This window comes from Talpa europaea, assembly GCF_964194135.1.
Source record: "Talpa europaea genome assembly, chromosome: 2".
Lineage (NCBI taxonomy): Eukaryota > Metazoa > Chordata > Mammalia > Eulipotyphla > Talpidae > Talpa > Talpa europaea.
Window position 1 is genome coordinate 23,015,823 of NC_140068.1, and position 72,089 is coordinate 23,087,911.

Here is a 72,089-nt window from a genome sequence, read left to right on the forward strand (position 1 = left end):
AGGATCTCATTCAAACATCTCTCTTTGCATTTATTTAAGATGGTTGAGATAGTGAATAAGTTGATTGGCAGTTGTATGGACTGAGCTATAGAATAAGTAGATGATTTAAAGAAAGACCACATTATAACTTTTACAATGGAAATCTTATGTTTAATTCGACCTAAATATAGCACAAGATAAATAACTTTAAAAAACAATAAAAAACAAGACTGAAGCAATTGCTATAAATGCACCTCTCTATGCACTTTATCTCTATGTTGGATAAATTTTCACTGTTTTTAACTACCTAATTATCATTGTCCTCTACTTCACTAGTAGTTTTAATTACCTTCTTTATCTTTTGGATCGATGGTGAGCATTTCATATTTTTTCATTAAAATATAAAGTAATTCAATATTTACATGCATTTATACACATGCACACATAAATAATTCAGCTTCTTGTGATATGAAAATTTACATAGGCATGATTTTGTTTCTCAATTTACTTTATTCCTTGTGAGTAGGGGTCAGTTTGCTTCTTTCTAAAGGGTCAAAGAAAAAATATGGTGCCTTTATGAGCCATAGAGGGTCTCTGTAACCTATTCTCCTTTGTTTTTTATTTGTTACAAGAGTTTAAAAATGTGAAAACCAATCTTAAGTTGTAGTTGCAGATGATGCAAAAACTGCTGTGGTTTGTGGACTCCTGCTCTAGAATCACTTTATCATCTTATTGTATTATCAGTTTGACTTTCTGTTCTTTTTATTAAATCTATGTACTTAAATTATTTTATGCAATGAAATACTTTTGAGAAATCTGCTTGTTTCTTTGCTATTTTTCCTTCAAGTAAGATTCTTCATACTTGACTCTCTCCCTCTTTCTTTCATTTATTTCCATCTGTCTCTCTCTCCTCCCTCCCTCCTTTCTTCCCTTCCTCCCTTCCTTTGGCCCCCACTCCTTTCTTTCTCCAGTGTGTCTAGCTGTTGGGACATTTCTTCCTTTTGCACATTTTACTTAGACGTTTAGCTCAAGCACTCAATAATACAGTGTGGGTGTATTCTCCCTAATTCTCTTTCCACTTATCTTTGGCACTTATTTGTTCTTCCCCCTGGGCTAATGTTTGAGGGTAGTTTCATTCCTTCAATCCATTTTTTTCTCTGTAGCATAACAATAGTGATGAGAATAGAAAGAGTGAGTTTAATCTGTGCTTATGCAGTCCTCACTGGGAAATCTTGTGCTGCAGTTTTCTTAGAGTATTCTATTCCCTGTCCTGTGGCCCACTCCAGGTAAACAGAGGTTTAACGTACTGTGGGCTTTGGCTTACAACCCTGATGGCACAGTGTCTGTAAGATGGTGAGTGCTGATAGCAATTTTAGGTGCTTCTTCCCTTGAGAAATTTCTTTTGACTTTCCCCATTATTACCAATAGACATTCTAAACTTTTTAGCTCTTTTTTTTTTTTTTTTACTTCTTACTGATTGTGTCTGCAGAAGGATTAGAAGTGATACAGTATCATGTCGTGCCCCATGAATGTCTTCCTTTTTTCAATATTTTTCTAATTTTATAGTCTGAGTGTATTCACTTTTCCTAGTGTGCTTGAAAGTGAGATTTTGTGATACTGCCTTATTCCATAATTTTCCCCCAGAAGTCTCTAAAAAAAATCTTCACAGTATAGATTCCTGTAAGACCTATACAAACACAATGCAATCAGTATTAAACATAAAAGCTAGGATATTTCAATCAAAGTAGTAGTATAATCAAAGTAGTATTTTCAATCAAAGAAGTATTATAACAATCAGATACTGTGCCAGACTACAATAAAATTATGACTATAATTCAATAGGCAGCATAATCTTGGGGGAAACAAAGCAAAGACATGGAATTATTGGACTGAAATGACTCTCTCAGGACACTTTTTTTTTTTTTTTTTGGTGAGACTCTTGCCAGCGGCCGGGTCACTGATCACTGGGATGCCATTTTTATGTATATTTTCAACTAAAGAAATCTATCTTAGAAGTAAAGACATGAAGGAAATAATTTGCAGCTTTCTCTAGTGCCATGTTCCATAATTTGCAAACTTGTTTTCTTGTACCAGTTAAAAATACTGCAATTGTAAGTATGTTGAGGAAGAACAATGTCGTATTTGTTCTCTAATAGGTGAATTATGGATCCTTAAACATAAAAGTATATGTCAAAGTGACTTTAAATTTATTTGAAAGAAAATCTGAATGAGATTTGCTAAGAAATATTTGTAAGGAAAAACAATGGGAGATAGGTGTTTTATGATTTCATAAGCATAAGTAACATAAGGCTACTAAATTAAAATAACAGTAACTGGTACAGAAATGAACTGACAAAGTTATGGTATGAAGTATTTAAACAGAACTGGAAAGAAGAATGTAGCATATGAACAAAGGGGTAAAGGATAGTTGTTTTCAAATCAACAGGGACAAGGATAGTTACTTAATAAAAGATATTATAACCAATGGCCAACAATTTGAGGGAAAATAGAAAATATATATAGCAGACATCTTTTTATACATGACTCTTTGTTTCTGTGTGTATTGCAACTTCAAGTAATGCCCAAAAACAGGTGCTCAGAGACATTATAACTTGTAAATTTTTAGAGAATAACTGTTAATACTTTCCAATATTTGAGTGGTGTCAAAAGGGGCAAATTAGATTACATAAAAATGAAAGCCTAAAGGATTGTTTTGAAAAACTGAAAAATCAAAAGAGAATGATGAAAATACTACTGCATGTATAACAAGGAGTACAACATAAAGAGTTCACATTTAACTTTAGAGTTTATTAGTAAATATTAAAACACATTGAATATCAAAGCAATGAGGTACATGAATACACATTTTACAAAAGAAAATTAAGAATAAATAAATTTTAAAATTTGAATATCACTGAAAGGGAAAAACACAGGATTTTAAAAATTTAGTGGGACAATAAAGAAAAATGAAAAACAACTAATGAACAAACATTGTTCTTAGTAATTTATTTATAATATTTATAATTGGAAAAGTTCATTCACTCCTCAAAGCACTTTGCTCTGCATTAAAAATATTTAAAACCTTGAATCAAGTGATTCTACTTCCAGAATTTTATCATAGAATTTAGCTATAGCTGTGCATGTGAAATGCCATCATTATTGCTAATAATAGTGAAAAATTGTGAACAACCATTTGTTCATTTAACTATATCTATGTAATAGAATCCTACAGCTTTTTAAAGTAGTGTTGTGCAAGATATTTAATGACATTTTAGAAAGTCTAGTGTAGAAGTAAAATGCAAATTACAAGAACTGTCTACACTGCAAAACAGCTTCATTTTCCCCCACAGACTGTGCTTTTCTCAAGAATGGCATTTCTGGAGGTTTTTACTTTAGTTATTTTTTGTTTTCTTTGTGCCTCATAAATTTTCTGCCATAAAGTCTTATAAGGAGAAAAGTGTTAACATTTTTGATAATAAATTTGCCAGTAAGTATCTTCTGAGGGAACCGCCCTGATAACATTTTGTGGTTTTGCTATAACAACATCTGCTTTCCAGAGTAGAATTTAATCCTGATGTACTGTCAGAGTTCCTTAATCAGAAAGACCAAATTGCTCTGTTCTTCTGCATTATTACAAAATTATTTTCACAATCAGGTATTAAAAAAATAATTTAAAAATGATGAGGGATAGATCTGGACTTTTAGCAGTGACCTAATGTCGTATATATACGCGTTCATTCTCAATGATGAACATTTGAAACTTATAAAATGTTATGCAATTCTACTTCAGTAATAAAGAAAAAAAATACTGCTGAGCTTTATTTTGAAAATAGTACTGTTGAAGGTATGATGGGGGTACTAGATGAATATAAAAGTTTTTCAATTTACCCTAATATCCTTGGAGGACAAGAGTAACAATGAATACCTGGACAAACTAGAGTAGAAATCTGAAGATCTAAGTTCCAATTCTTTTTTGTTCCATCTTCTAGAGGTGCTTTGGAGTTAGTGAGAATAATAATAATAACTGCAGACACAATTATTATTAACCACTTGAATAATATATATTACTTTCTGCTGTACCTTCCTTCATTGTCTCTAATCCTCCTGACTTCTTTCTCAAGGCATGAAATGTCCTTGTTTTACCAGTGAAGAAACTAAGATAAGCGAGGATGGACTCTAGTCAGTTCCTAAGCTGTAGAGCCAAGTGAGATGATATTCTAGTTTGTTTCATTCACTAAAACCTTGATTGTTCCAATAAATGTCAATTAAAGCAGTAGCTTGGCTCACCTTGGAGACAGTGGCTTACAAAGAAAGTCTTATAAAATTACACTGACCAAAAATGTCCACTGCTGTCATAATTCTATTCAGCAAATACTCAATAAATGCCTCTGGGCACAATGTACATTAAAATTTTGCAGGAGTTGTGATTCATCTTTGATCTTTTTTTTAAAAACAATTTATTTTTATTTATTTATGCATACAAGAAGTGGGGTATAGGCTAGAAGTACAGGGGGTGAGAGACAGAGTGGGGAGCAGAACATGCAGATCTAATGAAATATACTGCTGAGGGGAGTAGTGGTGAGACAGGAGAGGTCTGCTGTGCCATATGTGGGTTAGCTCCCTGGTGGGGATTGAACTCAGGCCTCCATGGCAATAACACTGAGATTTAAACTGTAGGCCACCAGGGAGGCCCAATCCTTGCTCTTTGGAACTTTAAAACCCAGACTATTGGGTTGGGGTCCCAACTCCTTCACACATTAGCTATGTGAACCGTACTTGTACCCCTCTGTTCCAGCTTCTTTATCTGTAAAACAAGAACAATCTTAATGCCCATTCTAATAATTATTAGGACAATTAAAAGAGGTTTATGTCATGTGCTTAGGATAGTGCTTGGTACTTAATAAAGTTGGTATTCAGATACATATTCTAGTGACTAATTTTGTAGTGTTGACAGTGTCCTCCAATTTCCAGTATACTGGTTCCAATTTCATGTATGTGTCCTTCCTTCTGGCCACATCCATATTCTCTTCATCAGTGACCTTGTGTATGTATTGAACGAATTTATGCCTTTTTACTACTGGGTACTATGCTGGGTTACAGATCTGAAAAATAGGATCAGTAATATTGCCAAACTCACCACTTCACTAGCTAGATTAAGTGATACAGATACATGGAAAAAAATTGCATTAAAATGTGTTCATTATTAATATGGATCAGTCAGTTAGCTTTCTTAAAATATAGAGGCTTAAGAGAAAATAAATGATCATTTGGGTCAAATTTAGAGTTAACTCTCACAAAATGATAGTTGCTAAGTGTCTAACACAGTTTCTTAAAATGTTTTTTAAATACACAAGACAATGTGATTGATGTTTTTCTAGAGTTTTATAGAATTTTGTGAGTAGGCATCAAGTATACTTTGCTTTTATCATTTAAAATGCTTAAAACCACCCTTTTAGTGAGCTAGTGCCATCATAAAAAGCTCTGATTATACATTTCTGCCTCTGTTGGCAGGTACAGATAATATATTCAGACATTTACAAACAGTCTTATTTCATAAATGAACATTTCATACATTAACATTAATTTCCTAAATAACATATTAAACAAATAAACATGAAGAAACAGAGGAGTAAGTGATTTTGAAAAGCACGTGGTGTTAATTACTAGCAGCGCTAATTAATTAAACAATGAAATTCTTGGCAAAGTACAGTTTTCTGCTCATTAAGTAAGATTAGGCTCTTTAAAATACATATGCAGATACATACACTTCCTTTCTCAATTTGGTTTATTTTTCTATGACTTCACTGCAATTCAAAAAGAAAATGTTGAACAACTCTGATATGCCAATCCCCATGTTGGTTATGAAGAATTACAGAAGAGAACAGAAGTATGCTGAGGAGAGAATGTGGTCTTCAGAGGATAACCTTTTACTATGCTGTAGAGTATTTCAGATTATTTCCTTATAATCAGGCATTAAAAAAATAACTCAGCTACTTAATGGAGCATTCAGTTGCATCCAATCTACCTATCAGATTAATTTACACTCATTACTGAACAAATGTAATAGTGAGAATATCTGAAGTGGTTTGTATCTCAGAAGATTTCAGCCTCAGGCCAGGCTATTTTCACTTAAAATATAACCATAATCATGCACATGTCAAAACTCATTTACTATGAAACTGATATTGGTTTTGAAATAGGTTAATACTTGTTTAAGTAAAGACAGTGAAATAGCCCATGCTTTTCCCTCCTTCCCCTTCTCTCTTCCTTTGCTTACTTTTAAGTACTCAATGTTTGAATACATTGACACAGCATTTTTATGTCTTTAAAATTTTGCTATATGGCTAACTTGAAATTTTAAAAAATCTTTTAATTCCTTCAAAAAGTAATACAGAATGGAAATTCAAACTCAAAATACATCTGTATTCCAAAAGTGCAATGAAGCCTCCTGAGAGACTTGAAAGAATCAAAGTATTTAATCTTATTTACATTAAACAATGGAATAAAAATCCAAAGAAGCCTCAAGGGGTTTAAAAAATTGTTTTTTGGAAATAAGAAAAGCTTAATTTAAGCAGTAAAGATAATTATCAGGCTTAAAAAAAAATAAGTAGCAGTGAATCACCAAGGACCATTTTACTATGAGTCATAATGATATGTGGTCAGAGTCTTTAGTAGGTATACTTTAAAAAAAAAAAAAAAAGAATACCCTTTGGTGGTTTTCTTCTGCCTCCGGATTTTTCATAATTTGGCATTGCTTTCTGGGGCTGAGACTTTTCATCTCTAGAAGATTCACTGCTCTATAAATACAGATCTGTGGTTCACATGGTACAACAGAGCTGATCATACAGATGAATCCCCTCAGTGTCACCTACTTTGCTTCTTCTCCACCCCATCCTGTCTCATGTGTAGACACGTAAAATGTTCAGTTGATAAACAGGATGACTTAAGGTGAAAGGTGAGAAGGAAAAAAGGATAATATGAAGTTTGTTGAGAGGAGATATACCTTTATAACCCACCTTGTGACCAGAACAGCTGGTCTGTTCTTAATAAGACATCGATAAATGTATGTTAGCAAAGAGAATGAATGAATAAGCAGGTCATCTTTAAAATAGTTCATATCCTCTTGTATGGTATTTGGGAAAGTAATTTAAAACAAAATTGTAAGTAAGAACATTGGGATTGCACTTGAAAAGTTACTAGTAGTTAATAAAACACATAAAACACTTTCTCATAATTTATCTCATTTGAACTCTTGTTAAGGAGGCAGGTGTTATTATAGATGGAAAATATAAAGCTCAGGATCAAAAGATGACAGTGTTTTCCTTCAATATCTCACTAACAAAGCCCCGGCCTCTGGGCGCGTCTGTCCTCTGGGTAGCATATCATTAGTTGTGGTCAATGTGGTGAACAACAAACCATTCTAAAGATTAGAAGGACACCAGTTTAAGGATGAAATAATTAGTCTAACGAGTAGCCTTTATGTATATGTGGACAGAGTGTCGGGGAATGGGATGGGATAGAAGCTTATAAACTAATATTAAGCAAATAATAAAGATTTAATGAGGACTGCGATGTACCAGGCACAGAGGTCCTTTCTCTGACATTTTTCTCTGTCCTACAAATGAAGAAATTGAGAATCTTAGCGATTCCCAAGGTCATACAGCAATTATGTAGCAGTGTCGGAATTCTAATATCCAAAAAGCATGGGAGAGTTTGAAATTTGGTTGGAGGAAAAAAACAGTGAGTATGGTATAAGATAAAGAATTGTTAAGTTCTTTGGACAGGTAGAAAACTTAAGCCGGCCTTTAAAATGTGAGTAAGATTTGGATAGTTTATGTATAAAGGGTGTTTCTGGTCAACTGAAATATATCAATGAATTATTAATACTGAATTAGCATAATACAGTCGAAGGACAATAAAACAGCTGGGACTACATCAAATTAAAGAGCTTCTGCACAGCAAAAGAGACAATAACAAAAACAAAGAGAAACCCCACCCACTGGGAGAACATTTTTGCACACAACACTAATGATAAAGGACTGATCACAAAAATCTGCAAAGAGCTGATGAGCCTCAACAACAATAAAGAAAATAATCCTGTCAAAAATGGGCAGAAGAGCTAAAAAGAAACTTCTCTGAAGAGGAAATGCAAATGGCCAACAGGCATATGAAAAAAAGTTCAACATCACTTGTAATCAGGGAAATGCAAATCAAAACTACCATGAGATGCCATCTTACACCAGTGAGAATGGCACATATTAAAAAAACTAGCAACAACAAATGTTGACAAGGATGTGGAGAAAAAGGAACTCTCCTGCACTGTTGGTGGGAGTGCAAACTGGTCCAACCACTATGGAGAGCTGTGTGGAGATTTCTGGACCTACTAAACATAGAGCTTCCATATGATCCAGCAATTCCACTCCTAGGTATTTACCCAAAGGACACAGAAACATCAATTCCAAAGAGCACCTGCACCCCTAGGTTTATAGCAGCACTGTTTACAATAGCTAAGCTCTGGAAACAACCCAAATGCCCAAAAATAGATGACTGGATCAAGAAGATGTGGTACATATACACCATGGAATATTACTCAGCATTCAAAAAAGATAAACACATGCAATTTGCAGCAACATGGATGGCGCTGGAAGGGATCATGCTCAGCGAAATAAGCCAGAAAGAAAAAGAAAAATACCGGATGGTCTCACTCATAGCAGGAATCTAGAAAACTTAAATAAGGGACCAGGAAAATGAATAACTATAAGAAAGTGAAAATCAAAATCAACAAAAAACTATGAACCAGAGACACTCTATCAAGGGTGGGGTGCGGGGAGGGGAGAAATTGGGGTCAAAATAAGGGTGTTGCAATTGTATGGGGAATATAAAAATAAAATTTATTTAAAAAAACCAACAAAAAACAATGTGCAACCACATTGTTGGTTGTACAACAATGTAAATATACTTACTGCTACAAAACTGTAATATTCAAAAATTTAAAATGGTAAACTTTACACTGTGCAGATTTTAGCACAATTTAAACAATGTAAACAACATCAAACTAAATGTCTGTAATTAAATAAAAATAACATTCAGATAAATAGTTATCTATATTATAAATTTTCCCTGAAATGTACTTGCTGCTATAATTATAAAGTTACATTTTGGTAAGTAAAATAAATGATATTTAAAAGGTAGGCTTCCTCTATAAAACTCTTCTCATGCTGAAGCAGCTGTTTCCTTCAACATGACTGGCCCAAGGGAGTTACAATTTCAATAAAGCACACCAAATATGATTTTCTGGAGAGTGGTGGAAGCTGTGGATGGGAAAAAAAAAAAAAGTCCAGGAAGATTTTCATGAGCAACAACCAGCACTTTACATGATTTAGGGCACGATGCTGGATATGTCAAAAAATACAAAGGCATTAGACAGGTGGTAAAAGGGATGAGAGGGGACCGTCAAGGACTGTCTTGGGTAATAAAGTTTCATGGAAGAGCTGGATCTTTAGCTCAATTCTAATGAAATCTTAGAACTTAGTATTTGCAGAGAGGGGAAAAGAGAGACCAGGAGAATTCTCCTGGTAAACATATTCAGTTTATAAATTGTGTTAGTAGAGAGCAGTTTTGCTATCAACTTTGGATATCTGGACAAGGGGTTTGTGCTTTTTCATTCAAAATTGAGTGTCATGAAAGTTTGGAACTGCCTGTCGAGAAAGACAGAGACCAAATTTTGTTTTTGAAAAATTAGCCATGTGGCTGTTTATGGAGAAGAGAAACAGCAGCTAGAGTTAAAACCATTAGAAGGCTATTAAAATAATTAGGGAGTATAATGAAATGGGCAGTGGAAAGAAAAATATGGAAGGAAAGAGCTGAGCACCTTTTCAGTATGGCTTGAGAAGGAGGGTGCAAAGAAAATGTGTGTACCAAAGGTTTTGGGCTGGCTATTAGAAGCCTGAGGGCATCTTAGTCATGTGTGTGATATTCTGTAGCATTCAAAGCTCTCTATATATGTGATGTTATTTCAGTCTTCGCCCTTAAGATAAGCCCATGCAATGTTCTTGTTTACAAAGAGGAAACTGAGAGGTTAAGCCAGGAAGTCCCTGGTATCAGGTTAAATAATGCCAGTAAGTGCAGGGAGTTGGTGATTAGATCGTGAAAGATTGGAAGTACAGTTCTTATCTTCCATCTTTCATAGACTTCATTTGCTCACACACTAATGTTTCTGAAATTGGGATGTGTCTCACAATCCTGTAGTAACTCAGAAAGGTGACAACTGTAACTTAGTTGTCAATGCCTGAGCATGAGTGAACTTGTTGTAGCTCTTTGTATTATGGTTAATTCAATTTAATGACATACATTGTTAATACTACATGTGTTGAGTTTAATTGCCATACAACATGTCTTTTAAAGGAATATGCAATTATTTGACATTGAAAGTGAAGGTAACTGTGTAAATAAGGGTGTGTAAACAAAGCAATGAGGGATTTATTTGATACTTCTTACATTTATTTTTTATTGCTTCATAACAAGATTACACAAATTTAGTGACAAATTTAACATAACACAAATTTATTATTTCATGATTCTATAGATTAGAAGTCTAATATAGGTTTCATTGGGCTAAAATGAAGATGTTGGTAAGTTTGCATTCCTTTCTGGAGATTCTAAGAGAGAATCTATTTGCAGCCTCCAGGCACTGCTCACATTCCTTGGCTCATGGCTCTCTTCCTCCATCTTCAATGCCAGCAACAGCAAATGACTCCTTGAATCCCATCTCTCTAACACTCCTATATTTATATCTCCCTTGGACTCTGATCTAATCTGGGAAAGTGTCTCTGCTTTTAAGGACTCATGTGATTAGGCTGAGTCTACCTAGATAATGCAGATAATCTTCCCATCTCAAGGTCCCTAACCTTAATTTTTACATCTGCCAAGTCCTGTTTTTTCCATGTAAGCTAACATGTTCACTGGGTTAGAGGTCAGGACTTGGACATCTGTGGTGTCCACTACTCTGTATATCACATACTAAAGCAAAATATCTTCTTTGGAGAAATTGCCATATTTTCTTACAAAGCAACAACTTATACCTTTTGATATCTAAAAAAGAAAATTATCACAGGGTAGATTACAGCTGTCATATTTTGTTACTGAAATATATACAGGAGATTTTATCACAAGATAAGCAGTGCAACTAAGTGAAGGGAAAATTGCCCAGTCTCTTTAGAATGGATATAAAAATATTTCAAAGTCCAGAGACTTTCCTGACAAAATATTAGAGAGATACAAATTTCTACGTTGTTCCTAATCTTATTGTTTTGGTGTCTGAATTGGTTCAGCATTTTTTGTTCAGTTAAGTTTAATGTATTTCAACCTGGTTTTGTTAGAACTATAAGTTATCCCTCTTTGCCTCTTGACCTCTTCCTACTATAAGAATAAAAGAACAAAACAAGTTTTACAAGTCAGAGTATGTGTTATTCCTGGGCAAGAATACGTTAGTGACAATTTCCAGTGTGGGTGGATTTGAGCTTCTGAAGGATGAATATTTTCCAGTTTGCCTGTCTATGAACATCAAAGAGTCTATTGTCATATCTACCCCCATTTTCTACTTCAATCTTGTGTCTATTATATAATATGTTCTCAACCTTAAGATCTTTTAGAGAAGTCGTGTTTCATATATTTAAGTTTATAGTTAATGAGATTAAAGCTTTTTGAAAATCTACCTCTGCCAAAACTGCATAGAGGCTTCAATATGTGTCAGCATATCACATTTAATCCTCAGAGTACATCTAGATAGGATGGCATATACCCCATTACTGGGAGCTGGGCCTCATTTATAACTAACAGTAATCCCCTCAAACCCCAGGTTAACATATATCCAAGATATAGTCCAGACTTGGCTTCTTGTGATATTGGCTATATTCAACAATCAAATCCTTCTCAAATGTCAAAGCTTTGCTAACAAGGAGGCTCTTGAAAGTTCTAAAGGCTCTAGAAATATTACAGTATGTACAGAGCTGCTGTATGTACTGTAATGAAACTGCTTTAAATCTTTTTTTTTTTAAAGATTTATTTATTTATACAAGAACTGGGGTACAAGACATATGCGCAGAAAGGTGAGAGGATTCACCAGAGACAGAGCAGGGAACAGAACAGGCAGACTGACAAAATACACTGCTGAGGGGAGCAGCGGGTGAGACAGGAAAGGTCTTCGTAATATGGGACCCTCGCCCACCGGCACTACAGAGGCTGCGGACAGCTTCACAGCACTGCGTTCAACTGCCTGCGCCACCAGGGGAGGCCCGAAACTGCCTTAAGAGAACAATGTCCATTTAGATAACTGAGTTTTGATACTTTTGTTTAGAAAAAAATCAGGTTTAATTTTTAGCCATATTTGTGTGAGAGTTACAGCTGATCATTTTTTATATACATATCCCTAGCTTTCATAGATTTTCTCAATAAATGTGATGAGTAATTTTAGCATGAATGCATAACTAACAAATGAGATGCTAAGCATTGCAAACACCTGAAGCAAGATGCTAGTTTGTACATAAACAAATTATTAATATGAAGCAGATAAACTGTTGATGCAAATTTCTATTCCATTGACTGATAAAGGATTTAAAAGCCAACTGTTCTAGGAAAAATGCTCACTTTTATAATGGCTTTTAAAGCCCAAATAAGTTTTTCTTTTTTAAATCCCAAAGATAATACCTCAATGGTAGGGAAAATATTTTATTTGGAGTCCAAGTCTCCACTTTATAGCTACTTATTAAGCTGAATTTTTACCTACCAAATGAGGTTCAGACACTGATTTATAGAGTAAATATTATTTTCCTGGTACTAAGTCAATAACCTTCTAAAACAAGAACTCACATTCCCAGATCATATTTTTCTCAAAGTTTAATTGTGAATTTATATTCCATCAAAAAGGGTGTTAACTGTAATTCCAATCTCAGCAGATTTTCATGATATACTTTTTATAGTATGTCATTTGTATATGACTTTTCTCATAGGGTTTCTAATTACATGTAAGACAAAAGTGTTGGCTGCTCTTGAAGCTACAACTATGATAAACAATAGCAACAAAGTGATATCTAAGAATTTCCGCAGATATAAGGCAGCAGGATGCTAGTGCTGGTTCAGATTGGCTTTTGAGAACTGATTATGTACATTTCCTTCCAATTCATCTTCAATATTACATGTTATATGTTCATTACCTGAAGAGCAGGTAAGATTGCAGGCAACATAAAAACCTATACTTGTTACTGCATTATATGAGTGCCCACTAAGCACAATGAATATGGTGGTGATCAAAACCAGGTATCATTCTTTGTCCTCATGGTGCTTACAACTTAGTGGAGGAGACTAATGTTAATGAAAGACTAGCACAAGTAAGTATAAGATTCAGTGAGCTGGTAAGAGCTGTGAAGGAGAATCACATGGTATTACCAGAATATATAAAAGGAGGATTTGCCCTTTCAGGGAAGAAAGGAAGAAAAGATTTTTCTAGGTAACGAGTTCCTGAGATTTAGTGAAACAGCAGGATTTAGTTAAACAAAACTGGGAAGGTGCTTAGTATCAGGCACAAAGTAGATGGTCAATAAAGATATGCGGTGGGTAAATTGTATCTTGCTCATGTACTAGAACCTCTGCTCAACTCTGACAGCAATTTCCTGGGAAGCGTTGGAAAGTACATCACTCTGGGATGACAGCTGGAGGTGTCTTTTGGCCACTCTACTGTCAGAAAAACTGGTATTCAGGGACCGTTAGCACCTGCTTACTGGAAGAACTCCAACTCTGTGTGAGATCATGTGATAGGAGAGCTGTGGCCTTTAGCTACACACCAACCACACAAGTAGCTGTGGTTTGCCTAGGTTAAAGAAAAAAGAGAGAGAGAAAGAAAAGCAATTCTACTTTAGAAGCCCAGAACCTGCCAGCCTCTGGAGTTGTTGTGACGCTGTCTTGTCTTGAGGTCTGACAGTTTGTTCCCATGTGTGCTGTGACTCATGTTCTGTCTTGTCCCTTTGCCATATGGTTCACAGACATAACATTTCCTCAAGGAAAAACCCACAACACGTGATCATGTTTAAGGTAGTGGAACTTGGGTTTTGAATATAATTATATGCAGAATGTTAGAACATTTTCTTAAAGAAATAAAACATAATCAGGCTGTAGAGTAAAGGTGTTTCTCTGTTGGTGATGAAAGGGAGGAGAGGAAAGAAGGCACAACACAATTGTTATTTGATGAGAGTCATCAGTGGAAATGGGAACCCATTGTTGGCATCGCTAGCTGTCTCAGCATGAAGGTTGTAAGCTCACACAAAGGACACAGGGCTCTAGGCCTAAAGGTTTGGGAAGGGGAAGAAGATGGTTGTCCTTAACCACAGGCACCATCTGGTCCAGCTGTGTTGATTCAAACACTGTTGTCTTCATGCTGAGCCCTCATCACCCCAAGCTTTGTCTTTATCATTGAGTCTCACAAAGGGATAAGAAAGTTCTATGTTTTGGTTACTATGACTATGCCATTACCCAAAAGTCTTTCTACACAATCATCACAAATACCCTGTCAGGATTCTAACCATTGTACAGATCACGAGCAGAAAGACACTCCTAATATTAGTAGCACTACATGATGAGTATACATTGATATTTTGTACCAAGGATTTGAGTTCACCCACCATGCTATCATCTTAACAGCAATGCAAAGGAGGTATCATCTCCATTTTGTAGATAAGGAAACTTAAGTGAATGACATTAAATAGCGTAATGAAATGCAGTGTCCCAGGGATTTGTGTGTAAGTGTGATTTTTAAAGTCTGCACTCTTTTTGCTATGCCAGAAGAGTATTTTGTTTCTTTATTTTTAATCTCTCTTTTATTTTATTTATTTATTTTTTTGCCATGGTTTAGTCGTTATGGATATGAGTTTGGAATAAATTACTTTGTTGTTTTCCCCAAATTGCTTTCTAATTTTCCCTAGTTTCCAACATGAAACAATCACAATAATATTCAAGTAATGGGGCTCAGAATTAATTTTTTAGTTTCTTCCAAATATGACTGAAGGTAAGTAAAAATAGGTGCCAGTGTTTTATAAAACTTTTTTTTTAAGATTTATTTATTTATACAAGCACTGGGTACAGTCAGAAGCACAGGAAGGTGAGAGAACTCGCCAGAGCTAGAGCAGGGAGCAGAACAGGCAGATGGACGAAGTACACTGCTGAGGGGAGCAGTGGGCAGCAGGAGAGGTCTGCGCGCCATGTGGGACCCTCGCCCGGCAGCCAGGGATCGAACCGGCGCTGCAGAGGCTCAACTGCTGCGCCACCAGGGAGGCCCAAAACATTTTTAATGTGAACCAAAATATTTATTTTAGTATTGCTTGTACTATTATAAAAGAAAAATCTTACGGTCATAAATGGGAGAAAAAAATAAATAAATTGTGATACAGCTCTCAGAATAAGTCAAATTCAAGTCTATGGCCTGAAGGTATAGGATATATTATTATACAGTCATCTGTTCCTTAAGGACAGGGATATATTCTGAGAAATGTGTTGTTTGGTGTTTTCTTAGTTGTGCAAACATCCTAAAGTGTAATTATACAAATCTAGTTGTGTAGCTTAGTGCACACCAAGGCTATATGGTATATAGCTTGTGGGGTCACTCTTAAATGTTGTCTGTCATTAATTAAAATATCATTAAGGGCCTCTCTGGTGGTGCCAGGGGTTAAGACATACCACTAAGAAGCTATTTGCAGCCACTGCAGCATAAGTTCGATCCCTGGCCGGGGAGGTGACTCACACGGCACAGCAGACCTCTCCTGACTCGCCAGCTTCTCCCCTCAGCAGTGTATTTCAGTCAGTTTGCCTGTTCTGTTCCCCACTCTGTCTCTGGTGAATTCTCTCATACTCCATAACTCTTGCCAGTGCCCCAGTTCTTGTATGTATAAATAAATAAAAATCTAAAAAAAAAATCATTAAGTTACAATACATCTATGCTGTATATAATAAAATAAAAAGGTAAGTTGCAGAATAATTTGTAGAGTATAATTCATCTTTGTTAAAAAAATAAAAAGCAAGTATGCTTTAATATCTTTGTATGAATAAATACATAATTTAAGAAGAGACTGATGTGAACCAATAATGAATATGATAGTTGTTTGTATTTAATGCTCATTTATTTGCACAAAAGACCTATAAAATATTAGTAAGAAAAAGGACATAAGATACAAAGTATTGGATTGATTTTTTTTTTTTGATTCATGGCTCACTGTCTTATCAGTAAATGCAGCTTCACACCATCATTTCTTTTGTGACTGCCTAATAATTGATTATATGAATACATAAACACATTATTTAAATATAAAGACTTTTAAGGTCTTCTGCAAGCCTGGGGGAGAAAAATGAAAGTTATCTGTGCTGAGTTCCAGCCAATGGAAAGTTTAAAACAGAACCACTGATGTTGATTCCCAGGAGTCTGTAAAATCCAGAGGGTAGAACCCCGACAGTGGTAACAAATGCAAGGTGTGTAATATAGAAACATAAAGTTCAAAGACCTTACCAAACTCATAACACATTTAGAACCCAGACAACCTGGAGGAAATTATTGCAAAACAAAAAGAGAAGAAACACCAGGAGAACTACCTTGTGTAAAGACAAAGTGAAAGCAATTGCATACTTCTTTCATGATTGCATACACAGAGACACATTAAAGCAGCAACTTGAGTTAGATGATCTTGTCAGCTCCTCCCTAGAGTCTTCAGTGGCTGCACACCCATCTATCTACAGATAAGGATAATTCATTCAAGAGCTGTGAGTGTGAAGATTATGTCAAATCAGCAAGCTCCATTCTGGGACCCCACCACCACCACCATGCTTATGTTTTCCCTGACAGCCCCGAGGAAAAGTGAAAGAGATCTGAAAACAGGAACACCCAGCTCCTAGCCAAGAGCTTAACTTTTAAAGTATTCAAGACATTTAAATAAGCACGAACCTATCCTTGTTGATTTTCTTTTCAATATTTGGCTTTTGAGAGGTAAATTTGATTTTATACAGACCATCTATCCCAAAACTTCTCTAGGAGTTTAGATTCAAAGGCAAAAGCTTTTCACTCTTGCATTAATTGACAGTCATTTGAAAGCTCAATTTGTCTATTTGTGGAGGAGACAATATTTCATTTGGCTCAAGACCTATCAATATTGCTGTTTTAAAAATGGGCTGCCATTATCATTCTTCACCTCTTATTAATTCTGGATAATCTAGTTTGACAACTTAAAATTAATCCTATGGATTCTCCTTCTTTCTTTGGATTTTTCTTGGTGAAATAGTTCCTATATACAACTTTTAGTAAAGGACATCTCCAATGTTTATTTCTATTTATCTTGATTACAGCATCTTCACCAAGTTTACAAGATTTCTCATTATACTGTATGTTGCTTTAAATTTGTAGCATTCATTCCATTCTCAAAAGGTTGGGTAGAGTCAAGCTTGAATTTCACAAACTTTATTTTTACCATGTCCAAGAGATTATGGTTTTCTATGTTTTACTAATACCATAAACATTACTTCTAATTAAGTTGTTCATGGCTATTGTATCATGGATAAAATACATTGATTATCAGTTAATGTTTATTTGGAGACTTTCTTTTGAATAAAGGGTTGAGAAGCTATACATAAAATCTAAAATATATTAAAGTAAATATTCATTTTAAGCCATCATTCTTACTAAAACTAATTATATTAATCAAATACATTAAAACATTCAATAAGGTTATTACTGTATGCTTCCTTTATAGCAGGAGCCAAGTTAATATCTTCAGTGATTAAACTGAGTATATCCTTGAGTGTTAACTCAATAGATATTGATAGTTCCAAGAATTTTGAACACTTATAAAAGCACCTTGTAGTCTGGAATTATAGAAAAAGTGATTCATCTCTAAAGAGTATACTTAGCACTAATTTTCAATTTATGCTTTTATGAACTCTGGATCATGGCAAAGGATGAGGAAATATTTCTGAGAACTGAGTTCAGCTGTAATAATTCAGGGCTCTATAGCAGAATAAGGACATTTCAGGCAAAGGGGCTGTAAATAAAGAAAAATGTAAAAAGGAGCTTCACTGTAATTATAATTTTTTTTAGTAGAGAAAGGAACTAATAATCAATATGTTTTCCCCAGTCAATGCTGTATGTCTCGCTTTAAAGCTGACATTACCAGCTCAAAGCCCCATTGGAAGTTTTCTTATTGCTTTTGTGTCTTTTCTTCATCTGATGTTTCAAATAATTTCTTTGTAAGAGGACAAGTCATATTCTCTGAAGTTAGTGACTGTGCAAAAGTGGCTTATATTTTGAGTTTATGTCTTTGCAATTTTTCCCCCTATGCTAGGTCCTTGAGATAGTAGTCATTCCTAGAATATGCTATAAATCCATCCAGTCAGATGTCAGGCTTTGGAAAAATAACCATGGTATGTTAGTGATGCCTTGCTGAGGATTCTAACACATCTTTACTGAAAATGTATTTGTGTATGTCTTCAAAGGGAAATTAATAGGCTTCAAAGGGAAATTAATGATACAGAGTAATATATGAATAATTTCAGATTGCCTTTAATGCTAAATGTATGGGTAAAAATCATGGTAATATCATCTGTTGGAATAATATTTCTGTTTTTCTTTTTAAGAAAGTAATCACAGGAAAAATAGACATTAGCGTTTTTATTTTTTAATTTTTTTAAAGATTTATTTTTTATTTATACAATAGCTGGACTACTGGCCAGAGGCGTGGGTAGGTGAGAGAATTCACCGGAGTGGGGAGCAGAACAGGCAGACAGACTGAAAGCACTGCCGATGGGAGCAGCGGGCGCATCAGGAGAAGTCTGCCGTGCCAACATTAGAGTTTTTAAAAGTGAGTAGTAAGTTAAATAAATATATTGTTGTATTTGAGTAAGTTTTGCTGAATTAGTTATGAAAATTCTCTGGCAATTAAAGAAAAATTGAGTAGCCATAACTACTCATTGGCTACTCACTGAGCCATAACTGTATGTCATTTATGTGCTCATCTGCTGTTCCCCTCAGCAGTGCATTTCAGTAAATTTGCCTTTTCTGCTTCCCATTCTGTCTCTGATGAATCCTCTTGCTACCCACACCTTTGGCCCACACCCCAGATCTTCTATGTGAAATTATTTTTTAAAAAAAAGCATTCAAAAGCCACAAATACTGGTTTGCAGTGGATACCTCTCCTCACAGCAAGATAAAGCCTTAGAAAGAATAAGGGAGTTTCCATTGGACAGTAAATTTTTTAATTAATTTAAAAAATTAAAACATATAATGAGATCTGGAAATGAAGCATTGTTGATGTACCACATAGATCTTTGATGCAATAAGTTTTTTCTATTAGCCTGGAAAACCAATTCAAGCCAGAGTAAGCAAAGGGTGGATGTTCCACCACTAACCACTTACCTGTTGGGTGGTATTTACATCATGTCTTGCTACTACAAATGATAGTTGCAATCAACATATTTGTATATATCCTTAGGCTGGCTCTAAAATAAATTCTCAGCAGTGAGTTTGCTAAGCTGAAAATAAATGTATATTTCCTAATTTAAATTTTAATAGATGTTATTTAGAAAAATCCTTTTCAAAAAGGGGTTAACAATTCACATTTCCAAATATAATTTCCTTGCTTATATATCAGTAGTAAACATTAATACTTTTTTTTTACAGGCCAGATGCACGGGAGGGTGAGAGGATTCACCAGAGACAGAGTAGGGAACAGAACAGGCAGATTGGCGAAATACACTGCTGAGGGATGCTGCGGCGAGACAGGAGAGGTCTGCTAGCCCTGTGGGACCCTTGCCGGCCGGGATTGAACCCGCGCAGCAGAGGCTGCGGACAGCTTCACAGCGCGGCGCTCAACCGCCTGCACCACCAGGGGAGGCCCAGTAAGTATTAATACTTTTTAATTTTAACCTTATCAGATATGATAAAATGAAATCTACAAAACCTACCAGAACTCGTGAATTTATCATGGTTGCTGAATCCAAGTTCAGTATATAGAAATCAATTCTATGTCTCTACATTATCAATGCACAAGTTAAAAATATACAGATTATAATAGCATAAAAGGCATGACATGCTTAGGAGTGCATTCAGCAATACATACACAAGACTGTATAATGAAAACTACAAGAATTTTCTCTGCAAATTGATCTAAAGAGTCAATACAATACTAAATAAAATATGTACTTGTTGTAAATATGTTAGTGATCATATTTAAATCATCAAAAGCAATTTCTCATAATCAGATTTTATCAGGGTGTTAAAACATACTTTCTAATTTGCCCTGAGAATAATTAACCAAATGTGACTACCAAGCAATATTTGCTACAATACAAACTAAATTAATTGTTCAAAATATCTAAACATTTCCTTTAAAAGTAGAGTGTTCTTATGTCTTGCTTAGGCAGATAGAGTCCCAATTTATGCCTTTTGTCCTGATATCATTATTAATAATGTCCTCTGTCACTCTCTCAAAACTTCTTTGATTTTGATGATAAATTATATGTTTACCTTACTTAATAACTGATATGCCTTACCTTATTTAATGGCTTAATTTTACCACATGAAAACAAAAAGTTGAATGTAATTTAATGGTAATTACTTGCTTTAGTGTAAAATTCATGTGTAACATTTTAATTCCTGTGCTATTTCTTTTATTACAACTAACTTTTTTTAGATGTAATAAAATTTAGTAAATTTTTTAGTTTCCTTAGGAGTTATCTGGAACTTGAAAAGTTTCATTGGGAATTATTTGTATGCAAATTTCTTTTGAATTGTCATTTAAATGTAAATTAAAATATTAGCATGTAAACTGAAAACAACTGATTTGGGTTAATGGTGACAATTTCAATAGTATACAAAATTTGCCTAAATATAACTTGGTTACCACCCCTTCCAATGCGGTTATTAGTGTACAAAATATATGTTTGCACCTGATAAGCCCATCAACACAGTCATATAATTGTTTATGCAATTGTCGCATAAATCAAATAAGAGAAAAAAGAATTACCAACAAAATGCTTTTCTGCTATATGGTATATTTACTTTTTCATTTTCTTACACTGGTGCTTTTATTGTTTTCTGTGGATTGAAATACTGTCTACCATTTCATTTCAGCTTGAAGGCCTGCTTTTACTATTTTTTGTGTTTTCTAATGTCTTGATTTCTTCTTCATTTTGAGCAATGGTTTTGTGGATATAGAATTCTTGGTTGATGGTCATTTGCTCCCAGCACTTTCTTTTCACACTGCCTTCTGACCTTGATAGATTCTAATTAGAAGTCAGAATGTTAATATTAGTGAGAAGCCCTTGTACAAGTTGAGTCAATTTTCCCTTGTGTTTTCAAGATTCTTTATCTTTGTCTTTTGATAATTCGACAATGACTTATTTAGATCTGGATCTCTGAGTTTATTCTACTTGGATTTGAGGTTCTTGAATGTGCAAATCAGTCTTTTTCAATAAATTTGGAAACTTTTAAGTAATTATTTCTTCAAACTTTCCTCCTGGTCCTTGCTCTATATCCCTTCCTTTTGAACTTACATAATATTTATCCTGATACAAGTGAGATTATCCTACAGATCTCTAAGGCCCTGTTTATTTTTCTTCATTCTTTTTCCTCCTGTTCTTTAGATGGGATCATCTCAAGTGGCCCTTAGTTCACTGATTTTTCTCTTGTCAGTTCAAACCTGCTCTCCAGCTCTTCTAGAGAAATTTTCATTGTAGTTATTGTACTTTTTAACTCCAGGTTTTCTATTTGGTTCATTTTTAATAATTTCTACCGTTATTGACATCCTTCATTCAATGAGACATTATTTTCACACTTTGCTTTAATACTTTAGCATGATTTCCTTTATTTAAACCTATTTGTAATAGTAGATTTATTCTTTTATAGGCAAAGCAAAGCAATGTCTGTGTTTCCTCAAGGGCAGTTTTTGTCAACTACTCTTTTTCTTATATATGAACCATAGTTTCCTATTTCTGAGTGAATACTCTAATTTTTATGCTAAAAATTGGACATTTGAAATAACGTAATGTGGCAGCTGAAGAAATCTGGAAACCCAAGGGTTTTCTGTTGTTGCTACAGATGCTTGTTTTAATGACTTTCCAAACCAGTTCTATAAAATCTGTGTGTTTTGTTATATGTCAACACTAAAGTCTCTGCATGGTTAGCTTGAAGTCTCTGCATGGTTAGCTAATGATTAGTCATAGATTTCCTTAAATCCCCAAATAATAAATCTACATTCTGCTGAGAGTGTTATTTGTATGCTTTCAACGATCAGGCAGAGAAATTTTATTAAATAAAAAAGGAATTGCTTTTTAAACCATATACTTTCTGTATCTTTAGTTAAAAGCTTTGTAATAATCCTTAAAACATCTTTAAACAACAAACTCTCAACTCTGCTTCTCTCTAGTTTATGCACTGCCTTTGTTTTCTAATTTTAAAAAAAGACTGCTTGACTGTGCTCAAACATTCCCAAGGACCATGTGGCAATGCTTGCAAACACCTTCCTTCTGCAGTAAAGTACTTGCTGCTCACAGAAATAAATGTGTCAGGCTTACATTAGATTTAGAGTGTAAATAATTGAGCAAGCAGAAGTCTTGAACAGATTGTCTGCTTAAATATCATTGTTAGTATAAAAAGTGTTACAGTGAAACCAATCTTCCAACAATTCACTATAATATTGCAACATACCCTCCAGCATATGGAGTGGCAATGTTCAGAATGTCTTTAAATGTTCTGTTGCATTGCCATCTTTTTGTGTATAACCCAAAGCATAATTAGACATTTAATGTTCTTTAGACTTAGTAAAAATTCCAAAGATACTAACTATGGAAAGCATGCATAAATGCTTGCTCTAATTTAAGATTTAAAGGTTTTAAGGGAAACTCATGGTTAGAATTTGGTGACACAGCTACACTGTTTCTTTTAGCATACCACTTAGCACACCACTTTTTGTTGTAAAACACATGTTTAATGCATGGAATCTGCTGACTTTCACAGTTCCTTATGTGAGAGACTAAGTAGGAGAAAGGTCTCTCCTGGAAAAAAGGCATATCCTAAATACAAGCATAGTATTAAATTCACTTCATTATTTCTGACTTTGTATTTCCCATATTTCACATGATTAGTAATGTCTAATTTAATGAGCAAGTTTTAATTGAATCAAAATTTCATTTCAGCAAGATGTATTACAAAGGTTTCTGAACTCTATTCCAACAACTTGTGTTATAAGCTGGAATTGTCAATAGTTATCAACAAACACCTCACTGAAAAAGTCAATATGTCATTTCAAAATCCATTTGTATTGTAGTGAAGGAAGGATTTAACATTTATGGAAAAATTTACCCTTTGAGTTATACCTTTAATTTTGCTCCCTACTATTTTCAGCAGTGGTGGTCCTATGGGGTGATTACTAGTAAATGCAATTTAGCTTTCTTTTTCTTAACTAGGCAAAGAACTTTATTAACCTTTGTTTCTAACATCATTTGCAGGATTCTTCAGCTTAATTAGCTGCAACAAATGTATCATGTTTAAGTAAAAGCTGGAAAGAGCTGTAGTGTCCAAGAGGCTCACGTTGCAAAATATTAGAGATCTCAACTTAACAGATCCATGAACAAAATTTTAAAAGCAGCCATAATATAAAACATTGCTCCCAGTAACTTCTTCAAGTTTTATGTTCTTTAGAAGTTGATTCAATTCAGTTTGCTTTATTCTTGGAAGCCTCATCAATATCTTCCTCAAGAACAGGGACTTCATTGCTATTCCAGTAGCAAGTGGTGCTTTTCCATCCACAGATAGTTTGGACAGAGCTTTGGGCAATCTCCTTAAACTAGTCTGACTGCTTGCACCAAGCTGCTGTAAGATGCTGGGTAGCCTTTCCGTCAGCAGCTTTGTTTCAGCACAGAAAGTCATGGTGAAAGTGTTTGCTGCCAGAAATGCCTGAACTTGAGGGTTGTTAAAGTGGATCATTGTCTTCACCTCTTCAATACCAGAAATACAGTTTCCCCTTACTTCTTTAAGGAGAACTGAAGATTTTTTATCATGTGCTAGAGATGTTCTATGAACCACCTTCCTCTTTCTGTGAGCAGTATCTTTCCCACTGATGTGGATTTGTGTGCACAGTTGGGCACGTTTCTCCAGATTCACCATAGTTTCTTTCATCTTGTTGGAGCAGAAAAGATACCACATGAGGGACTAGGGTTAGTGCTCAGGGGGTTTCAGGCAGATCAACTGAGGTGCACACACTGCAGTTTAGTTTTTATCATTCCTGTGTGACACTGCTCTTCTCAGAAATGGGATGGAGGGACTAATGATTACATACAGTGTGTGATGTACTTTGACATATGGAAATCTACGAGGAAACCCAGTGCCGGGTATTTTACAAAGGTTCCCATCTTAAGAAATGATTTCTTAAACCTGTTTACAGTTTCTCTTTCCCTATAGGCTTCAGAATTCATCAAAAGGATTAGAGTAGGAATTACATGTCATTCTAAGCCCTTTAGTATTCAATTTTCTTCTTTGGTACTTGGTCCTGAAAACCCATTTCTTCCTCCTTGAGCCAAAGCAAACAAACAAACAGAAGCAAACAACTGATCAAACTAACAAATAAATATATCAACTGATAAAAATAGACTACTCTAAGGTTGACCACATGGGCTCTATAAATATGCTTAAATACTTCTGAATTACAGTAGTGGACATACTCTAAGCTCAAATTGAGATCCCTGCTCCATCTTCTGTACCACCCAGGCAGCACTTGTATCTTTAGATTGGAGTCCTTGTTCTATGAGCCTCTTCTGAGTGACTGAGTCATCAGCCCCAGCCAACTATCCTCCAGAGATTCTTCTGGGTCCTTCTTGATTTTTTTGGTTCTGATAACTATCACTTCTTTTCTTTTACCTTTGGGTGGGCAAAAATGTTTTAGTTCTCCAATACCTGTTCAATCTTTCCTTATTAAGTGGTCTATTAATATGCTTGTTTCTGTTTTCCTGGGATAGCACCACGAGACTTAAAAGAGACAGGAACCATTGCTTCTGGCAGCAAGAGAGATCTTTGCTGGGACAATACCAATGAAACAGGAAACAAATAGGGAGAAGAAAGTCCTTTCTTCACCTCCTGATTTCCTGTCTTCTTCCAGCATCTTCTGTTGACTGAGCCGAGTGGGGAGTCAGAAGGCAAAATAAAAATATGCTTTGCAGAATCTTAGCCCCAGAATCACAAAACAGCATATAAAGGGGGAGTTTGGAACTGGGAGATAATAGCTTAAAAATAGATACAAACAGATTTGACCAATGATTTTAAGTATTAAAATCTCAGCTAGATTTCTGACAAGTTTTGGGAAGTAAATGTATTTTTAGGCACAAGGAAGAGAGGCATTCCACAGCATCCAAAGCACTGATTTTTTTTTATCTTGAATGAGCAAATAGACATATACTTTATTTCATTATTACCAGCTTTAATTTAGTAAAAAAACAAAAAAAAAAAAACAAAAAAAAAAAAACAAAAAACTGGGGCCTCCCAGGTGGCGCAGCGGGTTGAGTACCGTGCTGTGAAGCTGTACCCAGACTCTGCAGTGCGGGTTTGATCCTGCCTGGCGGCGAGAATCCCACATGGTGCAGCAGACCTCTCCTGTACACCCGCTGCTCCCCTCAGCAGTATATTTCTGTCGTCTGCTCCCCACTCTGTCTCTGGTGAATCCTCTCACCCTCCTGCGCCTCTGGCCTATACCCCAGCTCTTGTATAAAAATAAATAAATCTTTAAAAAAAAAAAAAAAACAAAAACCTGAATATGTGCCCATACTTCCAAGATATCTTGATAGTTTTATACTTTAAAGCTAGAAATCAGAAAGCATTAAATTTGTAATTATAGATTTTAGCTGTAAACACACAGTAGGAGACTAGAAAGTACATGTGTAATCTAAACAAGGACCAAGTTATAATACTGATGTTATGATACTATCATGTTTTTATACTTGCCTTTAAATACATTTCATTATAATTTATTTATTAAGTATGCTCATTTCTTTATAAATGTCAAACTGGGGTAAGTCCTTCAAGATGATGGCAGAGTGAAGAAGCTAGGCACATTTCCTCCACATACTCACAACTGATGTAAAACAAAGTCAAAACACTTGAAGGAAAAACATGACCACAGCACACTTCAGAAGCATGGCGACACTGGGAAGGGGTAGGAAAGACTTGAAGTCTATTTTGTTTAGAATGGTCACAGAGCAGTACAACTCACAAGAGGAAGGGACTGTGTAGAGCCCCTACAGCTACTGATCTGAGTTCACACCAACATAGGGCTCCTGTGGTGCATATATAGGTGAAGTCATCCAGTATCTATTTCTATCCTTCTGACCAATTTCATTCTGCACCATACTGGGCAAGGGATGGAAGTAGGCACCCAGGGCAGAGGATGCGTTGCTGAAGAGCTTCAAGAGTGGGGAGCACAAGAACAAGGACTACATTAGTAAACAGAATCACAAATGAAAGAGAAGAAATCCCAACAGAGAGCACAGAAATACAAAAGATAATAAAAGATTAGTTTGAACAATTCCATGCCAATAAATCTGATAGACTTGAAGAAATGGATAAATTTCTCAACAAGATAGTCTATCAAGCCTAACCAAGGAAGAAATAGATGACTTGAACAAAGTAATCACAAGCATGGAAACTGAAATAGTAATTAAAAATCTTCCAAAAACCAAAAGTCCAGGACCAGATGGTTTTACAATTGAACTTTATCAAATTTTTAAAGAACTAATGGCTGCCTCGCTCAAATTGTTAGAAATACAAGAAAAAGAAATGCTCCCCAATATATTTTATGCTGCCGAAATTACCCTAAAACTGAAACCAGACAAAGCTGAAACAGACAAAACACAAGAAAATTATAGGTAAATATCCCTGATAAACATTCATGCAAAAAATTTCAACAAAATACTACTAAATAAATTCTATAATACATGACAAGATTATATATACACCATAAATCAAGTGGGATTTATCCCAGGAATGCAAGGATGATTTAGTATATGTAAATCAATTAATGTAATACAGCATTTCAACAAAAGTAAAAATAAAAATCATATGAAAATATCAAATAGATACAGAGAAAGCATTTGATAGAATTCAGTATCCATTTATGATAAAAATTCAGAACAGGATGGGGATAGAAGGAACCTACCTCAATATAATAAAAGCTGTATGTCACAAACCAACAGGCAATATAGTACTCAATGGTAACAAAATAAAAACTTTCCCCTTATGATTGGGAAGGAGACAAGGATGTCCATGGTTACCACTTCTGTTTAGCTTACTACTAGAGGTTTTGGCCAGACCTATTAGACAATAGTTTTATGCATTCACTTGGTTTTAAAATTACACCAAACCAAACCAAACCAAACATTACCACCTTCCATTACATCTCCTCCATCTTTACTTCCATCTCTTACCCTTTTCACCTCTGGTAACTTCATTTTGGTTTTCAATATCCACTAGTTTACTTTTATTTTGTTTTGTCCATGTTTTGCTTAGTTTTCTTGTGGTGCATATATAGGTGAAGTCATCCAGTATCTATTTCTACCCTTCTGACCAATTTCACTCTACATAATTTCCTTGTATTCCTTCCACCTTGTCACAAAAGGTAAAACTCCATCCTTCCCTACAGCTCAGTAGCGTTCCATTGTGTACATGCACCACATCCTCTTAGTCACCCATCCGTGGGCACCTGGCTGCCCCCATATCATAGCCACTGCAGATAATGTTGCAACAGTTATGTGGTACACACAGTTCTTGTAGCTGACGGTCTCATGTGCTTTGGATAGAGTTCTATTGTAATGTTATAGTTTTACCTAAAACACTCATATATAAAATATCAACGTTATTTACTCAGTTCTATAAAACAGAATTAGAAAACATGCTATCTAATTTATTTGATAATATTTTTCTCACACTTTAAATGTAGAAATGGAGGGCTGTTTTCTGGTCTCTATTGTGAATTTTCCTAAAACAAATTCGTACAAGATGTGAGAGAAGCAATACTATTCTGTGAACATTGTTAAAGTGCCCTGGTAAAGTAATAAAGAATGTATTGACAACTTTCCTGTTTTGTTATAGACTGATTGTTTCTACAAGTAAAATCATATTCCAATATTCTCATAAATACGTGAAGACCCTGGGACAGGAAACTGGGAAAGGGCAGGAAGAGAGAAAACATTTCCTACAAGTAAACTTAAGAGAAAGCTCTTCTTGCCACTACTGTACCAAATTGACCATAATGCCTGAGAAAAGACTTATATTCCCAATTTTAAGCATTTTATTCTCAAACATTTCTTGAGAATGAGTCAGGAGAATATGTATACTTCCAATTTTTAAATAATGATAATGGCCAAAACAAAAAAATACTTTCTTAATATTTACTATATATTTTAATTGACAGTTTGACTCTTTGTACTCATGTAGTAAAGTCTAAAAAACTTTACTAGATGATTTTTTTTTTGGCCTGGAACTTAAAAAAAACATTCTTCTTCCTTTTATTTTGTGGCTAATGTTTTCCTATTATCAAGACCTTGCATGCTCTTAACATCCACCCAAACCCATCACATTATTATTTTTTTTGGTTGAGGTCTGAGTGACAAGTACATTGATACAACTGAATCATCTTTCTGCAGGCATGTCTTTGTTATCAGATTGGTTTTCAAGTAGATTTATGCATTTAAAAGTGCATCCGTTGAACAAGATTTGTCTTTGCAAGATATGACATTTGTCCTAGCAATGGGTGATAGAATTTTACACTTTCGACATGTGAACCAAACTAGATAGTAAGCTGACATATTGTTAAGTAGTTCCTTTCTTTCTGGTTATCAGATTAAGCCACCAAAATGAAGCTGAAAGAGTATTATCATGAATGTTAATTGGGGCAGAGCCAACTTTCCACCCTCCTATGATGCTAGGATTTTCCAATAACCAAGCCACATTAGGTCTTGCCTTAAAATAAAGGCGAATTAAAAACAACAACAACAAACCCTGACAACTGAGGGGTGAAATAAAGAAGCAAGTAGGTGTGGATATCTTCTTGATTTCTATGGTGTGACTTACATAAGTCTAGACAGAAGCAAGTGAAATATAAGAAAAATTGTTAAGATGTTTTCTATCATGTAATTTTAAGAAAAATACCAAATCACTATATAAAAATACTAATTTTTAGGAATATACTGATTTTCCTTAGGACGACGTCCTGTAAATATGTTTTACTAACAAAATAAAGGTCCACAGTGGTGTTGCTGGGAAAAAAATGCTGATCTACATTTAAATTTGAACAATAGAAAAGCTTTGCAGACTTTTGAAAATCCAAGATTCACTTATAGACCATAGTATAATAGTGTGAACCACACCAGGCATGTTTTATTAGCTTTTAAGGAAGTGCAGTGAAGTGTGAACTTCCCTCAATTAAACAGCAGAGAATTAGGTAGAATGAAATTATTTGACTTGGAATTTGACCAGGGTGTGGAGATAGTAGCATACCTTCCTCTTTAAGAAGTGTGTAGTCTTTAGAAAACATAAATTTATAAAAGACACAAGATTTTACTTATTTTCCTGAAAAAGAATCCCTTTTGCTTGAGGGAAAAGTAGCTCTCTAAAAATTATATGTAATTTTTTTGTGGGTGTGCAACCATACAAACATACATGGGCATGTGTGAATTCTGCAGGTCTTCTGGAAAGTTTTCTCCCTTGCCTTCACACAAGCTCCTCACACTTTCCTTTCTATCCATTTCTCCCAACTTGTCACCTTCCTCTCCCTCCCTCACTATATAGCTCATTGGCATATATTACACAAAAATATATGTTTAGAGATTTAGCTCATATGCTGGTCTTTGCCCATTTAAATTACTACAATCTCAAAGTGTAAGAATGATCTAGATTCTTTCTAAATTCCCAATTTATCACCTACTCTAGTGTGCCTATCATAATTATTTTTAGTGTCTAACCTAGGGAACTAACCATAAATTACTTTTATTATTTATTTATTTATTTAAGATTTATTTTATTTATTTATGCATACAAAAGTTAGGCTTCAGTCCTGAGGTGCGGGTTGGGTGTGTGTATGTGAGAGAGGATTCACCAGAGACAGAGTGGGGAGCAGACAGGTGGATCCACTGAAATACACCACTGAGGGGAGCAGCAGGTGAGACAGGAGAAGTCTGCTGCACCATGTGAGTTAGCTCCCTAGCTGGGGATCTGTAGTAGTTGCCAATAGTTTCATAGTGCTGACATTTTTTTTTTTAAAGATTTATTTATTTATTTATATAAGCACTGGGGATAGTCAGAAGCACGGGAGGGTGAGAGAATTCACCAGAGCCAGAGCGGGGAACAGAACAGGCAAACTGGCGAAATACACTGCTGAGGGGAGCAGTGGGCACGGCAGGAGAGGTCTGCGCACCATCTGGGACCCTAGCCTGTGGCCAGGGATCCATCCGGCACTGCAGAGGCTGCGGGCAGCCCAGTGCTCAACTGCTACACCACCAGGGGAGGCCCCATAGTGCTGGCATTTAACCCCTTGTACCATCAGGGAGGTCCTATTTATTTATGGTTAATGTACTATTGCTATTATTTAAGAATTATTTTATTGATGTACCATTATTTTACACCCTTGCTAGTGTTTTGATAGTATAGGATTTCCAACCACTCCCACTCTCTGTAGTATAAATTACTTTAAATGTCTCCCTTTGGATATTCCTTCTGTAAACATCAGTGTGCCTGGAAGATTATTTTCCTGAAGTAGAGTTGGCCAGGAGGCAAAAATGTCCATATAACAAGTTCAAAATTCATCAAGTCGATATCCCTGGGTCCAGGGCTGAAAATAACAAAGAGGGACCAATATAAAATCCTCTTTGAGAAAGTAACCAAACAAAGAGACTCCCCACCAAATGGGAGAAAATTTTTGTACACAACACTAATGATAAAGGACTGATCACAAAAATCTACAAAGAGCTGAAGAGACTCAACAAAAACAAAGAAAATAATCCTGTCAAAAAATGGGCAGAAGAGCTAAAAAGGAACTTCTCCAAAGAGGAAATGCAAATGGCCAACAGGCACATGAAAAAATGTTCAGCATCAGTTGTAATCAGGGAAATGCGAATCAAAACTACAATGAGATACCATCTTACACCAGTGAGAATGGCACATATTAAAAAAACTAGCAACAACAAATGTTGGCGAGGATGTAGAGAAAAAGGAACTCTCCTGCAAACTGGTCCAACCACTATGGAAAGCTATGTGGAGATTCTTCAACCTGCTGAAGATGGAGCTTCCACATGATCCAGCAATTCCACTCCTAGGTATTTACCCAAAGGACACAGAATCATTAATTCAAAAGGGCACTTGGACCCCTATGTTTAGAGCAGCACTATTTACAACAGCTAAGCTATGGAAACAATCCAAATGCCCAAAAATAGATGACTGAATCAAGAAGATGTGGTACATAAACACAATGGAATATTACTCAGCGATCAAAAAAAGATAAACGCATGCCATTTACAGCAACATGGATGGAGCTGGAAGGGATCCTGCTCAGAGAAATAAGCCAGAAAGAAAAAGAAAAATACTGGATAGTCTCACTCATAGCAGGAATTTAGAAAACCTAAATAAGGAACCAAGAAAAAGACATTATAGTAAAGTAAAAATCAAAATCAACAAGCATCTATAAACCAGAGATACACTATTGGGAGGTGGGGAGGGAAGGAGAGATTAGAGTCTAAATGGGGGGGGGGTGGTAATTTTGTGGGGAATATAACTAAGATGAAAATGTATACATTGTGCAAAAATGAAAAATGATGTAGAAAATATATAAAATAAAATATTAAAAAAATAAACAAATAAAATCCTCTCTGACTTTTTCTATTGACCTTACTGGTTAAATGGTGTTTTATTAAATTATAACTTATGTATCATTTCAGCTTAATTTTGTTTTATCTTCATTTACATTGACTGTCAGCAGGCTATGATTTAACTTATACATTGAAACAAATAAATATACACTAAAGGTTCAATTATGTATTAAGCATTTTACCAAAGATTTCAAAACATCCTTATAGAGAATGTGTTTATTGAATTTTATTTGGACTATTCTAGTGATGTGGCTTGTTGTATCCTGCTTAATTTCCTGCCCTCTTTCTTATTCATTAGTCAAGAAATGACTTAAGGAACAAACAGTCCTTGGGGTAAGTTAGAATCAATTATCAAAGTAATTAAAATGAAGTACCATTGCAGTAATATTTTTAAGATCATAAATGACCCACATTAACATTACTTAAAAGAAGACTTTTTAGCAAAAGTTTGTTGAGCTGTATTTTTTTTTAAAGAATAAACCTTTAAATAAAATATTTGTTCTTTAAAACGTTTCAGGCAATTATTCACAGCAAAATATAGGAATTATGCTCAATGAAATAAGTCAGAAGGAAAAAGAAAAATGTTGGATAGTTTCACTTATTAGGAGGAATATAAGGGAACCAAATAAGACATCAGGGGGAAAAAATAACAATACAAAACACAACAATAAAAAACACAACACAACAAAATAAAAGCAAACAGACAATTATAAGCCAGAGACATCCTGCAGGGGAATAGGAGGGAAGGGGTTAGAAGGAGGGAGGGAAGAGCATCAGGGACTATGGTGATGGTGCGCAGGTACATTGCTGAAGGAAATTCTACAGAGACTACACCTGAGGTGAGGGGCGGGAAGCAAACATTGTTTAAAAATGAACAATGATGTAAAAAATATATTAAAAATTAAATTTAGAAAAAAACTTTTCGAGCAATTAATGTGTTGAGTATTTATGTTAAAAGTGATTGATACTACAGAATTTCATAACATTATTTTTACAGTCAGAAAAGTAGTCCTTCCTGAGTATTTTAGTATAAAGTATCAATGGAATGGAATAAAAAGATCTTTCGTGATTATTCATGGTACATTGAGGACAGTATTTAGAACTGTGGCTAGGGCCTCCCCGGTGGCGCAGCGGTTGAGCGCTGGGTTGCGAAGCTGCCTGCGGCCTCTGCGGCTCCGGTTCGATCCCAGGCTGCTCCCTGGCCACCTGAGGAGGGTCCCACATGGCGCGCAGACCTCACCTGGCGCCCGCTGCTCCCCTCAGCAGTGTACTTCGGTCCTTCTGCCTGCTCTGCTCCCTGCTCTGGCTCTGGTGAATTCTCTCACCCTCCTGCGCTTCTGACTGTACCCAGTGCTTGTATAAACAAAAACAAACAAACAAATAAATAAATAACATGCCTCTATAAAAAAAAAAAAAAAACCATAGTATAGAACTGTGGCTAGTGATAAAGAAATTAAATTAAACTTTCTAAATTTTATTTGTTGCCATATAAATGATCATGAAATCAATAGTATTTGTCATGAACTTTATTTAACTACCACTAACATTTCTGTGAATTATAAAGGTCTATAGGCATGGAGGTCTTTATTACAATATTATAAATTGACATAGTCAAAAGCACCTGTTTTACTCTATCCTCTGAAATGTTTGTTGTGCTGATAATTATCCTCATTATCTTGCACTACATAACAAATCACCCCCAAAATTACTAGCTTAAATAAAGACAACACTCACATTTGTTCATAAATCTGCAACCTAAGTGGTCTGGTGACAATTTATTTCTATTCCATTTAGCATAAGTTGGGACATCTGGAAATTGGGGGCTGGGATCTTGGAAGCTTCATGGTTGTGGGTGCTGGCTGCTATCTGAGACTTCAGCTAACACTGAGGCAGGAGCACATGCATCCATTTATCTTCACAATATAGGGGTTGGATTTCGAGGGTGTGTATTTTCCCTAGTCCCATCATTCTCAGGGATATTGTCTCGGTGCCTGGAGTTCCTGCTTGTCAGCTAGGTGTAGTGTCAGGCAGAGGGCCTCTAACCAAGGGCAAAAGTCCTGGTATGAGGAACATACTGGGAAAGCAGACCATAGCCCCTGGTCATTCTACCCCAGCTTATATCCCCCAAAACTGCTTCCCCCATGCATGTACACTCCCTACTTGCTTGCCCCACCTTTGTATTTGTTGCTAATAAATACGAGACTGCCTTTGCATAGGGCTGCACATTCCTTCCAGTGTAGCCCCTCTAAGCTTCTCATTGCTCAACATGGACTTTGAGTTTTCATGCCACGCTGCTCCCAATGCTGCTACCCTGTGAGGTGATAAGGGTGAGCATACCAAGAGGATCTTCTAGAAGCAGTACCACCTTTTATGGCTTAGCCTGAGAAGACACATAATGTTGCTTCCACTGTAGTCACAGGTCCACCAAGTTTTAAGAGGGGAACTATAACCTCCCATCCCATTTTTCCAGTGGAGGAGTGTTGGTAACATAGGAAAAGCACGCTGTTTAAGATACACTGATTGGGTGTGGTCATCTTAGGGAAATATAATCTATCACAATTGTGATGGGAGATTGTTAGGTCTAATTGTTGCTCAGGATTCTACTTGATAAGGACTAATACCTTTTTATTTATCTAAATGCAAACATGGCTGTAAAACTTTTAGTCATATCTATGTGAGTATGTATATCTCAACAAGAGTCAAAAGAAGCTCTTCATAACTTAAATGATTCCCTAGAATCACAAGTCAGAAAATAAGAAAAATAAGAAGAAAATGACTAATCAAATTAAACCCTTTCAAGGGAGAAGTAAGGACCCTCAAGTCTCCTAAATCATCCTTTGTCAAATTACATAAAAAGTAATAAGTATCAAGAGGCCTCTTAGCAATGTAATTTTTTTCTGAACTGCTAATGGATTTTATGGGATGGCTGAAAAATCTTGGTCCAATATACAGGCAATTCTGTGAGTATCTTTATCCCACTGTTCCAAGATAGCCATCATTTCCAGACCTACATAATTATGGAAATGAGGAAGGAGAACATGCTTCCCTTCTGCTTTTCCCATTTCCTAACTTGTCCTTTTTCAGAATTTAATAAGAACTATTTCAAGTGACTTAAATGCGTTTGATTTGCCTTATCATCTCAATTTTTTCAGATTTAACTTCCTAAGAAATACATTGACAGTATACCCCATCTTTTTGTCTTTTCATAGAAAACAGAACATGACAAGACATGGAAGGGAAATTCCTCAAACAGTTCCCTGACTTACATGACTTCTAATGAGAGTATTTTTCCTTTCAAAACCTCTCTTTTATGTTTATGCTTTCTTCTCATTTAAATTTGATTTGCAAATTTTCTTTGCTTTGAATTTTCCCTTGGGATTTAAAAATGCTTTGCGCTTTGATTTGTTATTATATTCCGTTGGTGCCTTGGAGCATTTTGTACAAAGGATCCATCTCTTTCACATGACTAAGGAACCGCAGTGTCCCTAAGTTAAACATACACAGGAAGCATTCAAGATGATACAGAGAAATGAATACTACATAGATCCTAGAGGAAGTTGTCTGCATGGGAACAGTATCTATCCTGTCAGCCTGAATTTAGAACAGGATGGGAAACTGTATATTTTCTCTTCACTGAAATATTCCTACGCAACCTTCTTATCCAACTGTCTTCAGCTCTCCAATACAAACTAAAACATTTCTCTTGATCATGCCTTTTCCAACATGACAACTAAGCCACACCATCGCCCTTTTGAAATATTTGGTAGCCTCCCAACATCTTCTATATTATTACTTGTTTAAGAAACTACACTTTTAGGGCCTCCCAGGTGGCGCAGCTCCCAGGAGCGCTGGTTACAAAGCTGCCAGCAGCCTCTGCAGCGCCGGTTCGATCCCTGCAGCACCAGTTCGATCCCCGGCCACTGGGAGAGGGTCCCACATGGAGCGCAGACCTCTCCTGCCACCCGCTGCTCCCCTCAGCAGTGTACTTTGTCACTCTGCCTGTTCTATTCTCCGCTCTGGCTCTGGTGAATTCTCTCACCCTCCCGTGCTTCTGACTGTACCCAGTGCTTGTATAAATAAATAAATAAATCTTTAAAAAAAAAACAAAAACAAAAACACTACACTTTTAAACTGTAACTACTGGTTGATGCTTGAAGGGGAGGAATAAACTGGAGGAGGTTAGCTATATTTTATATTGTAGCTTATTCATTCATGATTTTTCTTTCCCGATCAAAGTAGATCAAATTTGGTGGCATCTGTAGTTTCTTCAATTTTGGAGTCCTTGTAAGAGAAAAAATACGATAGAATTACAAAACTATTTTGAAAGGTAAGTAGATTGAAAATAATTACAAATTTAATTTAAAAAGGTGACAAATATCATACAATCCCTAAAAGCAATATATTTCAAAATTAACTAACACATGCCTGTGATACATTTTCCTACATTTGAATCTATTTATAATTTGATCACCTCTTTCTGTGACATAGATTTTGCACTATTTTCTGTAGAGAGAATAGAAAGATAATCTATCCTGTCTTTCAGGTAAATGGCTTGACATTTTGATTTGCCTTATCATCTCAATTTTTCCAGATTTAACTCTCATGATTATTATAGCACTATTTACAACAGTCAAGTTATGAAAACAAACTAAGTGTTCAAAAAAGTTGAGTGAATCAAGAAGATGAGGTAAATATACACAATGTAATACTATCCAGTGATCAAAAAAGAGGAACTCATGCCATTCGTAGCAACATGGAAGGAGCTGGCAGGAATTATTTGATGTGGTCCAGAATCCCATGATTAAGGTTGTATAGGATGGAAGTCTAGTACTCTCTTGGCAGGGCCCATCAGCTGTGAATGAGTGCAGACTCTTTGAGTCTTGCTTTCTGCATCACAGACCTGAGAAAACTGAGAATCATCTAGTCCTTTCAACTACTAAAAGTTCTGAAGAGTAAGAGGCCTGAGTTGAAGATATGTGAGGGTAGAAATGTTTTAAAATGGTAATGATAGGGCCTCCCCGGTGGCGCAGTGGTTGAGCGCTGGGTTGCGAAGCTGCCCACGGCCTCTGCGGCGCCGGTTCGATCCCCGGCTGCTCCCCGGCCACCGGAGGAGGGTCCCACATGGCGCGCAGACCTCTCCTGCCGCCCGCTGCTCCCCTCAGCAGTGTACTTCGGTCCTTCTGCCTGCTCTGCTCCCCGCTCTGGCTCTGGTGAATTCTCTCACCCTCCCGCGCTTCTGACTGTACCCAGTGCATGTATAAACAAAACAAACAAACAAACAAATAAATAAAACATGCCTCTATAAAAAAAAAAAATAAAAAATAAAAAAATAAAATGGTAATGATAAAACATTCCTTTCCTCCCCAAATAATCCTTTTACTCATGAGCAGTAACTCCATTTGTTCCCAAATTCCCTGGTCCTTTCTAACCACTAACCTATTTTCTGTCTCTATAGATTTGTCTATGCTGGACATAACATCTGAATGTGTGTGTGTGTGTGTGTGTAAATATACATTTGTGATTGGTTTTCTTTTACTTATTGTAATGTTTTCAAGGTTCATCCACATATCAGTACTTTCTTCTTTTTATTGTTGATTGATAGTCTGCTTTATTGACTCGTGGCATTTTATATACCCATTCAGTTAATGGACATTTTACTTCATATAGCCTACTTTTTGGCTATTATGATTAATGCTGTGATAAACATTTATGTACATGGCTCCCCCCTTTTAAATGTAAATCTTTTATTTATTTTATTTTATTTTTATCATAGTTTTTTTTAATTGAGATTGCATTAATTTAAAACACTGTATATGATTCAAAGTATGTACAAGTTTTTATGTGGACACATATCTCATTTCTTTTGTGTAGACAGACATTTTAAATCTAAGAATTTCTTCTCAGTTTCCATTTTGACATACCAACTCTTTCTCATTCCTTGCAGGTTCTTTCTCCAGAATTCTACTAATTTTGATGTCTTCAAATATATTTTATTTATTATAGTTTATTTTTATTTATATTTTATTTATTATAGTTTATTATAGCCAACTATTACATTGGATGCTGGAGATACAAGATAAGCTAAAGAGGAATTTATATTCCTCTTTGTTAAGGAATTTATATTTAGTTGGAGAGGTAGAAGGGACAGAGACAAACATACAATCAGAATATTAACATCAAAGTCCCACCACACAGAGTACCTTGAGGGCATCAAGTGGGTTGCTTTTTCTGTCAGAATCAAGGATGGCATCACAGAATGTATGATATATTGGGGCTTTCCTGAGCAATATAAAAAGGCATACAGATATATAGTCATTCTGGGCAGAGGGACTAGTGTGTGTAAATGCCCTGGGCCAGGAAAAGCATGGCTGGACTGCAACTTCCAAAGCAGCTGTGGCTTAGTGTCTCAGGTAGGGTGATGGAGTGGTGGCAGTTGAGGTGGGAAACAACCATGCAGCAGTGAAATCACCATGTCTTATGTCTTTCTGGGATTTAGATTATGTTGTAAGCAATGTGACGCTATTCAAAGACTTTAAACTGGAAAATTAATCATTGCTAGAATATTTAGAACCTTTGAAAAAAAAGAGAATCTTATTAAAAAAAAAAAATACCTCCCAGGGAGGGAACAAAGGCGGTATAATGCTCTGTCGTGGAGGAGTACGGGCAAGTTGGTAGGAGATGCACTATGGTGGTAATACCTGATAGGGATACCCCAGGTATTTTAACCTTAGTTAAAATAAATTATTTAAAAAATAAAAATAAAACACTCTTAAATCATCTTTGTTATTATACTTCATAATAAAGTGCCTGACAGAGGGCTCAGGATTGGTGGTCAAAACAATCTATCTGTGGGCCTCCCTGGTGGCACAGCAGGTTGAGCACCATACTGTGTAGCTGTCCACAGCCTCTGCAGCACCAGTTCGATCCCGGGCGGCCGGCGAGGTTCCCACATGGCACAGCAGACCTCTCCTGTCACGCCCGCTATTCCCCTCAGCAGCGTATTTTCGTCATCTGCCTATTCTGCTCCCTGCTCTGTCTCTGGTGAATCCTTTCACCCTCCCTCGTCTCTGGCCTGTACCCCAGCTCTTGTATAAAAATAAACAAATCTTTAAAAAATACAACCTATCTGTGGACGAAGAAAGTTTTGCCCAGGAGCTGTTGTTTAGCCAGTGTTCCCCACTTAGCTGTTCAGATCTCTATATAGAACTCTTTGACTCCTATTTTGTTCTTGAAGGGAACTTTCTGCCTTATGAAGTTCATGACCCCACTGTTGCCTTTCCAAGGTTTTGTTAAGTTTTGCATTAAGCTCTATAATACCACACAGAAATGAAAAGCATCCACTGAGTCTTCTTTGAAGATCTGTTTCAGCTTTCCCTGAATACCTTATTTGTTTAGTTATCCTGTCAATGCTTCTGTCAAACATGGAATCCCTGTATGGCCTCAAGCCCTTTGGGGGCAAAGCTTTGTCTTGATGAAGGACCTGTTCACAGGATCTTGCCAATTTTTGCTCAGCTAGATTTATGCCTTTAAATAAAAAAAAAAAATGGAAACAAAAAAAGTAACATTTGAGGAAAGTCACAGGAAACTCCATAGAGGAGGGTAAGAATGTCGTTAGTTCAGAGGGTCATAGAAATAATTTAGACGGTTTGCACAACAATAGTCAATTGTTGGTAAAATATCTGTAAAATCTATTACAGATATTTGGTAATAATAATCAAAATGAATAGATTTAAGTTATCAATGTATTGATATAATCACAATCATAGGACTGCCCAGGATCCCAAAAGTATCCTACTATATACATGTCATTTACAACTTAACATAGGCCATACTTTCCCAGGCATTTAAAGAGAAAACTCTAAAACTTTTTGCTCTGTTCAATGTCACAATTACAATTACACTTTCTCCTTCCCACTTTTCCTTTCTTTTATGAACTATGGTGTACTAAAGTCACCACAATTTATCAAAACTCATATGAGAATTTAAGCCATTATCATGAATGAATTTTAACCCAGATATGTTAAGATATTTTTAGTTTTTATTTCTATTTAAAACAGGGTACTGTGAGAGGATAAGGAAACATCACAAAACTATCACACACATATATAATATATGCATACACATTTACATAAGCAAAAGATAATTTGAAATTCCCACAGAATTTTTTCCATTTTTCTTTTTATTTAGTCTTATTGAGGTATAACTTTGCCCTGCAAGGTGCATAGATCTTAAATATACAGCACAATGATATTTTACTTAATTTATGTTTAATATTATATGTATAAAACTTCCTTTGCTGCTTTTCTTTTTATTGTATATTTTTAACTGAGGTAACATTGGTTTATGACACTGAATATGATTCAAGGTATAGATTCATAACACTTCAGATATGTTTCCAGAGCACACCCACCACTAAGGTACCCAGAGTCTTTTACCATATTCCAGTGGATCCCCATCTCTACTTTGCTCTCCACTCCCCAATCTTTGCTGTTTTTCAATGTTTTGTAATTTCCTATTAAATGGATATGTTTCAATTTATCAATATCTTCTACTGTTGATAGTAGGTTTATTTACACTTTTAGACTATTACAAATCTTGCACACAATCACGTAATTTACACATGTATTGAGAAGCAGCATTTCCAAGTCAGAGAGCATACTTGTGTTTAGTGTTTGAAAATACTGATGGGGCTGTCGGAGTTTGGAGTGCAGGGTCCTTGGGTTCACCCAGAGAAAGGTGTCATCAGAGCTCCCATTTCAGCAGCACACGGCAAGTTTACCAGGCGAGTTTCTCCACGACACAGAGACATTGGTTATATTTAATGGGCAGGTTTATTAGAAAAAGGCTAGGACAGTAAAAGACACTTGCATAGACACAAGTGGACAGGAAGAGCTGCCCCAAAAGGAACAGGCTTGCTAAGAGAGGCCTGCGCGGTCACAGGTGGGCGGCATTGAGGAGAGCTGCCTCCACTGAGGGAGGTCAGTGAAGAGAAGCTCCTGCATGTACAGGTCACGGCCAGGCAGGAAGCTGCTGCCCTGCAGAGAGAGTTGGTGAAAGGAAGCACTTTCATAGTCACAGGTGGGCAGAAAGACTGCTGCCCCTTTGAGAGGGCTTCCTTAGGTTTTATCATCTTCAGGGAGGGGCTCATCTTTGTGGGTGAATGGTTTGTGCTCCTGACACTCCCTATAGCAGTCTGATAGTTTCTGGGTGTTGCGTCTCCAGATCTGGGCGTTGATGCCTGAGGGTCTTGGTTTCTATAACTGGCTTACTGTAATCCCCTCTACCCTTACCTCCTTGTGTGAGTTAGATTCTTGACTTTGTATCTCCTTTCCTCCATCAGTACTAACAAATGTTTTTCAAAGGGGTTGTGACAATTTACACTCATTAGCTATCTATGAGGCTATCTGTGAGTCTCCGCATCCTTGCCACTTTTACTATTGTCAGTCCTTTAAACTTTAGTCATTCTGGTAAGGATATAGTCATTATTTGCCTTTTTTTGATCATAAATTTTGCTGAGGATCTTTTCAAATCTCAATGCCCATGAGGATATTCTTTTTGTGTGTAAAACATGAGTGTTGGATAGCAATGTATGACAAAGGCCCAATGGGATGGTGGAAGACCATGATCATGGTCTTGATGGTGGGTGTGGTGTGGTAACATGCAATTGAAAAGGTGTGATCCTGTTACAGGCCAGGGAGAGGGGCAGCCCAGAACCCCCAAACCTGCCTGTTCTAAATAGGTTCTGCCATCCACTGCATCAACACAAAACATATAAGACCTTTAATAGAAAGGAACTTTAATAAAATTAGTGAACAATATAGAAAAGACAAAGAATATGGATTCTAAATCAAGCATCCAGTTACCTGTCCCCTGGTGGGTAAAAGTCCACCCAAACGGGATTGGCTCAGAGCGAGGCCCAAGAGCCTGCCGCAAGTCTAAAGCATGGGTCCACTAGGGACCCATAGAAAAAAGTCACAAACAGCCAGACAAGTTTGGAAGGAAAAGACCAAAATCAAAATCAAGATAAAAGCTTCTATTGTTATCCTCCCCAAGGGTCTCTCACCAGCATGTTTCAACCAGTCCAGGACCAAAAGACAAGCACAGTTTCTTCACATCTCTGCTCCGTGTGCCTCTTGCAGGTCTCCTTCCAGCTCTCCATCCAGCTTCCTTCCTTCCTCTGTTTCTGCTCCAGCTTCTTCCCCTCCCTACTCAACTCCACCCTCTTTTGGGTGGGGTAGGGAACCTGGAACTTCTCCTTTTCCTGGACACCACCCAATTACAGTCCTATGCTTCTGAATCACATAGAATGTTGCAAAGTGATGTTACCTCATTTTAAAAAAAGGGGAAAGAAAAAATAATTAATAACTATTTTTGTGTAAAATTTTGTCTTGGAATTATATGAAACACCAATAATAGTTAAGAACATTTGGTAGTCAGACACAATCCAATAAAAATATATAAATTATAATTCAAGCTACTTACAAATATGAATTGAATTTTCTTATTTCTTATAATTTCTTTCCATTATGAATAATAAAAAGCTGAATAAGCTTTTATGACATTTGCCTTTGTGTAGAATATCACGGTTTCAAAAATGCAAACTAAAACTGAAGTGTTATGTGTTTTCAGTATAATATGTTGTTTTTTTTATACAGCATCGGACATTTAATAGTAGGTTATAAATTTATTCAACAACATTCATTACCATCATCTAAAGTCTCTAAATATTTATATTTAATACTCATAGCATATTACACATGATTATGTGTTCAGTGAATGCTCAAGGATTCCTTTTTTATTATGCTGATGACAATTGTTTGGTAAGGGCAGATAATTGTTTTCCAGAATAATAATGCAGGATTGAGTGTATACAGGAAACCAGAGATGACAGGAAAGCATTGTGATTTGCTGAGGTTTCTACAATTAAAAAAATTTCCCCTCTGGGGCCTCCCTGGTGGCGCAAGGGGTTAAGCACTGCACTATGAAGCAATTCGTAGCCTCTGCAGCAGGAGCACCAACCTGCTAGGTAGCTAACCCACATGGTGCAGCAGACCTCTCCTGTCTGGCCCGCTGCTCCCTCAGCAGTGTATTTCAGTAGATCTGCCTGTTCTGCTCCCCACTCTGTCTCGGGTGAATCCTCTCGCCACCCCTCCCCCCACCCCCCCCACGGCATCTCTGGCCTGTACCCCAGCTTTTGTGTGCATAAATAGATCTTAAAAAAAAAAAAATTCCCCCTCTGAAGTGTGCACTAATTGCTACACAAAACGTACACAAGTTTGTTAATGCTATGTGCTTAATCAGCCCTCAAAGGCAAAATTTGGGTAAGAAAAGATTCCTGCTTTTATTCCGCACAGAGCAAGCTTTTGTCACTAGATTAAGGGAAACTAAATTTAGAAACAATTCCTAAATGCTGGTATAAGTCAAGGATCTCCTGGGGCAATATTTGGCGCAAACCAACAAACTGCAGGAAGAGTTGCAGCTCCCGTCAGTCAACCCGCCTGTGGGCGGGGCCACACCGGAAAACGCAACCCGCATGCGCGCAAGTGAGCTTGCGTCCCCAAGGAAGCGGGTGACCCTGAGAAGTTGCCGTCGCGCAGTGCGGCTAAAAAGACGTCGTGCGTGCGCATGCGCCCAGCGCAGAGACTGCCGGAAACCAAGATGGCGTATTGGTGTTCTCCAGGCCGCGGTTGGCGCCTTGTCTGTTGCTGAGCGGGTGTTTTGTAAGGGGCTGTGACTAACGCCCTCCCCGCCGCGATGGCGCGGCATCGGAATGTCCGAGGCTATAACTACGATGAAGGTAGGTGGCAGGGTCTTGTCGGAACCTCATTTTCGCCGTTCCAAGCCGAGAACCCAGCTGGTTCATCAGTGAGTTCCTTGTCAGTGGTAACCGGCTGGAATTCGGAGGAAGTTTAGTTGGAGAAAATAACAAAATATCTGAGTACCAACAGTGGCATTGTTTTAAGTCATGTTTTCTGGCTTAGGGATTGCTCTGTACAGCATCGTATGGGAAGGCCTCTTGCCTTAGGAATTGATCTTGGGGCGAGGGAGGTGCTGTATAGCGTCATATGGGAAGGCCATTTGACGAGCTTGGGATGCGGTGATATTTGTGCACGTAAGCATTATCACCTCTTCCTCGCATTGTCTTATAGATCGGGAATAGGTTTTGCCTACTTTTAGCAACTCAACCCTCCTTTCAAAAATGCCCACAAAACGTTGTTCATATGTAGTACACTAGTTGACAATGTTTCCAGTCAGCTGTGTCTGCTGTAACTGTGTTATATTTATTTGGTAAATCTCTTGTTTGTTCATATTTAGTGCAGAACCTGTGCTAAGTGATTAACTTACTGTCTGGCACTTTCAAGTTAAATAAGAAACTTAGTAGTAAATGGAAAAAGATATGAATAAATCAGTTAGATGAACTTGAGGTGTATACTAGGTTCTTAGTTAATAATGCTCCATAAAAAATTATTTTGGAATATAAGGAAAAACCATTACTGGAAGAAAGGAGGCTTTGAAAAGGATACAGACTTCAGACAATTTAAGAAATGTATATATTAATGATCTTTAGGAATTTAAAAGAAATTGGAACTGCTTAGGACAGGTACAACATCTCTTTCCAGTGGATAATTATAGACATCACCAGGCATCCCACAGACTAAAATTTAAACAAATATGAAGGAGTGGAGAAGAGGAATAGATTTAAAGACTTAAAAGTGCCAAGTATGTAGTAGTGTTTAATATGTTGGATAGTAATTATTGGTACTTCCAGAAATTATTATAGAACATCAGCATGCCATAACCATAGCGAAAGGCAGCAAACACAAACATTTGGAGACTGTGATCCTTTCAGCCTGGCACATGTTGTTTTCCTGGTGTTGACTTCACAATTGAAGCCATTCCAAGTATTGCAGAAGAGTAAGTATTGCACATGGATTACTATTACCTGTGAGATCACTTTATCTTGGGAGATAATTTTGCAAATACAGTATGATATAAAAGGCTCAAATAAGTCTAAATGCTACTTATTAATTTCTTTAGTAGATATTTATTACCTTCTTCCAATGTATTTTAAATAAGTTATTCTACATTAACTGAGTGCCGGGAGAATAGTTTTAAGTTTCAGGGACTAACATGTTTGGAATCTAAGTGGAAAGATACACAATTAACAGAAGTACTCACAGAGTGCTGTGGGAGTATGTCAGTGATAACATCTCATTCAGAATGGTTTGGGGGAGTTTAAGTAGGATTTCTATGTGGAAGAAGCTTCCTGGAGGAGAAGCGCTTGGCCTGAGAGAGTCAGTGCTAAATATCTTCTCACCTTGGTAACCTCAGTTCAGGTTGTTATGTTGTCATGTTTGTTGTTGTTTTGAACAATGGATGACATAATAACCACAGTGTTCTACAGTGTAGGAGATTCATCCCCTTGTAGCTTATAAAAGTTCTACTCATCTTACGGTTCTAGTTTATTTCTTGTCAACCCAGTTAACTTCTTTGTACTCTCAGAATAATAGTTTAAAGTTTATTAAAGGTAGAGAGGGTCTGAAAACTGGAAAGAGTTTGTGCTCCAGAACCTTTTGGTTCCTTACTTTCACTTGGTTCTTCTTTATAACTTGGATAGTATTTTACATGATTGCCTCAGCCACTAACTTAAAAGAGCCGGGAAGGCAAAGTCCATACTATATATTTACTCCAGTGCTTTACATGCATTTAATACTCTAAAATTTTGTTGGGGAAAAGAACCACTTTACAAAAACCTTAGGAAAGGATTAGCATCATCTTTTTATATTGTGGTCTCTTTAGGATCAATATTGAAAACATGATTCCAGCTTCCCCGGTGGCCTAGTTGGTTAAGTCTCAGTACTGTCACCACTGTGGCATGAGTTCCATCCCTGGCCTGGGAGCTAACCCAAATACAGTGCAGCAGACTTCACCTGTTTCTTCTGCTGGTCCTCCTGCTGCTCCTCTCAGCAGTGTATTTCAGTAGATCTGCCTGTTCTGCTCCCCACTGTGTCTCTGGCAAATACTCTCACCCCCTGCACCTCTGCAAAAATAAATAAGTAAAATCTTTACCAAAAAAAAAAAAAAATGCATGATTCTTGTTTATAATATCAAAAAGCATTTTTTTGTTTGTGTAGCTGGCTAATTTATTTTCTAATAAATTATTACTGACTTAGGAACGTGATCTTCCAATTTATTGAATATTACACATATTTAGTGAATGAAACATCTAATTTTTCTTAGCCATGATCATTTGGGCTCAGCCTTTGAACGTGCTATTCCTGTTTTATGACTTCCCTCAGAAGCTGACTAACTGCCCTTGGCGATTGGTTTAACTATTTCTGGGGATCTTTCCCTAGCCACCCCACTCTGTTTCTGTTGCTCATATGTATTTTCCCAAATTTCTCTGTTCCTAATATCAACACTTACCATGTGGTTTTGTAATTACCTGTTTTCCCTGGTAGATTTTAGGTTGGTAGAGATGGAGGAATGTGCTGTCACTTACTGTAGTATCTCCTAACAGTTCCTGGTATAGAGTTAGTATTTTTTGAATGAATGACTAAGTAAGTACATTTATGTAAATATATTTATGTTCCTTGTGGGTTTTTAATTTTAAATTATATGATTCATTAGTTTATAATAAAACAAATAGTTGTTGCCAGACATGTATCAGGTAGTTGACTAGACAAAGTTTTATTCTGAAGGAGCTTATAGTTTTATGGGGTGAAACAGGTATAGTAATCTCTGATAGGTTTACAGTAGACTAATTGATGAACACAAGAGTTAAGTTCCTATGGCATATTTCTGATCAGAAATTATCACCAAACTTCTACTAAAGACCCAAAATACATTTAATAATAAGCAATAATTTGTGTTATTTCATTCATTCATTCATTTTCCAACCTGTTTATTTTAGTTCAGGTTCTCAGTTGGCCAGAGCCTCTTCCAGCAGGTCAAGGCACAAGGAACCAGATCTGGACAGGAGGCCCTTCCATCACAGGGCTCATTCACACCCACACCCACTCTTACTGTGACAGCTGAGACACACCAGTTAACCTATTGTACATATCTTTGGGATGTGGGGGGAAACTGAAGTCCTTGGAGAAAATCCGCATGGACATTGGGAGAATATGCAAACTACGTATTCCAGACAGTGTCCCTGATAAGGAATTGATAATTCTTTCTTGTCATCAGTGTTAAAATGAAATGATATTTAACACATTGATGCTATTTGAGGACCTGCTGTATAGTGATTAGAGTAGTGTGTTAAAGAGTAAAAGTGGCAGGGAGCTTGCTGCTTTTCCAGGAGTAGTAAGGGAGGACTTTCACAAATGGGTGACATTTGAATTGGGACCTTAATTAGAAAGAAGCGGCCTTAGAAAAACCGGGCAAAGAGCATATACTGGTCAGTAGGAAAAAAGGCCATTTAATTGAGCAGTGTGAGTACAAGGGAGTTTAGGATAAGCTGGCTTTTCTAGATTGCATAGTTAATTTACATGGAGAAAAACTGATTTGGTGCCCTGTGCTAACCACTTGTATTGAAATGTTGGTTATATATGTCACTTGGTTAAAACAAAATGATGCATGATTTATTCAGATTTTTGTCAACACTGGAAAGAGAATTCAAGTATGTGGTATATGGGATTATTTTTTATTACAAGTGAAAACTTGGAAAAACTTCAAACTGAAGAACCAGTATCTTTATAAATATTGAAAATTAGCATATATCTGCTATTTTTGTAAATATCAAATCATATTGTACACCTGAAGCTGATAAAACGGTATATGTCAATAATGCCTCAATTAGGGAAAAAAAATTAAAATTCTTTTGAAAAGTAGACATTCTAAGTTCCTTTAATTGTAATGAACCATTTAGTTTATTTTTGGAAAAAATTCAGATGTTTCCTTGTTGCTAAGAATATAAAAAGAAATTGTAAATGAGGATCTGTTGTGTTTTTGTTTTAGATTTTGAAGATGATGATTTCTACGGTCAGTCTGTAGAGGATGATTATTGTATTTCGCCATCAACAGGTAAATATTAAAAATAATTTTTGATTTCAGTCACTTTGGTATTTAAAAATGTTAAGTATTATTGTTTTTCTGATGTGTAAAAATGAGGTTAGATAACATTTAAAAAGATAATTACATGTTAGTTTTTTAAAGATGTATGAAATATTATTTTTTTAAATTTAGGCATGTTTTTATTTATTTATTTGTTGTTTGTTTATACAAGCACTGGGGTACAGTCAGAAGCGTGGGAGGGTGAGAGAATTCACCAGAGCCAGAGCGGGGAGCAGAGCAGGCAGAGGGACTGAAGTACACTGCTGAGGGGAGCAGCGGGCGGCAGGAGAGGTCTGCGCGCCATGTGGGACCCTCCTCCAGTGGCCGAGGAGCAGCCGGGGATCGAACCTGCGCTGCAGAGGCCGCGGGCAGCTTCGCAACCCAGCGCTCAACCGCTGCGCCACCGGGGAGGCCCTGAAATATTATTTTTATCCATGAAAAGAAGTTTTAAATCAGGGCCTCCCCTGGTGGCACAGCTGTTGAGCGCTGGACTGCGAAGCTGCCCGCAGCTTCTGCAGCGGCGATTCGATCCCTGGCTGCCAGCGAGGGTCCCACATGGTGCACAGACCTCTCCTGCCGCCCGCTGCTCCCCTCAGCAGTGTACTTCGGTCCTTCTGCCTGTTCTGCTCCCTGCTCTGGCTCTGGTGAATTCTCTCTCTCCCACGCTTCTGATTGTACCCAGTGCTTATATAAATAAATAAATATATCTAAAAAAATTTTTTAATTCAGTCATACAGCTTTAAACAATTTGAGGAAAACTCTGGTATTTTCAATATAAAAATGCAGTTAATTTGAATTGTATTAAAATGGTAATTGAATTAATGAAAATCTAAACCTTAGGAAGGCAAACAGCAGTTAATTTTATATCCTCAGAAATTTGAGTATTGGAAACATTAAGTTATTATCCATCACTTTCTGAGTCCAGTATAATAAATTCATAAAACTTTTTTCCGCATGTTTAAGTTTTATGTAATTAACATTTCTGTCAAAGTTTGCTGTATTTGTTATAGCCTATAGTCTACTGAACTGTCCTGCAAATTCATACTTGCTTTAAGCTCACTTTTAGTCTCTGAAGATCAAATTTTTCTCTTCTGATTTTTTAAAATTCCTTTTCCTTTATCAAGGCACATTTGCTCTTGAGGTTGACTTAGCACTTCCACTCTTCCTCTCATCTTTTTCCTCTTGTTACACTGAAATGCATCTATTTCTTTATTTATATCTTTCCTCATTTAGCCTTACTAATCATGGCCTTTCCTCTATTCTTTTAACCTTACACTGTTGCCAGTCAGGATTCTTTAAGGAAATAAGAAATTGTACTAGAAATTTTGCTAGAGACAATTTAATTTGAAAAGTTGCTAGCTACATGTTGGAAAACAAAAACATGCAGAAAGGTTAACCAGAGTAACAAGGAGGTAGTAACTTCAGGAAGCATTTAATGTGCCTGGAAGGGGAACAGATGGACAAGGTTGAATGCATCCTTTAGAAGCTGTAGAGGGACTCCTTGAGTCTGGGGCTTAGGTCTATGAGAATAGAGTTCTGCTTTGCTGTTTTTGCTTTGAAGTTTTGAGGAGGGACTGTGGAGCTGGGACTCAGACCTCTGAAGAGCGGGACACTACATAGCTGGCATTGGTATCTAGAGTAACCCTGTGAAGCTGAATTTAACCTTTTGAGGAGGGAATTTTGATCAGCTGACTGCTCATAGTGTCAGGGAGATGTGGATGGTGGGCATGTAAAGCTGATATTGGGACTTTTGGAAAAACTGAAAAATATTATTGCTATTAGTGGGACAAGCTGCTTCTGCAAGGTGAAGTGTTGTTGGAGTGACACTCACTGGCCAGGAAGCAAAAAGGCAAGAAGCATGTGCCTTGTACCCCTAGCCTTCGAGTGTTCCTTTTACATCTTCCTGTTGGCTGATCCTGAAAGGGAGCCAGCTGTCAGAGATATCATGTGTTTTTTGTGGATAGACTTAAACCTTAGCGCATCACAAAGCAGAAAAGAAAGGAGGGTTAGAAACTGAAAGATGTGTTAATCAGCCTTCCTTTAAAACTCCTTATTTAGGGATTCAGAAGATCACAGGGATTATATTTTGTAGGGATTATAGGTAAAAGAAACTTCACTTTTTCCAAGGGAAGTCCTAGCACTTGTTGCGATTTGCAGTACGTTACAAAACCTATGGGTTAATCCCTTTGAACTTCTGTAATTTATCCTCATAGTTGATTGGGCGATGAAGTGATGTCTGCTAGCACCAACTTTGTCACTTATTCTAAGCACAGTAAAGAGGGTGGCATGTTCATGAAACAGGAGATGGAGGAGTGATAATTAGATTTGAGTTTTTGAAAAATTTCTTCTACACAGTACACCCTGGGCTAAAGGTGGTACATGGGTGAATATAGGTAGATTGGCTAGGAAACTATTATTCTAATCTAGAAATGAGGATATCTGAGGACATAACTTGAGAATTTGTCACAAAAGTCATTCTGGTTCCTAGTTTGGAATCAGAAACTAGGCTGGGACATAGCTACCGCTCTTTTAACAATCTTTCCAGAGTATGCTGATACTTGCTTGGAGAACCATTGATTTAACAAATGTGTAGGAGTATTAGATTTGGAAATAGATTGAAGAGACAATTACAGGAATTGAGGTCTGTAGGACATGGAAGTTGGTTGAGTATGGTTTGCACCTGAGTGGAACACTTTAAGAAAGAGGGACTATACTGCAGGGCATCATGTTGTAGATTAACACATCCATTTATCTAAGCTTGTCTGGGTAAATCATGCTTAATCTTGAGTAATGAACTTATAATGCATAGTGTCTAGGTGTTTTTCTGAGATTTGCATTTATGGCCTAGCTCTCTTGAGGTCAGAGTTTATCCTTGTGTCTCTCATAGCTGTTGATGTATGTTTTTGTGTGGTTCACATTCAGGACATTCCAACTCTTTGAGATTTACTTTTGTACATACCGAGAATCGACTAACATTACCAAAGCAGGAGATAGATGAATGGTTTTGAGTTTCTTTGACAAACTAGTATTTTTTAACAAAGCCTGTGCTTTTGGATTTTTTAATTTTTCAAAATGCATATAAAGTAGGAGTAATATCAGATCTGAAACTTACGTTTTCTCTTTAGTAGTATATTTTCCCAGCAGTGTCAATACAAAATGAAGTTTTGGAAAGACAATTTCTGTTCTTAAAGAAGCAGCTAATGTAATTGAAGAGAAGAAAATATTTATGGACTAATGAATTCTGGTATTTGGGTGACAGTTTTAGTGAGTAGGAACTTTTTTCTAAACTTCATCAACACATGCATTTCTTTGAACTCTGCTAAGCACATTTTTCTGATGGAAAGATGGCTTCTAAATGTTACAGCTCTTTTTTTTTTTCCTTTAGAAAGATTGGCTTTGATACTACATACTGAACATATATCTAGGAGATGGATATGCCTATTTATAAAACTCTATTTGAGTATTTATGAATCTTGTTTCAACTAATGTAATTAAAAGTGTTAAAAGATAAACTGAGGCATATTAAAAATCTTAAATTTGCTTGAGCAAACATTGATTTGTATCAGGCAGGTCCAACCAAACTGGAAGTAGTTAGGAGCATTCCACCCACAGGCGCTCTAGGGGTAAGGTTTTTGGAGAGAAGACATGGAGGCAAAGAAGGAAATTATTTGATTGGCTGTAGCTTAAGCAGTTACAGTTTATGGGAAAGCCTAGTTGACTTTTTTGTGACTAGTTATTCTTAATTCTGAGATATTTACAGCAATTGATACAGGCTTAGTTTCCCCTTTGCTATCAAGACATTAGAGCCTTCTCTGTCTAATGGATACCTTGCTTGATTACCTTCACAGTAGTTATCCTCATTCAGTCTTTCCAACTCCAAACTGTTATTGAGCATCAATTAATGTGTGAGGGAAAAGCCCCCTACTAATAAGTTTGTAAGTTAGTTTAGTATAAGCAGCTTGTTAAAAGTCATGTTCAACTTTTTTGGGTTTAAGTTGCTATCCTCCAGTAAATTGCCAAAATGACCAAAACTGAAGGAAAGAAGAGAGGCAACCACTATGGGTATACTAGGCCTTTTAGAATACATGGAATTGTTCCTTTGGCCACAGACATATGAGTCTACAAGAAAGGTGATATGACAATCAGGATGGGCACTTTTTGAAAAGAATGCCCCACAAATTTTACCATGGTAAAACTGGAAGAATCTATAATGTTACCAGTTTGCAGTTGACAGTGTTAATTCTCTTGCCAAGAGAATTAATGTTTGTATTGAGCATATTAAGCATTCTAAGGGCCAAGATCCCTTCCTGGTCTATAAAAAGGTAAAAAATGAGTTCCTGTTTGAACAACATGCTACAACAGTATGGTGGCCGTCAAGAAATAGTTGTGACGGAAGGAGTCTGTGGCTCTCCTGGAAGGAGGTAGATTTAGGACTCACAAATTTAGGAATAAGATCACATCTTACTAGAAACAACAGCAATTAAACAAGTGTCTGAGGAGACTTTTTTGGAAAGACATAACCTGTAGTGGCAGCAGGAAAGAGGGCTGGTACAGGAAATGCGAGCCAAATTGTGGAAGGCAGCTTTAATTATCGATGTGTGTATCAGCTTATTGAACATTTTTGAGTAAGGGTGCACTGTTTTAGGACAGTAAGGGGTGATGGTACAGGTGCAACAAATAAAAAGAGAGACTTGTAGGTCAATGTTTTCTGACCTTTTCTGGATGATACCTATCAGCTGGGAGTAATTTTAAAAATACAGATTCCCTGCCCCATTCCAGCACCACTGGATGAGAATCTCCAGAGAAGAAAGCCTAATAATGAGTACCTCCGAATTTTTTATTTTGAGTCTTTTAGGAAATAGTTTTAGGCAGTTTCTGGAGTCAGTTTCTGAATTCTTTAAACTTTTGTTTGCTAAAAAGCCTTAAATTTTAAAAAGTTACAGAAAACATTTCCATCAAACTTTGTGATTCAGATTTTTAGAAGAGGAAAGCATTTTATATTTATTCTCTTCTCTCCATTAGTTTTTTTCTCTCTTTCAATTGTATTTGTTGTCTTTTGAGCTCCATTCTAGAGATTGGGACCCATTTCCACACACCCACCGTCTCCCCAGCTTTTTCTGGTGAATTTTCCTACTCTCCTTCTCTCTAGCCTTCCTGGCAAATCTGGCAATAGTGTAGGTTTCTGAGTTGAATTTAGATTTTGTGTGTGGAGGGTTTGTAGATAGGAGCTAAGCATAGTGAGGAAAGGATAGGAAGCCACCACCTGTCCTCCTACCCCCTCCCCCGGCCCCCACTAAAAGAAAGTATATCCCAAGGAAGTAGAGTAGAAGAGTCTGGACTTGAAGAACTTTTTCCCCTTTCAGTATTTCCTAGGTGAAAATTGTTGAGGGAAGTATCTGATTTCTTGCCTCACTTAATTTTTGATATATCTTGGGTTTTCCTGTCACAGTTCAGAGCTGTGAGAAGAAGTTGAAAAAGCATTATTTGTTACTTTTAGATTAATCTAGTATAGTTTATCACAGCCAGGAAAGTAATTTGTAAATCACAAGACACAAAGCCCAGTTTACATTTTTTGGTACTACCACCTAAATCTAAGAAGATAACATAGAATGTATGACATTATCTTAAAAAGGATGTTATTTTAAGTATTACATAATGCTCAGAAAAACACTCACACAGCTGAGATTTTTAGGTGGAAAAAAAGCAGTTGTTTTAGAGAATTGATGAAATAGAATTTTTCTTCTGTTCTTTAGCCATGCTAACTTAATACTAGTAGGATTCTATTCTCCTTGCACCAAGGAGGGTAAATAGGAATATATGTTCATGACATGGACAAAAACCTTGTGGTCTTCAAAACTGTTTATTAAAGTAACAGCTGGGGAAAAATAGGATCATGGTGGGTCTCTCAACATGTAGAGTACTAAAAACAGTAATCATCTTAATAAAAATGTTTGCACATGAAAGGATACATTGACCTCCTAATAAAGAAATATTGTATACATAGATCTTTACATGTTTAGAAAAGGTAAAAGCTTAAGGAACTTAGAGAGATAAGAAATAAGCCCTCCCAACACAGGACACATGGCCAGATTGAACCAAGAGGAAGAATGTGGGTCTGTCTGGGATTATGATGTAGTTAAAATTACATTATCATATTGTGTGATTGGTGTTATTGGACTGTGTACCTGCTACTATTATATAATGATGTAAAAATGTTGAAGTGTTGGGGAGAAATATCCCATAAACCAAAGCAATTTGAATGTTGTGCACTCTAAACTTATCAATTGTTATGTGCTAATTTAAGTTAAGGAAACTTGCATTGTAGCAAAATAGACTGAATTCTCTCAGCTACTATTTCTCTAGCTTCTATTTACCTTTTCCAAAGGGTCTTCAACTTCTTCAGTTTTTCCTGTGTTCTTACTTTCTTTATTATAACTTTTAATTCTCGGTGATTATATAGTCTCTGTGCTTTGGCAGCATTTATCTTTGTTACCCATTTGGATTTTAACATATCAATATGTTGCTACATTTTTCTTTGTCTTCTTTGCTAATCTCTAGGGCCATCATTTGTTGGCACACAAATACATAGCACTTGTATGTTACATGTATGTCATAGCATTACTATCTCTGTTATCTATATTGAATATATTTAGTTTTCATTCTCATACAGTGCCTTCCTGAAAGCATGTATAAAAGTCAGATGTGGAAATATTAAGCAATAATCTTAAACATTACATCCTCTTCCAAAAAGCTAAATAACACAAAATCCGTCATAACACTTTAGTAAGAGATTTGAAATATTCTAAAGAAGAGAAAAATTAAGGGAAAATGGATTAATAGGCAGTAATGAGATAGTATGAAATGTGGAAAACTGGGGAAACCAGGCTTGGTGGAAAATTCTGGAGATAATGAATAGTAAGGATATTAGATGAGAATTTTGGGTCTGATAATGTTAGTTTGTGTTAGTTTGCTTTTGCTTTTATGATTAAAGAAGGTAGGTAAATGACTGTAGATTAGAATCTTGAATTTTTACTTTTAACTTTTGTGTAAATGGAACATGACTGTACTGCTGTATTCTTCATTTTGTATTCTAGCTGCTCAGTTTATTTACTCACGACGTGATGAACCTTCAGAAGAGTATGATTATGAAGATCTGAAGGCCTCTAATTCTGTCTTGAGCCATCAGCTAAGTGGAATTGATCAAGGTATAGTAAAAAGTAATCTGTGCTTCTTAGCTGAAAATGATTTGTAATATCAATAATCGATTGAATTTATCAGTTTTTACATGACTGTTTATGATAGTGATTATGGGTAGTAATGGTACAGATGTATTTTTTATCTTCAGGGAGAATTTATATTTTATCAATATATTTTATGAGGGTTGTATTTAACTGTATTGTTGAAAAATTGTGACTTATTTAATAACAGAAATTTTTTATTGAACTGTCTTATTTTCCTTAGGAGAGAAATTTGAGTGATTTATTTTCTCTTAGCAATATTTATTGATTAATTAGTACTATTAAAGAAACTCCTTTTTGTACAAAATATTTGGTTCCAAAGGCTTAATTTTTATGTCCATAGTTAGCACTATGCAAGCATCCTAACTGGTTCAAGATAGAATTTGTAAACGGTAAGACATTGATTCTACAGTTGCTTCTTTTTGATTAAACAAGGTTATTTGTATGTTGGCTTCTTTCATAAGTAAATTTCAACATGACATTGTTTTCACATATCCCTTAAGCCATAGATTGATGAACAGAGTAGTAGAACTAAAATAGCCATATACTGTATAGCTGTAATATTGGTGATTAGCAGTGGCTTTCTTCTATAAATATTTTAAAATTAAAAATTTATAACAGTTGATTGGAAAACAGAAAGAGGGAATGTATGATTCTGAGAACTGACCTTCAAATTGTTAATAAAATATACATCAGCTCCCAACTATAATTAAAAATGGAGCAAAAGCACAGTATACAACATTAAAAAGCAGAATGGTAAGCAACAGGGAATTTAAAATTATGAACTGCAAGTACATCTGACAGTTTGGAAGAAACCATGTAGAGGAGCTGCTTTATTCGGTAATATAACTTTAAGAAAGTAATATAGTTAGTTATCTTTGTAGTGTTCTCACACTACAGGGAAAGGGCAGAAATCTAGTGCTTTTTCTGTGAACAAGATTAAGGAGGTTTGAAATTCAAACTTAGGTTTGAGGATGAAAGTTAATCATTCCCACCTCACATGTGTAAGTAATTGTATGATAAGAACATTATGATTGTAGCTAAGCTTTACTAAATGCTTTCAGGTACTATTCTAAGTGCTTTGCAGCTATCAACATATTTAATCTTCATGAAAACCTAATGAGGTAGACCAATTATTGTTTTTGTCATAAACAAAATACCAATGTCATTTTACAGAGAAGGAAAATGGGACACAGAGAAGTAACTTAGTTGAGGGTTGTACCAGCTAATAGGTAGCATTAGGATACGGACAAAGACAAGCTGACTCCATGTTTCTACTTTGTGTTTCTACTTTGTGTATGTGTAGAAAATCGTTGTACTGATTCATTAGAAGAGGTCCTTATACTAGCTATGCTAAGTATTCAGTTCTAGTTTTAATAATTCATGTATATATTAAATAGGTATTATTTTCCTAGTTTATTAGCCTAAACTTAACATTGATTTCAAGTAAAGCAGAATTATTCAAATATTTGAAAAATTTATTTTTAATAATTAACAAAGGGAACAATGGAAAAAGTATCAAAGGCAGGATACTGTTTAACATGGAAGCATATAAATTGTATTTTGTGAAATGGTTTTAGGAGTAGGGAGTCTGAAAACCTAGGTTCTGTTTTGATAGTTTCCAATTTAGTAGTGCCATGATTTTCAAGCATTTTAGCTTAATGAATTAGAATTTGCCAGATAGATCTAGGTCATACTTATTATGAGGATTGCAAAAGAAGTGTATGTATGTATATGTAGATAGTTATCTATATGTATGTTTTGAAAATTGTGACTTGCTAAACAAATATGAATTAATGTATTCATCCATTCAATGGCTTCTAGATACCAGGTACTACAAAACCTTTGCCTAAGTGGAGTATACATTATTATGGAATATTATTGGTAATTACTGTTTATAATTTATGGATATAAGTGCTTTATTTCTTAAAATGAATGTTCAATTTTCTCTTAATCTACAGAATTACCTTATTTTTATTTCATTTTTATAAAGTTAGCTTAAAAGAAAACTTAAGACATGAAATTTCAGAGTTATATTTGGTGTATCACTGGGTTCACTAACAAGTTAGAAATAGTCCCACACCTACCCTTACCTTTCTATGCATGCAAAAAATCATCAGTTCAGTTATCATTATCATCATTGAAAATAGATATTAATGTGTACAACTTTTTTATTAACATTAGTCAGTATTACTTAGGAATCTCATTCATTATGGTGATTTCTTAAGTAATGAAGTTGTTCCTCTGACGGGGAAGAATTATTATAAATAATTTTTGCCAAGGGAAAACAGAATTGAATTCATTGCTATAGTTTCCAATCCCATTATCAGTTTTGACTGTGGAGGTTTCTTTCATGGCACCATTTAGTAGTTTTAAATTCTTGTCTATTCTAGCTCGTCTTTATTCATGCCTCGATCACATGAGAGAGGTACTTGGAGATGCTGTGCCAGATGACATATTGATTGAAGCAGTTCTGAAGAACAAGTTTGATGTGCAGAAGGCTTTATCAGTGGTTCTGGATCAAGATAAATTGCAGAATTTGAAGGTTAAGAGTGAGGGAACAGTATCTACAGGAAAGCTAGCAAAAGGTATGCTTTTACTTGTTTTCTTCTAGTTGTCTTATAGGTAATGCTTGAAAAGAGGCCTTGATTTGCTTGTGTTAAGAAAGTGGGCCAAAAATTTTGCCTGTTATAATAATTGATTATTACCAATTAATCTTCTGGTTTGTGAATTTTTAAGTGGAATACTGTGTTCCCTTTCCTAAACTTCTGGATATAAATGCTGTATTTTGATTATTTCCCTGCTTGTTGTGTAGTAAAATCAGATTAAAACAAGACAGTTTTTGATTTTGTTACATAGTTTAGAGCACTTTAAGTTACTGTGTTCTCACTCTATTGGGGCAGGATAAGGAAATTAATAGCCACACAACTGTTGTCAAATCCTCCCTTTATGCTTAATACATAATATAAGTATGATTTAGTTTTATTTAAATATAGGTATCATAATTATACTATTTTTACATTTCATAGCCAGATCTTTAATTTTCATTTTGTAGAATTTGGGGTTCAATTGGGAATAGTCAATGTTTGAAAAGAAGTGAGTTGCCTTTGTATTAATAGGTATACTATTCATCAGTAGGAGCATAGTGATTTGTTGACTGGGTTGATACTTCTTGTGACCTGAGGACTAGATTTGTGCTATAACAAAGTTGTATGCAGTCTGTACCATGAAATGTTGTGGTTTTTTTTTTTTTCTATTTAAAATTTTTTTAAAAATTGGGGCGGGGGACACATGCACTTTTATATGAGAATGAATTAGTAATTTGTCATCTCTTTATAGTTTGTCCTAGATTATGGTAGAAATTATAGGGAATTGTTTGTTTGCCTGTTTTGAATACATTCAAAATACAAAATCACATGAACCAAGTTCTTTCTGTTGCTTTATTTAAGAAACTTTGACTTTGAAACAATCCTGACTATAATTATGTTAAAACCTCACATTATTAAATGGGTGAAAATAAAAATATGTAAAAATTGACTAATTTGATATTTAATTTGAGTACATCAACAAAGTATGATGGTCATTTTAGATGATTAAAGGAAGGTAAAGAACCTTATTGTTTTTTAGAATGTTCACTTTTTATTAAATAATGATCAAGTATCACATTCATGTCATAATCAAAAGAAACATTTAGTAATTAAATGCCTCATTTCATGTTTCCTTTTGGTTGCTGTGACTGTCTTCTGCATATGTCAACTTTCTCATCTGAAAATTAACGGCTCTTGTAAGGTAAGGAGTCTTAATATCTTCCTCTGAAGTTTCAGCTGATAATGTTCAAAACTCTTGTCCTCAATCTGTAAACCATATGGATTGCAATAGCAAAACACTTGATTTTTCTGGCCCAGTAGCAAAATATGGATATCATAATTCCTTAGCTGTACCAAGTCATTATTTACTCCATAAAAAAACGAAACTTAACAGACCTAAAAGTGAAAAGAAATTAGAATCATGTAAGTTAACAAAAGAGTTGCCATTAGCTGACCTAATTGATGATGTCACAAGAAATTCTTGTAAACATCAGCCATCGTTTAGATTATCATCCTCAGATAGTCTGGAAGGTCTTCTTTCCAAGAGTCTAGATGCTGACTTGTTAAGACCTGATGTATCTGAATGTGTTTCCAAAGATGATTCTGCTTTCAAAGAAATACCAGATTTAAAGTGTTTAATGATAAAGAACACAGCTCCTAATAATTCTTTGTTTATTCAGAATAAGTCAGGAACTGATTTGCAAAACATTCCAGTACAAGCCAACTTAGGAAGTTTAAATAATCCTTTGCAACTAGCTAGCTCCTTGGAAAATACGGCTCTTGATAATTTGAATGCTGGTAAAATGACTGAAGTTGGAGGTGTTTCATCAGTTGAACCGAGTGCCAAGAATTACATTTTAAAAAATGACAATTTGCAATTTTCCCAAAGTGAAAATCCATCCCTTGCTGAACTGTTTCAGGAACACAAAGAAAACAGTCCAAGCCAACGCTTTACTTTATCTGATATTTGTAACCAGTCATCTGCAAGTCTCACAGATCTATGTTTGGGATCCTTTCCCCTGTCACAACTAGCAAATCGATCTAGCTCTTCAACTGGAATATCTGAATTAACAGGCTCTCTCTCATCTTTGGCATTTCATAAACCTTCTCCTACAAGAGACCTTGAGAATTTGTCACTTTCTGATTTGATTGCAGAAACTATTGATCTAGAAAACTCTCAAATTAAGAAAGATTCCCTTAAGCTTGGTTTATCTGAAATGAGTTCACCTGGAATAGATTCAAATATTGATCTTAGTGTCCTTATAAAAACCCCAGATTTTATTCCAAAACCTGTAGTAGACCAATCTGTTGCTCCAGCACCAGGAACTAAAGTTCTAAGTTCAAAATCAGGGAAAAATTCCAATTCTGCTAAGGATAATAAGAAAAACAATAAAGGCTCTCTGACTAGGAAACCACCTTTTTCTCTTTCTTGGACCAAGGCCCTTGCTGCTAGACCTTCAGCTTTTGCTTCAACACTATGTCTTCGCTATCCACTGAAAAGCTGCAAGCGACGCACCCTTGACCTCTATAAGACTTTTCTTTATAGTAGACAAGTTCAAGACATAAAGGACAAAGAAATAAGTCCTCTTATAACAATAACACCTTTTGACTTCAAATCAGCATCTCCTGATGACATTGTAAAAGCTAATCAGAAAAAAGCTTTCACTAGAGAATAGTAACAAAAGGAAAACTTGGTAATTGTTGTAGATCTTTTTATTTTACATTAAAGTCTCTATAGATTTACTTTATATTATGGAATTAAGTTGTGACTTTTATATTAAAATTGTCTTAAGTCAGTTGATAATTTTAGTTATGTATTTTTGCACTGAATTTTTAAAAATATATTTTAGTGATAACTGGCTTTATTTAAGTTGATAGTCTACAATTGTATATGTTTACAGAGCGTATATGGAAAATTGTGAAATCAAACCTCAGATATTTTTGTTTTAAGCAGTCAACTTTATAAGTTTTTACAATGAGGCATTTTCTTTTTTAAAATATTTTTGTGCTTTGTTCTTAAACAAAAATGCCATTACTTGAGATTATTGTACTATAGTGATGATGATTTTTCTTATGATATGTACCAGCATAACTAAGACATAATTATATTTTAAAATATTAGTGATATCAGTCCCAGTTTCATTATTTTTCTGTAGGTGAATACTAACATTTTTTACTAGAGACTTTAAAATTAACAGCTTTTGTGAATACTTTAGAGTTTGTTGAAATACATTTTGATGACTAGAAAATGAAAATTCTTTAAGGGACCATGTAAATATTGAGGTTGGGTTAATAAATGAATTATTTTTATACATTTTCAAAACATTTGTCCTACATCCACACTTTGAAATAAATATAAAGTGTTTTCAAGTATGGTTGCATGTTTTTTGAATAGACAATTTTATCAGATCTCTTTATTTTTTTTTTATTATAAGTAATGTAATGTGAATTTCCCTCTTTGCTGCTCACAGCTGTGTGTGCTACAGTGACAAAGTTTCAGCAATAGCAGACCAAATAAGAGTTCATCTAATAAGTAGGACAAGTATATAATTCCTCTCTTAAAGCAGCGATCCTCAACTGGCAATCAGGATCACTGGGAGAATTTTTCCAAAGCATAGCTACTATGACTTTACTCTAAATGTGATGTGAATTAGTCTCTGAGGAATGGCATTTGGGAATGTGAATTTTCAAAGTAGTCCCCTGATGATTTTGATCTATTACTTTGACTTGAGGACCATTGCCTTAGAGAAAGAAATAAGTAAAATGAAAGGAACTACTAATGCTAACAACATCTGACCAACTTGATTTATAATTCATATTTTCTAATAAGGAATAACATGGAAAATTGCTAATTAAAAGTAATTTTTCTTTGCATAAACAGATACTATTTTTAGTATTTTCTGGCAAAAATAGTATTAATGTTATTTCTTAATGAAAATAAAATAGCTGGCCTTTCCCAGTTAAATATTTTTCTCAGGCAGTTAGTTTACTGTGCTTTGATAATGTATTTTGGTATTTCTTGTTTCTGTTTAAATTTTTAGAATGACATTTTATATTTTCACGTGCATGATATTTTTTGTATTCAGTGTTTTGATGGGAAAACTCAAGCCAGCATTATGTCTTCATTGTTCTTGACCAAACACTTTCTTGTGATGTCTTCAGGTTTTGTTTTTAATTACATATTTCAGTGCAATTAAATTCTGTGCATTCATACTAATGCTTAGGAGATAATATGAATCATAAGATATATTTTATTTTCCATTTTAATGTTTGAATTAACCCAGCTGCTAATTTTGCTTTTCTAATTTTGAACTTTAATCAAACATTGTAGTAATTTTGAACTATGAGTATATGACTCATCAAATCGGTTTATATATTATGGGCAGTCTCCATCTTACAATTGAACTGTTTTCTAAGAGTTTATTTGGATCTTATGATAATACTTGATATACAACAGAGAATTCCAGAGTGGACAAATAGTCCATTTTGCACATGAATCCATAATTAGTTATTTAACCTGTATTGAAGTTGAACACCAGTACTATTGCTTTACCTTCTTTTGTAACAAACTAGTTTCCAAGTGGAAATATAATCTTTAAAAAAGCCATATTGTAGTTCTTGTAGTGTAAACTGTATCTCCCTTTGTTCGGTGATTAAGATAATTACCGTTGGAGAGATTATTTCTTTGGGAGAAAAATTCTCTATTAGAGGGTGACATTAAAGGCAAGTTTTTAAATTGTCCCCCTCTTTCACTTGTCATGGCTACTACTCTGTCAGGCTTGTACATGATAGGCACTTGCTATGTTGACTAAAGAAGTGTCATAGTCTATGATATTCAGAGGTTGCAAGAAGACATCCCTGCCCTTTCCACCCTTTGCCATTGGCCTTTGGTAAGAAGACAAGTGCCTGCTTCTTTGTGGCTCTGCTAGTGACGGAGATCATCACACTAAGTGCATATTGACTGACAACTGGTAGCACAAGGGTGTTAAGTATTTTTGGTTTAGTTTCCCAGTTCAAATAGCAATTTTAAGATGCCAAGTCTTTATTTTCATTATGAGCAAATGCATTAGTATTTTACTTAGGAATAGAAATAATCTTTTTAATTGCATACAGGATATAAAGGATATGAACTACAAAAGACATTTAAAATAAGTGCTTTTTTACTCTTTACCTTTTTGCTTGTTGTCCTTTTGTGTTCTGCAGTCTTTGGGTGGCTTTTCTGATTATGGCGCTTAACGTTAATTGCCAAGAACCAGGGTTTCACTCTGTTTCAGCATTTTGCTTCTCTCTCTCTCTTTTTTTTAAAAAACCTTTTTGTATTTCCTAGTTATTAAACTTGCATTCTTACTTATTTTCCTTTTTTGGCTTTGGATTCTTTCTTGAGCTTTATTTCCTCCCTTATATAAGTAATAATGCTATTCCTAGTACATAATAATTTTTGGTGTTCAGTGGGAGGTCATGCAGGTGTCACACCAAGGATTAAACTGGGGCAGTGCTTTTCTTTGTATGTAAAGGAGACACTGTTATGTTAAACACAGCTAAGAAAATAATTGTTTACCTTTTAAATTGATCTTGAATCTATATGTGGACCATTGCAAATAAACAAATACACAATTGTGTATTGAGGAATACTATCTTGCCAAGTTTTCTGTTCACATAGTATGTATTTAATTATAAAATTAGTTTGTGATAGGTTAGAAATTGTTTTCTGTTAAATAATAGAGCTTATATGAACAAAAATAGATTGACTAGACAAGGAAACTACGAATTTTATTACTAGTTTTCTTTTATCTGGATCCATATAATTATATAAGACTTGGTTTATGCAGTTGTATGTTAAGTTTTCTTTGTAGGCTATAAAAGAATTGTCACATTTTAAATATATCTGTATAGTTTTGTGAATGTTGCATTGAAATAAATTTTAGTTGTGAGGTTTTCTTAAGTGTGAAAGCATGCAATTTATCCATTAGGTTTTTTTTTAAAAGATTTATTTATGCATACAAGAACTGGGATACAGGCCAGAGGTGTGGGGCAGGGGTGAGGATTCACCAGAGACAAAGTGGGGAACAGAACAGGCAGATTGATTGAAATACACTACTGAGGGGAGCAGAGGGCGAGATAGGAGAGGTCTGCTGCGCCATGTGTAGTCCGTGTCTGGGGATCGAAGGCGTGCTGCAGTGACTGTGGATAGCTTCATAGGTTGTGTCTTAACCCCTGGCTCCACCAGGAAAGCCCCCATTAGGATATTTTATAAGCTTTATTCTTCAGAATGGTGTTTTAAAAATTTATGCTCAAGTTACTGCTTTATGTTTCTGTAAACAAATTAAAAAACAAGCTGCTGATTGTGAATAGTTCCCTCTTAGATACAATTCATACTTTCCAAAGCACAAAGTTTTAAATTTTTCTACTTTTTTAGGACTAACATAGAAATACTATTAAAGTATAGCTTTTGGTGAATTATGGTGATAGAATTGCAGAGATGGCAGTGGAAGGTAAAAGAATTGACAATGTGTACATTTCTGATGTTGATATGCCTGGTATAGATTGTAAGACTCAAAGGAAAACATTTTATTTGTAGGAGATAAAGCAAGATGAGCCAAAGACAACATTCTTACCTTCAAAGGGGAGGGGAATATGGATATTTAAATGTTATTTATATTAGTGTTGTTTCTCATATTTATATTATTACTCATATTTATATTTATTACTGTGGCATACATAACATTACCCTCTCCAAAGCTGACATCTTTGCCTTTCTGACTCAAACTGACACCTCCTCCTCTCATTCCTTTATTTATTAGTGGGATCACATTTAGTTGCATAACCCAGAAACTTAGCTAGCAGCATCCTTGGTTTCTCTTCCTCATTTAGTTCTTAAGCTAATTACCAGCTCTATTATCTCTGGCTTTCAAATAGGTAAATATATGTGTGTGTATTACTGGTTGATTGCTGTTATTTGTGGTAGTTAGAGAATTTTCATTAATTAACATACACTGAATAAAATAAGCAAGCACTGACTTAGAGATACTGAACCGTTGCTCTTACAGACAATGTCGGCCTAGCTTCCTTTGAGTCTCTGGTCATAATATTTCTGTCAAACCCTCAGTACATAGTCTTGTTTTATCTATCTGTTTAAAGGCACTTTATTAACATATATTATTTATATGCTTTTGTTTCATTAACATTGAACTCCCAACCAAAAATACTAACTCATGCCGAATAGAGCTTATCTAATACATTTTTATTTGTAAGGAACATCACAGCAGCCTTGTGCTTAGGAACACTAAAGAGTGCACAGTCACCAACTAAAACCACAATGCAAAAAACATGGCACTGAATAGGTGATGAAAATGACACTTGTTTACAATATGGGAGCCAAAACAAGAGCACAAAATATCACCTTGTTGGACCTCATGTTGGGGGACTCACATTTTTTGCTGCTTTGCACGTCTGTCATGACATTTAATTGGTTTCTTTACTTTTTATTTCCCTTTGTACACTACAACCAGAGTAACTTTTCTAGTATTTAGTTCTAATTTACTATTCCTCATTTGCAAAGCCCTTTCATTTGTTTTATAAGACATTTTATGAACTGGTTTCTTTTTGCATACCTTTTTACCCAAAGTCACCATACATCTTACCTGAGTATCCTCTGCTTATTATGTGTGTTTGCCCCATGCATCCCTTCTCCTTGTAGCTAATTGCTTTTCAGGTTGTAGATTACATATCATTTTACTCTCAGTTCTGGAGTTGGGGGTGCTTTATATGCATCCATAATTCACTCTTTCTTTTATTATCACCCCGGGTAAAATTATCATCTCTCCTTCACCCCCATCCCTTGGGATTTTATGTGTTCACTGCTATATTTCCAAGCTTAGAATGTCTGGCACATAAATATAGGAAACGATTTAAAGTACAAAATGAGTTTACTTTAAAGTAAAAATGAGTTTACTTTTTGTAGTCCCAAAAGTACGTTTGAAAGTTTTGATAGATAACTGCCTCATTGTCTTTAAAAGAGGCTTATCTATTTCCTTCCCATGAGTTTAGGAGTGTTTGTATCCCAAATTTTCATCAATATTGTTGTAACTCTTTTTGATATAATGCCAACCTGATAATTGGAAAGTCTTACTTTCATTTATATGTTTTTATGAGTGAGGCTGACTGCTTTGTAATATATTTATATCTATTTGTATTTCTTTTTCTTGAAATTGTCTATTCTTAATCTTTGCTCATTTTTTCTGCTGGTTATCTTTTATTATGACTTAGGAATATCTGTATGTGTATACATTTATATACATACATACATGCATGCACACATATATTTACATATTAAATTAGTCCTCTTTCATATGCATGGGAAATAGTTTTTCTGATTCCTACTTGGTAATAAATTTTTAGAAGACAAATTTTCTTTTTTTAAAACACTAATTTTAATATATTCAAATGGATCAGTGTTTTTTTTTTTAGGGATTTTTGTTTGAAAGTTATGCTACACTACAAGATAATTTTTAAAAATGCATTTCTTCTAATACATTTGACAAATTTGAATATTTTTACATTTGAATCTTTGTCCAGCTGTTACTACTTCTGTCTGTCTATCTTGGGACTCAGTACTGTTACATTTCATTGTCTTGCTTTATGCCAGGACCAAATTTTTAATTGCTATAGCAGTTTATGAAAGTATAAATTTATTACTATTAGCTTTTAATATTTTATAAGCTATCTTATTTTTCTCTCCCTTTTCATAATTTTTAAAAATTAACTAATGACTTTAGAAACAGCTTGTCAAGTTATTAGAAATTATCCAGTTTAAAGTTTATTGGGTAGTTTAATGTTATCAAAAATTCTGAATAAAATCATCCATTTTATTCAGGTTGAGATTGGCTTAGCATTATAGCAAACACTATTTACTACTCTTAGATTCTTTCATAGACCTCAGGCTTATAGCACCATTATTTTATTCTGTACATAAAATTTCCTTTGTCTTACAACAACCAGTTAATTTTGAATTGATTTCTCATGATAGGTCTCTATTTGTCTTGTTTGACTTTGACATCTGATTTGACCTCCTAACTTCCTCTCTCTCCAGAATAAGCATGTGTGGAATATTCCCCAAGTCCAACATTCGAAAATGATTCTGTGGCCTGTATTTGCTTAACAAATTGACAAAAAAGTTGTCTTGCATTCCACTTTGTTTCCTGAAGGGCTTTGTAGATCATTTTAATTGATTCCTGTTCCATTGTCTGTCATTACGTGTTGCTAGACAGACTGATGCTTCTAATAGGACTTTTGTGTCTCTGGTAAATTTTTTTTCCTCCCTTCCTATTTCTTCTGATCTCTGCTGTCTTACTTTTCAACTTTCTTCCCTGTTGGTTTTATCTTTTTGTTTACCCTCTCTCCCTCTCCTTTTCCCTTATCCCCACCTCTCTGTTTTGGGAGAAAATAGGTTAGGAAAATCTTACTCTTTAACTGGATATTTTTTTTTCCCTTCAGGTACTAGACTAGATTAAATATCCCCCTATCAACTGTAAAACTAGATGGATTTGAAAGACTTGTGAATTATTTATTTCCAAGTATGTGACATGGCAGACTTTGTTCCAAAGGTTTAAATATTTAGATATGATTTCCGCTGCCTATATCAACTTAACTTTATCACAACATATATACTGAAACAGTCTAGAATAGGAAGTTTCTTACTTAGAGAATTTTTCAATATTTTTGTAATTTTAGAATTTTAGAATTTTGGAATGAGGATAACTGGAAACTAGCCATTTATCATTGCAATAAATGAGAACTCTTAAAATCTAAAGCAATGTGTTAAATATTACTGTAGCTCCTTAATTTACAAAAATTTTAGTTCATTTTGTTATCATATATACTGTTAAAAGTCACCAATAACAAACACGAAAATCCTTAGAATGGTTAGGTGTAATTTCATACATTCATATGAATGGAATACCAAAAGAACATTTATTTAGGGAGGAAAATGGGGGGACAGTTTTTTGTTTTTGATAGTATTGTCTTTAAACCTACCAAAGTGGAAAATACTCCCAAAGTTATAAAGCTGAATACTCTTATTTTTTTCTCCATAAAACATCCAGAATAAAATATATAGTATTTTTGCATGAAAGGGAAAAAATCTTACTATGCATATTAATAATTTTATATTTGTGAAACTGGAAATTTTTTGACACATGGATATTGTGTAAAGTGAGATGTAACGATTTCTAATGAGGCTTTTTCTAACATTGAATTTGATTTTTTTAGAAAAATAGTCTAAAAGAATAGTAAACTTGATCTGCAAATCTAAAAAGGAACCATGTATAAATTTAAATTTAACATTTTATAGTTTAAAATTGTTATTTCCATTGTCCCAAATAAAATTTTCATTTAGAAAATAAAGTCTGACTTTACATAATGAGGATGTAATCATTTTCTAGTGTTGTTTTACTAGCTTTATGTTAATAGCCTATTAAACTTCATATATCTGTATATACTATTTAAATGCTATACAGTATTATTTATGACTACTCAAGTAGTCTATTCTCTAGTGTTAATGGCAACTTGTTCTCTAGACAAAAGTATAAGAAATTTTATAAAGATAAAGCAGAACTGTAAAGACTTATAAATAGATTTTTTCCCTCTATTTTATTGTGCTCTATTTGTCTATTCCGCAACATTACCTGAATGACTAAGTGAGAGACACAGTTAGAGTTAGGGGGGAGATGCAGCCTTTTCTTTTTTCTCTCCCATCTCAGGTGAGATGTATTATGATACCTGACTATAAGTCCCTATAATTAATGTGAAAAGTCTATATTTCAAAGAAATTATTACTATCAGTTGTATGAACACTTCCTACGTTTAGTAATATGCTTTTTATATATATATATATATTTCATTTTACTTAAATCCTTCTTGTATAAAGTTTAAAAGATACATTTAACTGTCATTTTTTATGTCCCCCCTTTATATTTTTCTTTTAAAAATATTTTTCACCAATTTATCTAGCACTGAATAATTTTATTTAAGCAATTAGATGAATTTTATACTTGCACAGAAAACTTAACAATTAATTGACTTTCTACTTTAAAATTATGTGGGTTTTTGAAAGGAAGTGGTTTATTTCAGTGAAAAAACTTTAGTGCAGAATGTTCTCAGATATGTCTTAAGATTCTCTTTTGTATATCCACCTACACTGGAAAAACTGAAACACTAATTGCTTAATTTAAAAATAATTTGCTTTAGACTCTCAAAACAGCTTATCTTTATGAATACCCAGTATCTCATATGAATTGCATGAATGTTAAATACAATTTTCTTTTAACTCTGATTACCTTTATAACCATACAAATTATGGTCAGATTACCTGTTTTTGTATGTCCTTTTTTGTTTCATTCCAAGCTAATTATAACTCCTTTTTATTAATTTGAGTATAAGGGATAGAACGAGGTATAAGGGATAGAATGAGGAATATAGCAAATAAAATTCATGCAGGCCATCTTTTATTCATTGCTTATTCATTTTTAGTCAGGAAAATACAAAGAATGGATCACAAACTTTTCTCTAGAGCTTTCTAGTGACCCCACAAAGGCTAAGTCTGATGTAATAGAGTTGTCAAATATAGCAAAGTGCTTTCAATCTGAACATATTCTATATTTCTTTTTCTTGACTGGGTAAAGTGTCCTGTTCTGGGAGCTGCTATCTCTCAAGGGATGATGGGGAAGTGAATTTATACATTGAATGTAAGCTGTGTGTCAGACTGTGTTTTTTTTTGGTTCACTAAAAGGATCTTTGAGGTAGATGGAAAATACTGAAGCTTATTTAAAATAATTTGCCTTATTTTACATGGCTATTTAGAGACAAATTGTAGCTCAAACTGAGTTCTCCAACACCCTTCTCCTTGTTATATATTTACTTGCAGCAAATTTTTTTTATTGTAATAATTAACTTTACTTGGTATTCCTTATTAAGTATCTTAAGAATAAAATTAATTTCCTTACTAAGGAAACAAGCATTATTGTTAGTTAGGTATTTAAATTTTACTTTCAACTGTTTTTTTCTGCTAATACTAAACTAAGAGACTTGGTATTCATGTATGAAGAATTGGCATCAATTTCTATATCCTTGCAAAATTGGCCATTCTAAGGAATTAAGTCCTTTAATCTATTGAGTTTTAGGCAATTTGTGGTCTTCAGTTTCTTATATAAGCAACAGTTCTTTTTGATTTAAAATCCAGAAGAATTTAGTAAATACTATTTTTGTTGAGTAACACTGGAAAATTCAAATGAGCCAATGGAAGAGGAAAACATACCTAATTCCATTATTCAGAATTAAAAAAAAAAAACTATTGCATTTTGAGGCATTTAAGAAATAAAAGGCCTGTAAATGAATACTTATTATATACAAAACACTGTACTGAACTTTATATCTGCTATCTCACTTAATATTCACAATAATCCAATGGAGAAGGGGTATTTTCATCCTAGCTTTACCGCTTGGAGGATAGAAATGTCAATAATGAATACCTAGTGCTACAAAACTAGTGAAGAGTAGAGCCAACCTTCTGAATAAGATGCTTATAATACCAAAGCCATCCTCACTTTTGTACTTTGTATTTCTCCATGTGGGGAGAATTATTCCTTTTTATAAAAAATAGGGTCTTGTTCTACTTTTAAACCTATTTGAAATTTAATCATATGCTTCAAGCCTGTTAAACTTTTTATTTTTACTTTGTTAAATTTACTTTAAATTGTGGTAAAAGACACATAACATTCATCTTACTAATTTTTAAGCTTACGGGTCAGTAGTGTTAAGTGTATTCACATTGTTGTACAACCAGTTTGCAAAATTTTTTCATCTTGCAAAACTGAAACTCTATACTCATATAACTCCATTTTCCCCTCCCCCATCCCCTAGCACCCACCTAGAAATTGTTTTATATGCAATAAATTTAGCTTTCAAATATCCTGTTACTTTAATTAACCTAACACCTATTATAGAAATTTGTTTCTTAATTTATTATTGCAAATAAAGCTTCAGTAAAAATAGTTTTGTATATTTTTTCAGTATTTTATAATAGATACAAAAAAGGTTATGGGACCTTTTTAAGACTTTTAGTACATATTGTGAAGTTAACCCTTTGAAGAGATTGTATTAGTTGTTTTTGTAATGGCGTTGCTAGTGTTATTTTGTAAAGAATTATACTTCTTTGATAGCTTTTATTCATATTGAAGTTTTGTTAATATTGAGGGTAAGGTTCAAAGATGCATTATGAAATTTTGTGGGAGCTTGTGATGATAGATACATTTTTTTTTACATTTATTCACTTATGCATACAAGAACTGGGGTACAGGCCAGAGGTGCAGAGGGTGAAAGGATTCACCAGAGACAGAGTAGGGAACAGAACAGGCAGACTGACTGAAATACACTGTTGAGGGGAGCGGCATGCAAGTCAGGAGAGGTCTGCTGCACTATGTGGGTAGCTCCCTGGCCAGGGATCGAGTGCTTGCTGCAGAGGCTGCAGATAGCTTCACAGTGCTGTGCTTAACCCCTTGCCCCACCAGGGAGGCCGATAGATAACTATTTGTTCCTAAAAATGTTATCTTTGCCATTTATGATAAGAAAATAGTACCTAATTTAGAAGTTTACGTGAGAAATAAAATAACCCATGTGATGTAATTGGTAGCATTTGGTACATAGAAGATATCCAACAAGTGATAACTGAACTTATTTCCAAGAAATAAAATGTTTTTTTTTTTTTTTACCATGTAAGGAACAAATGTTCATAAATGTACCATAACTACATCAAAATATAATGAATTGTGCTTTCACTGATTTTTTTTTTGGCTTCTTTAATCACTCATGACATTTATGTATAAGCCCCCTTTGGGGAGTGATTTACCTCTCCTCTTCCCACAGTCATTTTATAACAGCCTGATGTAGATTCTTTCATATGGTTTTTATTATTATTATTTTCAAATAATATAGATAAAATAGACATGTAAACTTCGGGGTTTTTTGATTACTCACAAAAAAAAGATTTTAATCTTATTTTTAAGCTTAAAATTTTAAATTTTAGCTTTTAAGCCTTAATTTTCATTTTCCTTTTTTCATAATACACTATCAACTAGAGCAGTTCCATTGCTAGGTCAAAGGTGCCATTACTTTTCTTAATTTGAAAAGTCTGATAGGTAAGTGGTTAATTTCTCATTGCCACTTTAATGTGCATTGCCCTGGCATTAATGAAGTTGAGTATGTTTCCATATATTCATTTGACATTTGAACTTTTTCTGCAAATCAC

General features: G+C 35.1%; 2 protein-coding genes across 2 annotated transcripts; one reads left to right on the plus strand and one right to left on the minus strand.

The window, feature by feature from the left end:
* Positions 1-23,638: 23,638 nt before the first annotated feature.
* Positions 23,639-24,178, minus strand: LOC311186811 (transcription factor BTF3-like; the record flags this gene model as incomplete). The annotated part of the gene is made up of 1 exon (XM_084258009.1): positions 23,639-24,178. One exon carries the CDS (start codon positions 24,176-24,178, stop codon positions 23,639-23,641), a length of 540 nt encoding a protein of 179 aa, XP_084114135.1.
* Positions 24,179-43,659: 19,481 nt separating this feature from the next.
* LOC311166961 (uncharacterized protein) lies at positions 43,660-60,465 on the plus strand (the record flags this gene model as incomplete). Its single annotated transcript, XM_084227683.1, has 5 exons — positions 43,660-43,702; positions 47,869-47,934; positions 55,059-55,169; positions 57,596-57,790; positions 58,997-60,465. The coding sequence occupies 5 exons, from the start codon at positions 43,660-43,662 to the stop codon at positions 60,463-60,465; spliced, it is 1,884 nt and encodes a 627-aa protein (XP_084083809.1).
* Between the last annotated feature and the right edge of the window lie 11,624 nt (positions 60,466-72,089).